Source organism: Uranotaenia lowii, chromosome 1, assembly GCF_029784155.1.
Source record: "Uranotaenia lowii strain MFRU-FL chromosome 1, ASM2978415v1, whole genome shotgun sequence".
Taxonomy (NCBI): Eukaryota; Metazoa; Arthropoda; class Insecta; order Diptera; family Culicidae; genus Uranotaenia; species Uranotaenia lowii.
Genome location: NC_073691.1, coordinates 110,908,071 through 110,980,159, shown reverse-complemented (window position 1 = coordinate 110,980,159; position 72,089 = coordinate 110,908,071). Strand labels below are relative to the sequence as shown.

The 72,089-nt window shown below is 42.4% G+C and overlaps 4 protein-coding genes across 4 annotated transcripts; all 4 read left to right on the top strand.

Annotated features, from left to right (window-relative positions):
• The first annotated feature begins 32,317 nt into the window (after positions 1-32,317).
• Positions 32,318-35,317, top strand: LOC129737805 (uncharacterized). The gene has a single exon (XM_055728968.1). It carries the CDS (start codon positions 32,318-32,320, stop codon positions 35,315-35,317), a length of 3,000 nt encoding a protein of 999 aa, XP_055584943.1.
• A 2,755-nt stretch (positions 35,318-38,072) lies between these two features.
• On the top strand, positions 38,073-42,227 carry LOC129737804 (uncharacterized protein K02A2.6-like). The gene has a single exon (XM_055728967.1). It carries the CDS (start codon positions 38,073-38,075, stop codon positions 42,225-42,227), a length of 4,155 nt encoding a protein of 1,384 aa, XP_055584942.1.
• Positions 42,228-59,946: 17,719 nt separating this feature from the next.
• On the top strand, positions 59,947-60,780 carry LOC129737803 (uncharacterized). The gene has a single exon (XM_055728966.1). It carries the CDS (start codon positions 59,947-59,949, stop codon positions 60,778-60,780), a length of 834 nt encoding a protein of 277 aa, XP_055584941.1.
• A 246-nt stretch (positions 60,781-61,026) lies between these two features.
• On the top strand, positions 61,027-65,346 carry LOC129737802 (uncharacterized). Its single transcript, XM_055728965.1, has one exon. It carries the CDS (start codon positions 61,027-61,029, stop codon positions 65,344-65,346), a length of 4,320 nt encoding a protein of 1,439 aa, XP_055584940.1.
• Positions 65,347-72,089: the final 6,743 nt, after the last annotated feature.

The following is a 72,089-nucleotide window of genomic DNA, read 5'->3' as shown; positions in this document are numbered from 1 at the left end:
TTTTTAACGATCCAAATTTTCATTTTTTCAACAGATTTTCTGAAAATTTGCTCAGGGGGGCGTTGAGATCGAAAATTATTCTTAAGGGGGCGGTGAGTGAAAAAAGTTTGAAAACCACTGGTCTAGACCTACTGGTGAACCATCATAAGGTTGTACCAGGGCGGTCGCCATTTTTAAATCAAAAGGTGCTGTTACTTCAGGCATTGTCGTATTTGTTTTAATGCTTTTTATTCTGAAATTTTCTTTCACGTAGCCTAGTGAATTCCTGGCTTGCTTCAAGTATGTAAAAAAATCTGGGTCTGGAATTTTATCTTGATTTTCTAGGAGAAGTGCATCGATTTCGTCGAACAGTCGAGAAGCATTTGTCAAATGCTTATCTAAAGTAGCCTTTGATATATAGTGATTAATTGATTTTTTAAGATTTTGTTCTATTTTTTGCAATTCTATAACTTTTCCAATAATTAAAGCTTGGACTTTTGACATTAAGAAAAAAAATTTTTTTTTTAAATTCTTATTATAATTTACATAAGAAGCATCTTATGAGCCTCTTTTTAGAGTGTAAAATAGTTTTTCATGAGAGTCTTATGTAATTCTTTTAATCTTCATTCGATGTTTTTATGAAAATAGAGGAAACGGCATTGTGAAGAAATGATGAACACATTTTTTCAGACAACTATTTCATCGTCGTCAGAAGCACTAGCTAATAGTAAAGTTACTTTGATGTCAATGTGATTCTGACATTCTTAGTGGTAAGTTTTCGTTGAAATTCAATTTAAATGAAGGTTGAGAATACTTGCAATCACAATAGATAGATACATTTTATTTAATTTTTTTTTTCAGACCGTCGAGAAGCGCGAAGTCAAAGAGCCGCGGCGATAAAAAATTTTGAAAGATGGCTTATTGTCGCCAAGATGCTGTACCAGACAAATAGACCAAAAATAAAATGATTTGGAAAACAATTTGGAATTATTTTTATTGCATGCGAAATTTTCTTTTCGCATAAGAATATCTTATGAAAAACAACAATCCCTTATTGAAACCGGTGTTCGTCCTTTGAGTTCATTTCCATCATAAGACAGTCTTATAAATTTAATTATTTTTTTCTTATGGCATAATTAATAGGATTTTTCTGAATGAATGTACCTCGCATGACGGTTTGATGGATACCTGGTGAATTATGGCTGCTGCCCGTACCGTTCTGTGTCGGTGCCGTCGTTGTTGTTGTCGCCGCTGCTGTTGCTGGATCTTGTCTCCATTTTTATTCTACTTCAGCTTCATCGTCGTCTTTTTTCTCCTTTCTTGATTCTGTGGCTTTTCCTTGGCCAGCCGCTTGACGCCTTTCGTTGCTTCCTAGGTTTCCTTGGTGGTCTTTTCTTCTCCCGGCGGTAACGGATTCAATTTCACTTTTTTCCGCCTCATTTTGATGGAAATCTTGGCGGGTTTGTAACTTTTATTTTATTTTTTTTTTTAAATAGTCTTACTGTTCGGGACTAAAAGTCGCCTTTTGAGTCTCTTCACTTGAATTTTAAGGATTTTTTTCACTGTTTTAATTGGTCCGGAAATACCAAGACTTAGTTTTTTTTTTCACTATTGACGATTCACTTTGAAAATCGCGAGCCAATAAAATTGGAAACTGCCAAACGAGTTTAGGCTCCGATTGTTAAATTTCGGTTTATCGCCCTTTGCGCGATACGTTCTACATACTGGCGGTGTAGTTTCGCCAGTATTTTTGCACTCGCATAGCTAATTGCAACTGCTGCTAGCAGGCAAATTGCTATGGTTTGGGCGAGGTTCTGCTGGTCGTTTGAACTGTTAACGACCGGCGCGACGATCTCGTCGGCCGAGAACCAACCCATTGTTAATTAGTCACAAGCACTTAATTAGTCACGAGCACTTCTTGAAGACAACTTTTACAACACTTTTCCAGATTGCTTTACTTTGTCACGGTCGCCATGAGGCAATCGGACTTTCGGATCACTGATATCTTACTTGGTTTGAAGTTGGTTTCAGATTGATTTTATTTCTCAAACGTACTTAGGTGGTAACTTAAAGTTAAGCCGAAACGAGTAAAGCGGAATTCAGGAAGACGACGCGCTATCTGATTGGAAAACATGTTTGTAAACATGTGGTAGCAGTTATTTGTTTATGACCGAGTTCTTCTCTGGGTCATGTTTGGTTTTTTACGGAATGGCTTAAAAAGTTCTTCTCTGGGTCATGTTTGGGTTTTACGGAATGGCTTGAAGGAATGCTGGCAATGCATAATTTATTGCTCGGTTCATGAAGGGTAACATTTAAAGTGATTGTTATGTTTATGATTATTGTAAAGGAAAGCAAAAAGGTTTACTTGCTAAGACTGTGAGGTCTTGCAGTTGAATAGGTTTTTACTGCTGCGTGTGGGGTCTTGCAGTTTATGATGATTTTGGAAATTTGAGGATTTAGGGATGTGTGTATAAAGATGATGGTTTGAAATGATAGGATGAATGAAGGAATGGTTTGGAGGATGCCACACACCCACGCTAAGGACAGTTCCCATGGAATTCCGCAGTTCGGCGGAGGTCCCGGCTTTCAAAATTAGAGCTTCAGAGTGAAGATGTTGGCTTATTAATAACATTGACGGAAGAGGCTCCAGATGTGCATGCTGAAAGGACGAAATTCGTTGAAGCCAAGTCGTTCATCGTAAAATTCCTGGCTGGAAACGGTACGGGACAAGGTCACGGCTCGCCAAATGTGGAACGCTCTTGAGGATTCTTTTGCGAGGAAATCGATCAGCGCTCTGAATCTGCTACGGAAGCAACTGAGCAGGATGAAGTTACGAGAAGGAGAATCGATGCGGGCGCATCTGTTGGCCTTTGAAGATTTGTTGCGGCAGTTGAGAACGGCTGGAGCCAGGATTGAAGAAGCGAAGCGGATGTGGTGGTTTTGTTATATCAAACCTTACCAGATTTGTAAGATCCACTGGTTGTTGAGAAATCATTTCACTCGGGAACTATCGGTTAGATGCAAGTCGAGTGAATTGCACACAAGGGAACATCCATAAATGACGTAGCATTTTTGGGGAAGGGGGGGGGGGTATTTTGACTTTGTGTGACGAGAGGGGGGGGTAGGGGTTCAAGTAAAGCTACGTAGCTTTAATTAAATATCGAAAAAAAAAAATCAAAATTGATCAAAATTATGCCTTATTCAATCCAGTCTGAACATGTAGCTTTTGACTCCTACTGCCCGACTGTTTTCAAGCGTATCAAGGAGCGTACATGCAAAAAATGCAATTTATATTTTGCTTCAAATGTTCTCCAAAAGGAGCATAGCAAAATCCACAAGGCCCCAGCCTTGGATAGAAAGATTCGTCCAAAGCGAATTGTAGGCAAAAGAGGACACGAAGTGCTGGTCATCACTCCGGAGGACGATATAGAGTGGGAGGAGGCAACTGACATCGCAGATGCAATTATTCCAGATGGAGGAAAGCTGCCCAACGATTTCATTGGAATCCCGAATAGAGATAGTTTGGACCGACGCAACTTAATGAATACTTTCTAGCTATCCTGTTTTTTGAAAGGTAGCTTGATTTTTTTGACTGATTGATAAGCTTTTTTAAATTTCCATTTATAACTTCTTTCCCTTTTTTTGTTATTTTTTGTATTATTCTTGCAAAATGCTGATAATAAAAGTAAAAATTAAAAACCGATTTTTAAAAATGGGGGAGGGGGGGGGGGTTATTAAAGCTACGTTATTATCTGGTCTTTGTGACGAAATGCTACGAGGGGGGAGGGGGGGTATAAAAACTCACAAAAAAAGCTACGTCATTTATGGATGTACCCCACTATGAATTTGACAATCTACAAACAATAAAACAGCCACGTGTGGAGACTTCATCTGTCAGCTGTCATCTGTCAAACCGACAACTTGCATGAAAGATTGCACGAGATTGGATACAATGGACCTTAAGCCTAGTCCACACTAGGAGACGGTTCGTCTCGAGACGGTCTCAGCGTCTCCCATTTTCTTCGGGAGACACTGAGACCGTCTCAGGTTTCCAACAACAACAACAGACAACAAAGTTCGTCTCATAACAAAAATCGCAGTTCATGTTGCCTAAAATAAACGAGTGAAAATTGTGCCCCGTCCTGGACAATTATTGCCTGTCTGTTATTGCCTCGGGTAGTCCCTAACAGATATCATAGGCATATCTAATAAATTGCGCAATTGTGCGCGAAGAAATAAATTTTATCCACCCACCAGTCCCCCTTAACTAAAGCTCACCTGTGATATCGCCACCTCGGATCACCACTCTTCCTGCGGCGCTGCGAGCCGTTACTCCTATTTCCTTCGGCACTGCGAGCCGGCACGCAAACACTTCTTCCTTCAGCTCGTTCCGCCGAGCAACGATTTTGCAGGTAGTCGCGCAGCCGGGAATATGTTTCCTAGGCACGCGAAATGGGAGCGACACTCCTTCGACTCCTCTCTCAATGACTGCAGCAACACGACAGCAGTGACAGCCAACAATGGCAATTCGGCACTTGTGGCCGGAAACGCAGATAAATCGCGCCGCCGGGAATAATCCTGGGCGCGCGCTTGTTCGGCCAATGTCAGCACGGCTCTTGTGGCCGAGGAAAACACGATCAGTCGCGCCGCCGGGAATGATCCTGGGCACGGGTTGGTTGAGCTCGACTTCTTCGGCTCGTCCCTCAGAAAACTAACAACAATACAATAACGAAATCGCCTACAGCCGCAATTCGGCTCTCGTGGCCGGAAACAGTGATAAACCGCGCCGCCGGGAGTGGTCCTTGGCACGCGTCTGTTCCGCCACCCTTCTTCCGCTCGAAAATGCTCGCACAGCGCTTGAGGCCGAAACTAAATGCACGATACGTCGCGCCGCCGGGATTTCTCCTAGGCGCGCGAAATGCTAGGCTATATTGGCTCTCTGGTAGCCCACACTACAGAGCGGCACTGTCGGCTGGATCCTTAGGGATCTGATAAATAATTCTCTCCCGCCGGACAAAAGACGGAAAATTACCGCACGGCAATCGGAGGCAGGCTGTTTGGCCTTGGTCACAGTCTGGCCCTTGGCCGGCTGCTGGTATCCGGTAAAACGGCCCTAAAAAAACCACACCACATTACTGCCTAACCTCACTTTGAAGTATGTGATACTTACTTCTTTTTTGAAGGCTGTTTCTGGCACGCTCTTTATCGGGGCAGTTCGGCCTGCTCCGGCACCTTTTGTTTTTTCTTTTTCCTGTGAAGGAAATTATTTGTAAACTATCGCTTTTCGCGATTAAATAAAATTAAAGTTAGCATTACCTGATTTGGCTGCTCTTTCACGCACGTCGTTAGCACTTTTTTTTTTATTTTGACAGCTCGACACGAGCTCTTAGCGCCAGGGTGTGTCCATCCACAATCAGTGGTCTGCTTTTGTGTGGGTTTTTGTAACCCAAAATTGAGTGCATCCCAATAAACATTTTGGCTGCTTAAGAACGGCAATACGCTGAACAAAAGCTGAGCTAAAGCGTAATTGCTGCTTCAGCTTAATGGTTGAATAAAGACAAACTATAACCTTGTTTCAGCGTTTTAAGAAGTCTCAGTGCAGCCAACGGGAGGAGTTGAAGAGTTGCTTCCATAACACTTTTTCAGCCTTTGTTCAACCTTTCGCTACCATTGGAATTTGACAGACTGTGAACTGTGGTAAAATTGCCCTGCATGATGGCGGCTTGATTGGAATGAGAGGGGAATTTTTGTTTTCCTTATGCAATGAATTTTTTTTTATGATTTCTCATTTAGCAATTTTGAAATAAAGAGTAAATTTTCTCACAAATTTTACTTTTGGTGTTCAAAACTGAAAAAAAAGATCATTTCTCTCACACTTATTTAAAAAAAAATATCTTCGGTTGAGAGGCATGTTGGTCGCTTAAGATCGACAAATTTCCATAACGCCGCAGACTGCATGATTGGTTCTGCGTACTGCGGCATGCGACCAACAAGCCGGAGGTTTGAAAGTCGGGGCAGTAGAAACGAAAAAAAAACAACACAGAGGGGAAAAAGTGGGTGCCAAATATCGGATAGACACTGGTTTTTTTTTTTTTTTGGTTGATCCGTCAATTGACGTTTGATGACGTTTGCTGAATAACTTCTCCAGATCAAGATGATTAAAGGCTGAAGACACGTGAATTAGTGAATTTTTGAGGCCTTCTTTCAGCCAGATAGCTGATTAAAAATTGAACCACGATATTTTTCCAGCGTTTATTCAGCAAAAAGTGTTTGTTGGGATGTAATACAATCCACTTTTTACATTAAAATTTTGTGAATTTTTATGACAAATTCACAAAATTTTAGGTTGCCGGTAATATCAGGAGAAGTCTTAGTTACTTAACTAATGCACTGTCGACAAATTTTTCTGCTAACTTGCAGCCACGACGAGTGTTCAATTTTCTTTTAATTGCAAGGTGTTTGCAATGAACTTAGGCCTACTTCTTGAATCTCGAACGAAAGTTTCACTGATGTCAATATGATCAATCAGCATTCCAGCTGTGTTCTGGAAGATTTCTTACTGCTTATTATGTTTCTTCTCCTGATTATAGTTTGACTGTGGTGTGGTTCTATGGTTTGATATGGGCTATGGTTTGGTGGTACTTGTTTTATGGCGGTTCTTGATTGTTGGGTTCTTAGGGAGAAGTTTCAATATTTAAAATGATGCACTCTCGATAAATCATTCTGCAATTTTGCAGCTACGATGAGTGTTTTGTTTTGTTGCAAAACTGCATAGCGCTTGCAGCTAAAATAGGGCTAATACTCGAACTAAAGTTTGACTGATTGCTTTAAGTTTCAATCAGCTCTCCAGCTAAGTTCTGGAAGATATGCTTACTGCTAATAGTTACTCCTCCCTATTGAACTGTTGAAGTGAATTTGTGATATGGCATTATGGTTATTGCTTTAGATTTAGAAAGGTGGAACTTGTTGGTGGTGGATTTGTTGGTTCTTTTCTTAGATAATGGCGACTTATACTACAAACGAGGGCTTATTATTAAGGACATTATATGAATGGTTATAGTTTGACTTGGATTTTTTGATTTGTTTGACTTTTCTTTAGCGATATCGTAAGTTGACATCTTGACAGTTGTTTCTTGATATTCAATGCTGCAGGTATGGGTTTTTCTTGACAAATTGAACTTGTTTTTGTCAATTGGTCATGTTCGGTTGCTGGGATTCTATCTTTCACGAATGGCGTGTTTTTGGCTTGAGTGTTGACTTTGGGCATAGTACGTTGACTGGTGTTTTCGTGCATAGCTGTGAAGTGTGCCGATGCTTCGCGTTCAGTGAATTGTGGTTTTTCTTACCGCTGTGCGTATTTTGTGTTTTAGTGTTGCTAAATGTTGTTCGTTGATCTTGTCGTCGTTCATAGCTGTGTTGATTGTAGGTTTGTCATGTTTGGTTTTTTTTTTTTTTTTTTTTTTTTTTTTTTTTTTTTTTTTTTTTTTTTAATATGTCTTTATTAGTCTTTTAATCATTACATTTAAGTTACATTATTAAAGTTAAATTAAAGTGTTCAGATCAATTATGATCAGTTCAACTCTTTGATACAGTTAATTTTAAACATTGTTTATTTGATTTAAATTTGCTTTAGCAATAAATAATTTGATTTATAGGAGAATATCCTGTTGAGCAAAAAAAAAAAATGTATAAACTTAATCCTAAATCCTAAAAACTAACTTAATTGTAAAGAGAACGAATCTCTGCGATGGAAGACTGCATCGATTTGCCTCTGAAGCTGGAGATAATTTTGTTGGCCATCTCTCCGATCGATTCAATGCCCGCAATCCGATGAAGATCTTCGGTGCTGTGCCAAGGTGGAAGCCGCAAAATCATTTTCAGAACCTTGTTCTGAATCCTCTGGATGGCCTTCTTCCTCGTCGCGCAGCAGCTAGACCAAATCGGAACTGCATACATTATCGCTGGTCGAAAGACCTGTTTGTAGATTAACATCTTATTTCGCAGACACAACCTGGATTTCCTGTTGATGAGAGAATAAAGAGATTTAGTGTATTTATTACATTTAGATTGAATATCTTCAATGTGATTTTTAAAAGTAAGATTCCGATCAAGTGTAAGTCCCAAGTACTTCACGTGATCAGACCATTCTAATGAAACCCCATTAAAAGTTATGGAATGATTTTCGTTAGGTTTTAAAAAATTTGCTCTTGGCTTATGGGGAAATAAAATAAGTTGAGTTTTGGAAGCGTTAGGAGAAATTTTCCACATTTTCAAGTAATTCAAAAAGGAATTTAAATTTTGTTGCAATCTACTGCGTACCACCCGTAAATTTCGACCTTTGGCTGAAAGCAAAGTATCATCAGCAAATAATCTTCTACCTTTTCCTTCTGGTACATCAGGAAGATCAGAAGTAAAAATATTATATAAAATTGGCCCAAGTATACTACCCTGAGGGACACCAGCTCTAATGGGTGTCCTTTCAGAGCGTGAATTTTGATAGCTTACTTGTAAGGTTCGGCTAGTCAAATAATTTTGAATAATTTTGGTGAGATATACAGGAAAATCAAATCGAGCTAATTTAGCTACTAAACCTTTGTGCCAAACACTGTCAAAAGCTTTTTCAATATCAAGAAGAGCAACACCAGTTGAATAACCTTCAGATTTGCTAGCGTTAATCATATTAGTTACACTCAAAAGTTGATGTGTAGTAGAATGTCCATGACGAAAACCAAATTGTTCATCAGGGAAAATAGAATTCTGATTAATGTGAATCATCATTCTATTCAAAATAACTCTCTCAAATAGTTTACTTAAAGAAGGAAGCAAACTAATTGGTCGATAACTTGAAGGCTCTGAGGCACTTTTTCCAGGTTTTAAAATTGGAGTTACTTTGGCATTTTTCCATTTATTGGGAAAATAAGCCAAGTGAAAACATTTGTTGAAGATTTTAACTAAAAAATTTAAAGTGCTTTCAGGCAACTTTTTAATAAGAATATAGAAAATCCCATCTTCCCCTGGAGCTTTCATATTTTTAAATTTTTTGAAAATCAATTTAAGTTCATCAATATTTGTCTCAGAAGAACTTTCAAACACATTTTGCTTAGAAAGAATATCATCAAATTCTAGGGAAATTTGAGCATCAATTGGACTAACAACGTTTAAATTAAAATCATGAGCAGACTCAAATTGTTGGGCTAATTTTTGAGCTTTTTCTGAATTAGTTAAAAGAAGTTTATCCCCATCTTTCAAAGTAGGAATTGGCTTCTGGGGCTTTTTAAGAATTTTAGTTAATTTCCAAAATGGCTTTGAGTAGGGTTTTATGTCTTCTACTGCTTTAGCAAAATTTTCATTACGAATGAAATTTAAACGACGTTTGATCTCTTTTTGAAGGTCGCAATAAATAAATTTTAAATAAGGATCCCTAGTACGTTGATATTGGCGTCGACGAATGTTTTTCAGTCGTATCAAAAACTGAAGATCATCATCAATTAAAGGTTGATTAAATTTATGTTTAACTTTAGGTATTGAGGCGGCTTTAGCATTGACTATTGAAGTTGTCAAATTTTCTACAGCCAAATCAATATCTTCTATTGAATTCAGTGGAACGTTTACATCTAAATTACGTTCAATAAAATTCATATATCGCTCCCAGTTAGCCTTTTGAAAGTTAAAAGTTGATTTTAAAGGGTTTTCAATGGGACTTTGGGATAAAGAGAAAGTTACTGGAAGGTGGTCTGAATCGAGGTCCGCATGAGTAACTAATTGACTACAATGCTCGCCTAAATCCGTTAGAACCAAATCAATTGTGGAAGGATTTCTAATTGAAGAAAAACAAGTATGCCCATTAGGATATTCAACAGTATAATAACCTGCAGAGCAATCATTAAACAAAATTTTCCCATTAGAATTTGATGAAATATTATTCCAAGATCGGTGTTTGGCATTAAAGTCACCAATAATAAAAAAAATTAGATTTATTTCTGGTGAGTTTTTGTAAATCTCCCTTCAAAAAATTTTTCTGTTCACCGCTGCATTGGAAAGGCAAATATGCGGCAACAATTATAATTTTCCCCATAGAAGTTTCTAATTCAATTCCAATTGTTTCTAAGACTTTTGTATTGAAAGAAGGAAGAAGTCTAAATTTGAGACGACTATTGATGACAATAGCTACACCCCCACCTTGTCGATCAAGTCGATCATTTCGTAAAATTTTAAAGAAAGCATTGCTTTTCAAGTTATTGTCTGGCTTTAAAAAAGTTTCAGTGATGGCAGCAATATGTATGTTTTGAGTTTTCAAAAATAAAAAGAATTCATCTTGGTTAGCCAGCAAAGATCTAGCGTTCCAATTCATAATATTTAAACATCTATTTGGATCCATGAGGGAATCGCAAAGTCATAATAATTTTGTTAGCATAATTAAAAGAAGTTTGGAAAGCTTCAAACATTGAATTTGCTTTCAACATAAATTGCATCATTTCCATTAAATTTTGATGCAAAAATTTTAATTTTTCCTCGGTTATCTCACCCAAATCAACAAAATTGTTAGGATCAGAAAATGAAGGAGAAGAACAAGTATTTGAATTTCGGGGATTTTCCCAAGCCTTCGCATGAACGTTGAGACTTGGTTTTTTCCCATTTTTATTAGTTAAACCTGAAGAGGGCAACCCATTTTCAACCACCTCTGAGAACGATAAACAACGAGTCTGAGGCGCAGATTCAGCCCAGGTAACATTAAAATCACTTCGGGTATTACCCAGCCGTGATTCCAATGTAGGCCGAGGCTGACTGCGAACAGGCAGGTTGTTTGCCGGTCTGACGTGTGAAGACGAAAAAGAGGAAGGAGGAGAAGAAACTTTTCTGGAATCTTTGGGATTTTTCCTAGAAGCAACAATTTTTGCCCTAACGGGACAGTCTAGAGAATTCGAGGAATGATTACCTGCGCAATTCGCACACTTAAAAAATTCTGTTTTTGGCTTATCACCACCAAAAAGGCATTTAGATTTTTCATGATCGAATGAGCCGCAAAACATGCATCTGGCATTCATTCTACAATTTTTAGTGCCATGACAAAAAGCTTGACAACGACGACATTGCGTAATATTTTGAAGAAAATGGGTAGAAGATTTACGAAAAGGTTCGAATTTGACTCGACAATGAAACATAAGACGAGCCTTTTCAAGAATTTGCAAATTATTAACCTGATCCTTTTTAAAATGGATCAAATAAAGTTCAGGAGCAAAACCAACACTACTGGTATTATTCGTGTTGGCTCTTTTCCTCATTTGAATTACTTGAATTGGAGAAAAACCTAACAAAGAATTTAATTCAGCTGTGATCTCATCCGGTGTCTGATCGCCAGTGAGACCACGAAGTACAACTTTAAATGGACGATCACTTCTAGTGTCGTATGTAAAAAATTGGTGTTTTTTATTATCCAAATAATTTAAAACCTTTTGAAAATCATTAAAAGATTCCGCCAATATACGAGCAGTTCCCCTTCGACCGATCTGAAAAGAAATCTTCACATCCTTGACGGAAGTGACGATTTCTTTTCGAAAGGCATTGAAGTCAGGAATCGTGACCGTTATTGGTGGAATCTTTTCGTTTTTAAGAGTATAAGAAGAAGAAGGTTTCTTAGTACTCTTATCAGAATTAAATATGAATATTTCCTCATCACCGATGTTATGAAGGACATCGAATGAATTGGAAATTTCAACTTTTTTGGGCGATGGACCTGAATTAGGTTCGGCAATCCGTTTTCTCCCGGCCCTTGAGCCGGCCGAAGACTTCCCCATGCTGGAAAGAAAAGAGAAAAATATGAATAAAAGAAAATAAAAATAATTATAGCACTGAAAAGTGCTGATTGAAAAACAGGTAAGGAAAAAATAAATAATGTAAAAATGTTCCTGCAGGTACACAGCAACGATACGATGCTCCGGCGTACGTGTTGACGGCTCAACGGTACAGATGGAAGTGATGTCATGTTTGGTGAATGTGGTGTCCGCTTGGCGTATTTTATTCTGCTTGTTGGTTGACGTTTGTCTTCGGACATAGCTTTTGGATTACCGATGTTTCTCGTTCGGTTGACGGGTTGTTGTTTTTCTTACCGCTGTAGCGAATAGGAATGTAGGAAATAAGAAAACCCGAAGATTGCTCATATCAGTTGTCAGTATTTGGATAGGATGTTTTCACGGACATGTTTATTCGGCGATAAAGAATATTCTAGACTAAATTATAAACCTTCAAGTCAGATAATGCTGAATAAACCGTTTGTTTACTATCCCACGCCGACTGTCCGACGCATGGGAACGAAGAAAAGATAAGGGCGATAAATGTTATGACTATGTTCTCAGATTGTAGGATGCACCAACAAGCGGATGCAAATAAGGCCGATAAACAATTGACGGTCCTGTGCGTGGGATGATCCAAAGAATCGAAGCAAAAGAGAGAGTTACTTTCGGGTAGCCATGTACATATAAATATAAGCATCAGAAAAATAAAGTTTAGTTTTCAGTTGTCACTTGAGTACGCGCGTATTAAATCAAAATATCACATCCCCGTGATGACATGGTGAACTCCAGAGAGGAAGAAAAAAAAATAGTGAAACTGAACTCCGCTTGCACAACAGGTGCAAACTGTAAAAATCCCCAATCCAGTTCAAAGTTTTGCGCTCCCCGCGCCTGGATATGTGAGTGTAATTAAAGGCATTTTGTCTTTGGAGAAAAGTTAAGAAGAGCTAAGTTTAGAAAGTCTGAACAGCTCGAAAGCAAAAAAAGGAGTAAGCCTCCTATAAATTGAAATTGCAACAGCAGTTCAAAGTGAGAGTGATTTGATCGTAATAAAACATAGTGCCAATTGATAAGACTAGTGAATTAACAAGAATTGCATAACCATAAAAATCCCAGTGCAACAGAAGAGAAAAATTCGCTTCCTATCAGAAATCAAATAATCGCTAGAAATTGGAGACTGTGTAACATTTGAGCCACACGTACCCCATCATCGCTCATAGTGCTTTGTGAAAAAAAAAAATCGTGACACAGGATCACAGGGTGCATTTCATCAGCCTCAAGAGCTGATCGCAGTACGAATAATACGCTAGTGAAAAATAAAGCGTATTTCTAAAGGTAACTTTCGTCAATGTGTGTGTTAGTTTGAGGCTAAAAGCCTGCTCTGAGATCTCACACACGGTGCTTAGGCCTCACGGACGACAATCGGCCGGTCCATACTCGGTTGCGGATTGAGAACCCCGGGTTGTGGAACTTATCGGCAAGCGCCCATCTCCACGTGTTATCGTGCTTGTCGGCAGTAAGCAGCAGCAAGGAATCGGGAATCGGCTGGACTTCAGCAGCGCTTGGCAGATCGTCAGCATCCACCACCCTATCAGACCTACCTGTCCACACGGAAATCCCACCTACGCTGGTTGTGGGGTGAGTACAAACCTACCAAAAGGACTTTACCGAACACACCATATTGTAAATCTAAAAATTAAGAAATAGGGAAATTTCTAATTTGTTCTACTTTCGAGAGCGCCCGATACTAAGGAAAATATCTATCCAAGTGTTTGTCGTTGAGTGCAAGTCTTCTTATAAGACCGATTCATTATCGCAGAACTTCCCAATTAATTCTTTTATTCTGTTTTTGGGATTTGGGATTGTGTGTGTTGAAGTCTTGTGTTAAAATCCTAACGCAAACCTAGATAACGATTGTTCGAGCCACTTATTCCTTTCAATATTAAAAAAAATGGATTCATACAAGCTGACAGGTAATTTAAAGGGCAGCTGTCAATTTTGCAACGACGCTGACCAAGAAAACAAAATGAGTTAAATTACCCAGAAAATACTGATAATATTAATTACACTCCCCAACCAACAGATAATAAGATAGTTATTAGTTACAAGGAAATTAATAAAATGATAAAACAGAAAAAAAGAAAGGTCAGCTCCAGGTATGGATGGACTATCATTTTATATGCTCAAACAAATCCAACCCGAACTTTTATCCAAGATTGTTGAATACTTAAACGTAGTTGCGAACAACGGAAATATACCAGAGGAATGGAGAGATATCAAAGTCGTCCCGATACTAAAACCCACAAAAAATCCGAATTCTCCGACATCATATAGACCAATTTCCTTACTAACAGTACTTATAAAATTAATAAATTTCCCTGTAAAAAATATCCTCTGTAAATACTTAGAAAATAACAATCTGATTCCACAGTTCTCTTTTGGATTTAAACGTAAAGTATCAGCCATCAATTGTGTAAATACCCTTATATCATATATACATAAAAGTAAAAGAGAAAACGAAGTAACATTAGTAACCTTTTTAGATCTATCGAAAGCATTCGATAATGTAAATATTCAAAAACTATTAAATATCCTAGACAGAAAGAACATTCCGACGGAAATTATAAATTGGATCTACCATTACCTATCGAAAAGAAAAGCAATATTGAATCTCAACGATGGAAACAATATAGTAAGACAAACAAATAAAGGACTCCCCCAAGGGTGCCCTTTATCCCCCGTTCTATTCAACGTTTACACACAAAGTTTACATGAAATAACTAACAATAGAAAAATACTCATCCAATTTGCCGATGATTTCACGGCAGTAGTTCAAACTAAGTCTATAGACCAAGCTACCCAACTCATGAATGAATTCCTATCGGAGATAACATCCAAAATGACAGAAATAAATATGAAAATCAACCCCGATAAATGTGGAGCAATGGTTTTCACAAATAAGTTACACCCTTAACTTCAGTTATACATAGATCATAAAAAAATAGATGTTAAAACAGTACATAAATTCCTTGGAATACACATAGACCATAGACTAAACTTCAATAAGCATATAGATACAATAGTCACAACCGCAAAGAGAAAACACAACATCCTCAAAATGATCACCAGACGAAAAAACGGAGCCCACCCTAGTACAATGATAAATCTTGCAAAATCTATAATTCAACCACACTTAGATTACGGCCTGACAATTATCTCATCAACATCCAAAACATCCTTCAAAAAACTTGAAACATTACAACATCTATATATACGTACTTCCTTGCGATATTTAAAATCAACACCTAATAACGTTATTCTTACAGAAGCAGGAGAGCTTCCGCTCAAAGAAAGAGCAGCCTATTTAGCACTCAAAGAAGTAGCAAAAACAATCTACAATAACAATAGCCCGATAGTTAAATTCCTGCACGAAGCCATCCACTCAGAAAACATCCATAAACATAGATCTTACTTAGAACAAATGGCAAACATAAACAAGTCCCATCTTAAACAATTATCAAAAAAAATCCCATTACTTAAATCAAATAAAGTCAGTATAAACTCCCACATTTCATCGCTTTCAACAAAACAACTCCCTATATCAGTTCAAAAGCAAATGGTATTAGAACTAATAAAATCTAAATACTCACAAAGCCATATAATCTTCACGGATGGTTCTAAATTACAGGGTAGACCTGGCTATGGATTCTACGACGAACGTGATAAAACATCAGTCAGTGGTAGACTAAAAACACAATTCACAATTATGAACGCCGAACTCGTAGCGATCCTTAAAGCTATCGAATATATTATAGAAAAACAAATTTACAACGCGACAATTTTAACCGATTCAAAAAGTGCAACAGAATTACTCTCACATGACACTTCAGGAGATAATTATCTTATTGCGAAAATACACCAGATCATCGACCAATCAAATATAGGAAGCCTCAATATTCAATGGATCCCAGGACACATTAACTTGATCGGTAATGATAGAGCCGATACGGCGGCAAAGCTAGGAACGACCATGAATAACATCAAAGAATTAGCCCTAACATTAAGCGATTTACTGCTTAATATTAAAAACGAAACATGGTGCATGTGGAACCAGGAATACAAAACCATATCAGTAGATAAAGGTGCTTACCATTTCAAAATAAAATCCAACGCTACTCCGAAACCATGGTTCCATAACATGAACCTTTCAACAGACGATACTATAATATTATCAAGACTGAGAAGCGGTCACATAGCGACGAAAGACAGGCTTAAAAAATGGAAACTAATAACAGACGACAATTGTGACACTTGTAAAATCACTGAAAATATTTCCCACATACTTTACGAATGTATCAAATGGAATAACTACAGAAATAATATCCCCTTCTTGAAAAACAGAACAGAATTAGAACAAATACTTAAAAAAATGACCACGATGAGATTAAGCTTTTGGCTGAATTCATTAAAAAAACTAAAGTAAATGTATAAATGTAAATTTCAAATCGATATCAACAAATACTGTGAATCTATCTCGTGTATACGGTCCCAAGCTATCACTCTGTTAAACGGTTAATTCAAAAATCGCGAAACGTTAATATTCCCTTCCTACAACCACTTAATTCACAACAAAACTTGGCTGTCATGGACCAAAGGTCTGCGCCAAAAGCGAATGAGAGAGAAAAAAAAAAGAAAACAAAATGATCTATTGTGACGAGTGCAAGCATTGGTTCCACCAATCTTGTGCACAAGTCACATTAGTCCCAAGTAGGAAGGTCCCCTGGTTATGTCCAAGATGTTTAGCAATAAAATCTTGGATAGAAAAGTCCCAGGTAGAAAAACCTGCGGGAAAACCGCAATTAGATATAGAAGAAGTTCTTCATCAAATGTTAGATTTCCAAAAAAGGTCATTGGAATATATGACTAATAAATCAACAGCTACTACTAAGGAGGTCCTTGACGAAGTAGTTAAAACTTTTCGAGATTCGTTAAATTTTAAATCAGAGCTCAATCAATCCTCGTCAATGGCTGAAAATAATTTGGGAGGAGACACATCGATGCTCCAAATAAATAAAATGGTTACAAGGAGTTCGCTTATGGAACTACCTGATTTTGATGGGTCTTACAAAATATGGCCAAGATTTAGTAGTATATTTGAAACTACAACCAGGGAGGCGGGATTTAGCGAATTGGAGAATTTGAACCGTCTCCAAAGACACTTAAAAGGTAAAGCCCTAAAAATGGTTGAACCTCTGATGATGGATCATAAAAATGTTCCATTAATAATGAAAACCTTGAAAGAGCAGTTTGGCCATGTTCGATTCATTTATGACGGCTATTTAAAAGATGTGATGGATCTTAAAAATCCCAGGATGGACAACCCTGATTCGATAATCGAATTCATTACATCTATTGAAAATTTAGTGGTCAATATAAAATTAATAAATCAGCCAGGGTATTTAAAAGACCCTAGACTAGTGGAAGATCTTACTCGAAAACTTCCCTTTAACATGCAAAAACAATGGTTGTCATATATTATTGAACAAGAGCAGCAAGCCAACGTTCACGAGCCATTTTATGCTCCCGATTTAGAAGTTTTATCAGAATGGCTCAAAGATCACAAGATATTAGCGACTAGGATGATATCGCAAAAAAACTGCGAACGTTTTGAAACCTCTGCGTCAACGAGAGGTTCCAACAAGAAAGAAAGAATCAATACTCATCAGGGTACAAATAGAAAAATTGCAAGACGACATAAGTGCTTTTCGTGCACAAAAATTGATCATAAAACAACAGATTGTCCTGTGTTCAAAAGGTTAGGGGTAAAAGCAAGAAAAGATATTTTAATCCGAAACAAGGTTTGCTTCGGATGTTGTAATTTCTCCAATCATTTTTGGAACGAATGCAAAGTTAAGAAACAATGTAATGTTGAAAACTGCAACGGGAATCATCATCCAATGTTACACGAAGATAGAAATCTTGCTGTAAAAGCAAATCGGTATGAAATTGGTCGAGAAAAAATTAACAATCATAACAAAATTGATTCTCTTGGTAATATTTATTATCAAATTTTACCGATTACACTATCAAATGGTAATATATCCATTAAAGTATTAGTTTTCCTAGATCTCGGATCATCAACAAGTTTACTATTGGATGATGTAAGAAAAAGTTTTAATATAAATGGTAGGAAGAAACCATTAACATTAACGTGGACAAACGGAGATATCTAAAAAGCTAGTAATAGCCGCAATATCTCTGTGACAGTCGAGGGTTTAAATATGAAGAAATATAAACTACATGGAATTCGAAGCATTGATAAAATGTCACTGCCAGAGCAATCTTTAAATAAAGAAAAATTAATAAAAGAATTTCCTTATTTAAGGGATACCAATTTGGAAGATTATGATGGTCAACCCGTATTATTATTAGGCTTACCGTATGCATATGTGATGCAAAGCTCTGAATCTAGGTCAGGCTCCTTCAATCAGCCGATTGCATATAAAACCAAACTAGGATGGGTTCTGCACGGTGTGAGACAAGGAAAAACTGCTTGCACAAGCTATCGAGTAGCCATGCATAGAGAGATAGAAACGGAAGAAATTCAGATGACCAAATTGATGAACGATTTTGTTTCCGTGGAAAACTTCGGAGTAACAATTCCACAAAAGCCATTAATTTCCAAAGAAATTGAAAGAGCTGAATGTATTATGAGAAAAACATTAGAATATGAAGACGGTCAATATACAATTGGACTTGTTTGGAAAAATGACATAATTGAGTTTTCTAAAAGTTATTCATGTGCCGAGAGAAGATTGAAAGGTCAAGAGCATAAAATGAGAAAAGATCCAGAATTAAGAATCTGGTATAACAACAAAATAAGGGAATATGAAGCTAAAGGATACGTGCGAAAATTATCAAAAGAAGATGCAGAGACTGTATCATCTAAAACATATTATATTCCCCATTTTTCAGTGGTGAATCCAAACAAACTACCTTTAAAACCGAGGTGGGTATTTGATGCGGCTGCAAAATGTATGGGACAGTCACTGAATTCAAATCATTTGTCTGGACCTGATAATAATTCAAATTTACAGGGCATCTTATTGAGATTCAGAGAAAATCAATACGCTATTTCAGGTGATATAAAAGAAATGTTTCACCAAGTAAAGATAAGAAAACAAGATCAAGATGCTCAACGATTCTTATTTAGAGAATCCGAAGAATCAGATATCGATACATATGTCATGCAAGTGATGACCTTCGGGGCAACATGCTCGCCAGCATGTGCTCAATTCGTGAAAAATGAAAATGCTTTGAAATTCAAGGAACATTATCCAGAAGCGGAAGAAGCTATTATCAAAAATCACTATGTAGATGATTGGCTGGATAGTTTTGAATCCTTGGACGAAGCTAAAAACATAGTTAAAAATGTCATAATGTTCATGAAAGAGCTCATTATAACATAAGAAATTTTGTTTCTAATTCTGAGATATTGCTTACTAGTATTCCAGAGGATAGGCGCATGGAATCAAAAGCCATAAAGTTGGGGGATAATGAACAAATGTACGAAAAGGTTTTAGGTGTATATTGGGATACGGAATCTGATACAATTAATTTCAAGATAAAGACTTCAGCAAAAACGGAACCTCTTACAAAGAGAGCTGTATTATCTACAGTAATGAGAGTGTACGACCCAATGGGTCTACTTTCAAATATAACAATTCAAGGAAAAGTTTTCATGCAACAATTATGGAAGCATGGAATTGAATGGGAGGATGTTATTCCCAATAAATTACAGAAGGAGTGGAACGATTGGATAGCCAAGCTCACTGCTATGACACAATTCAATTTCCAAGATGTTATTCCAAGATGGAAAACATAAAACGTAGAGAATTACACATTTTTGTTGATGCTTCTGATAAAGCATACGCTGCAGCTACATATCTGCGTTGTGTAAAAAACCATCCACAGAAACCAAACACAGAAATAGTGGATGTAAATTTAATTGCTGCTAAAGCACGCGTGGCACCTAATAAGTTATTATCAATTCCACGACTAGAGCTTCTTGCAGCAGTACTTGGTGTACGATTAGCTGAAACTATAAAGAAAGAAACAAGAATGAGTTTTGACAATGTCATATTTTGGTCAGATTCAAAAACATACAATCCTGGATACAATCCGATGTAAGGTCATACAATGTCTTCGTAGGCTTGCGAATTAGTGAAATATTAGAAACTACCACAATATCCCAATGGAGATGGGTAAATTCTAAGAACAATCCGGCAGATGAGGCAACAAAATCAGTTGAAAAGGAATCAATTTGGATGAATGGTCCATTATTCCTAACATTGTCAGAAGATAACTGGCCTGCCAAGCCAATAAAACTCGATACTAAAGAAGAAATTAAATCTTTACACGTCATCAAAGAGTGTATTCTTCCTGATTACAGTCACATACAAATAAATTGGAGCTCTGATTGGACTCGTTTAAAAAGAGCCATCGGCTTGATTTTGAAAAAAAATGATTCAAAAACGGAAGGAATCCGTTTTGAAAGAAATTTAACAAAAAATTATATCGATAGAGCAGAAATCGTTTTGTTGAAAAAGGCACAGTGGGATAACTATCCATGTGAGATGAAATCCTTGATTACGAATATTTCAATACCTTATAACAGTTCACTTAAAAGTTTAGTACCTTTCATAGACGAATTTGGGGTGATGAGAGCAAAAGGAAGATTGGAAAACGCTGAAATATTGTCATACAATGCTAAATTTCCAATAATATTGCCAAAAGACCATCATGTTAGTAAACTTATACTAAAATACTATCATGAAAAGTTTTATCACTTAAAACTCGATGCTTCAATTGGAGTTGCAAGACAGAAATATTGGGTGATTGACATGAGAACGGCAATGAAAAAAGTTAAAACCTCATGCCAATTATGTAAAAACAGAGCATCACAACCTCAACCTCCTATCATGGCGGCGCTACCGTCTTATAGAACAATACCCTTCATAAAGCCGTTTACATACACCGGAGTGGATTACTTTGGCCCGATTAACGTTTCAATAGGAAGACGAGTTGAAAAACGGTGGGGGGTGCTCTTTATTTGTCTTGTAACAAGAGCTGTCTATATAGATTTGGCGCGAAATTTGAGTACAGATGCCTTTTTTATCTGTTTAAAAAATATTCAATCTAGAAGAGGTAGGATTTTACAGTTATTCAGTGATAATGGTACTAATTTTATTGGTGCGAATCATGAACTAAAGAGAATAAGGCAGAGGTTAGCAAATGAAGGTATTGAGTGGTTTTTCAACCCGCCCTCTGCTCCACATTTTGGAGGATCGTGGGAACGCATGGTAAAAGAAGTTAAAAGTATTTTATCGTTTGTCCAAGAGACAATGCCAGAAGATGTTCTACGTGGATTTTTGACTGAAATCGAATTTATTATAAATAGTAGACCATTGACCCATATTCCCCTAGAAACCGAAGATGACGAAGTACTTACACCATATCATTTTTTGATAAATTGTGCAGGTGGCATGGAACCAATGCTTAACGATATTTCAAAAGGGGAAGCGCTTCGAGAACAATGGAAACGGTCTGGTATGTTGGCAAACACATATTGGAAGCGTTGGATAAAGGAATATCTACCCGTTCTTATCAAAAGATCTAAATGGGATCAAGAGAAAGCACCGTTGAAGCCTGGAGACATTGCAGTAACACCTGATGAAGAAAATAAAGGTAAATGGCTGAAAGTACTTATAACTGATGTGCGACCAGGTAAAGATGGAGTTGTAAGATCAGCCAGAATCAAAAATGCATCTGGAAAATATTTTGTCAGACCAGCAGTTAAATTAGCTGTTCTCGATATCAAGGATAACACACAAAGTGATGAAATGAAAAATGTTGATGAAGTACAAGGAAATCCAATAAAAATCAAAAAGGGTAGGCAACCGCAAAGTAAGTTGAAACGTATGAGGTCAAATTTTAACTTTCTTACGATAGTACTTACATTCATGTATTTCATAATTCTATCTCTTGGCGAAGGCATTCCTCCAGGAATAATCGCATATGATTGTGCAAACCCCGATGTGAATTTGACAACCTACTCGCTACTTGACGTCGCTTCGTGTATGCCCCCCAGTAGGAATATCACCACATCGGAAGTAAGAATACAAGTTTTGCAGAAAAATCAAAGGGGGACAACTCAAGTTTTCCAATGTAAAGTGATCATTAAGCGGTCAATTAGACACTGTGGGATGCATTCTCACACTTCCGATTACCAGCATGATTATGCATATATCGTTAAAGATTTTAAATCAGACGAATGCAAAATGGCTCATGTTTTTGGAACCATAGATCTAGCACATGATCGAAAAATAACAGAATTAAAGCGAAACTCGACTACGCATGGAAAGGACTTAATCGTAGGAAGATTAATAGGAAGTTCGTGTAGAGGAGGAACCTATACCACCTCATATTACACATGGACAGATGCACTAGTGTATTACGAGTTTGAAATTGGCCTGTATGATTATACAGCTACAATCGACTATGAAAATGACCTCATCAAATTGCGGAACGGTTTGGAATGTCCATTTCTACATGGAAGATATCTGGACTCAGAGGATGGATATCTCACTTGGGATACCAGCCTTAATCACAAATGTGAGGACACTGAATTTGAAGTTATCTACGAAGGACTTGTCAATAAAACCATTGATAACGATGCAAATATAAACGCCGGACAATATGTCGTTTATAGCACTGTGTCAAACACACATTTGTTTTCGATCAGAACAAAAGGAAAGACAAACATCTGTAGTCACGAAGGATACAGCACAGATCATCCGAGAATCCTTATTCTAGAAGAAGTGGGATTCAAATCACCTTTTAATCGGAAAACTTCCGATCAAAATTATGATAAGTTTACATATTTTAATTCCAAAATAACTCTTGTTGAAAGTTACGTTGGGCAAAAATTGAATGAGGTTTATAATGCAATTATGACCGAAATATGCAAAATTGACAAGGAATTGCTAGAAACGAAGTTAACATTGGCAAGAATAAATCCAACAGAATTTGTAACAAGTATAATAAAACGTAATGGATTCACAGCAGTGGTAGCCGGTGAGGTTCTACATATTCTCGAATGTAAACCAATATACGTAACGATAAGGGCATCGGAAAGATGTTTTCAAGAAATTCCCATTCTATTCAATAATAGATCAATGTTCTTGTCACCAGTAACTCGAATTATTCAAACACGTGGCATAGAAATAGACTGTACCCCATTATTACCAGCAAAATTTACTTTCGGAGGGCGTTGGTATACAACGGATGGACGACTCCGTGAAACAACTGCTCCCAACAAATTAAAAACAGACATTATAACAGATTGGACATATACTTCTCTTCCCAATTTAATGGAGAGTGGAGTCTATGATTCTGAAAGTATCGATAAGATGCGAAACATGATTTATGAACAAGGTGATAGAAAAGTGGCATCGTCAATACTTCATAAAATATTATCTGGACAACATCCAAGTTATCAAGGGTTCAACTTTGATGCTTTGATTCCAGAACAAGTTCTTGAAAATGTTTTGCATAAATATTGGAATAAATTTGTGACTTTTAGTAACTGGATAGGAAATCTAACATCAACAAGTATAGGCATTTACTTTATTTTTAGAGGTATAAAGTTTGCTATCGATACTATTGTTCATGCAAAAATTTTGTACGAAATTTATGGATTAGGATGGCAATTATTGGCTTCTATTTGGGATTCTTTAACAAATTTTTTAACACATAAAAGTACCATGCAAAATATAAATCCTATTGAAAGGACAAAGGCTAAAACAAATGATGAAGATAAAGAAAAAGAAGAAATATCTCTCAAAGGTATTGAAATAGATAATCGTGATGAGAAAAGTCCTCAGAATCCTCCTAGAAAACTTTATCCAAATATCGAAGGAAAATAGATCATGGAAAGTTAAACAAATCATGTAAAGAAAATCGTGTTTCCAGAAAATTGTTGATAAATATAGAAAATTGGATATGTTTAAGGCTAATTAAATTAACAGTAGATAAAGACTAGCGCGTAGAGTATTTTCAATTAAATTAATGGGTTAGTAAATCGGCGGAGGTCGAATTACGGGGTCCGGTGTAGCGAATAGGAATGTAGGAAATAAGAAAACCCGAAGATTGCTCATATCAGTTGTCAGTATTTGGATAGGATGTTTTCACGGACATGTTTATTCGGCGATAAAGAATATTCTAGACTAAATTATAAACCTTCAAGTCAGATAATGCTGAATAAACAGTTTATTTACTATCCCACGCCGACTGTCCGACGCATGGGAACGAAGAAAAGATAAGGGCGATAAATGTTATGACTATGTTCTCAGATTGTAGGATGCACCAACAAGCGGATGCAAATAAGGCCGATAAACAATTGACGGTCCTGTGCGTGGGATGATCCAAAGAATCGAAGCAAAAGAGAGAGTTGCTTTCGGGTAGCCATGTACATATAAATATAAGCATCAGAAAAATAAAGTTTAGTTTTCAGTTGTCACTTGAGTACGCGCGTATTAAATCAAAATATCACATCCCCGTGATGACAACCGCTGTGCGTATTTTGGTGTTCTGGTGGTGCTAACGTAGTTCGTTGATCTTGTCGTCGTTCATAGCTGTGTTGATTGTAGGTTTGTCATGATTGGTGAATGTAGTGTCCGCTGGGCGTGTTTTTATTCTGCTTGTTGGTTGACGTTTGTCTTCGGACATAGCCTTTTGTGTTGCCGATGTTTCTCGTTCGGTGGACGGTTGTTGTTTTTCTTACCGCTGTGCGTATTTCATGTTTTTTGTTGGTTGATGGTTATCTTCTTGCATAGCTCTATTTTGATGACTGTTTCTAATTGGCTTTTATATCTTTTGCATGATATATGCCCTGGTGATCACTGGACACGTCTTCTAGCCGGTAGTTGTTGGCGCCTATTCGCTCTCTGACGAAGCAAGGAATGAATTTGGGTCCCAACTTTTTTGTTTCCTGTTTAGAAAGTGATAGTGTGGAGAAGATAATTCCATCTGTCCTTCGACGACAGATGGAATTATCTTCTCCACACTAGTTGGCCTACCTCAAAACTCCTGGTGCGGGCTCGAAGGTCATACCTTGCTCTACTTTTTTCGTGAGTATCTTGTATTCGTTGTCTGACGAAGTCGTGCACCTTCGCTAATGCTTTGATACGATTTTCTTGCTGTTCTTGAGGATTCATGGAAGAGTTAAGACCTTGCAGCTTGTAGTTCTCGATGAAGACGATCATTTCTCGACCATAGTTCGCGAAGTGTGGCGAGATTCCAGATACTTCGTGTTTCGCTGTGTTGATTGCGCAAACAATTTGTTGTAGATGTTCGTCCCACGCTCGATGGTCTTTGTCAATGAGTGCTCGAACACAGGTGATGAGCGTGCGGTTCACCCGCTCGGCGTTATTACACATGTGCGTATAGTAGGCAGTTTTCATGTGTTCTATCTTGTACCTACGAAGTAATAAGAGGAATGCTATTGCTTTAATTGATCATTTCCTGGGTTTCAGCGGATCTGAACGGTTGAGCAAGTACATACTTGGTAAACCAATCGACTATTACGAGGATAACCGTGTTTCCCTTCTTCGATCTCACCAGTGGACCAACCCAATCTATTGATATCAACTCCCATGGTTGCGAAGCAGGTTTTAGACCTCCCATAGTTGGAGTTAAACATTCGTTCGGAGCTTTAACCGCCTTGCAAACAGAACAGTTGCGAACATACTTTTTTACATCTATCACCATGCGCGGCCAGTAGAACGTTTTCTGGATCTTGCTGCAGTTGGAATGTCGTGATATTTCCGTAGAATTTCCAATCTGGCTTCTTGAGGGATGACTTGCTTCTAGATGAAGGTTTTAGTGCCTACTTCGTCCGTAGTAGAACAATGTTTGAATAGCTCATTTTGAATTATACGAAAGTTTGGGAATTTATCAGGATCTTCAGTAATATTTCTAACTAAGTTCGAATACCATGAATCATTTGTAACTTCTATGGAATTTATTTCGATTCTGCTTAAGCAGTCCGGCACTTTGTTTAAAGCTCCTTTTCGATATTGCGTAAAGCTTAGTTCTTTTAGAAATGGGACACTTTCATTTGCTAATAGCTCGTTAACTAGTTATTGGATTTTAAAAATTTTAACAACATTTTGTTGCCTGTAAAAAGTACTATTTGACCAATTTTTTCCAAAATTTAAAATTTATGCGTTTTTGAGATATGTACGATGCAAGAGAAAAAGAAAAAAATAATTTTGCACAGTTTCCTTTAAAATTCGTCATTATCAAATTGATAGCTGACAAAACCGTTGATTATTCAAAGAATTACTGAGTTTTTGTGGTGGATAAGTATGCAAACACTGTCAATAATGTCCACAAAGTTCAAATCAAGCAATGGAGTGAAGCAGATGATCGGCAACAACGGTTAAGGATCATCAAGGAATGCAAGTCTCATACCAGCATTTTTAATTTTCAATAAACGAAAAACCAAGGGTAGATCGCTGATATGTCCAAAACAATTTTCTCCGATAAGCTGAAAGTGTTGCCTAGTGATGACTCATTAAAATCCAACCTCAAACAACCATTTTTTGATAGTTCCAAAGCTCTTAAGCTGTAAAACCGGTACCGAAAAAAAAACGTTCAAAAATGTGGTCAAAAATAATCAAATTTGTTCATTTCGAAACAACTGTATCCACTAAAATGCTTCCAGTTTCCAGTTTCCAGAGAAGTATTGGACCAAAAAGTATCAGAAATTGAAGAAGGAAGGTGAAGCCACCTAAAATATAGATTTTACGAAGTGTAAGTTGGAGAAACTGATCAATACCATGACTAAACAAAGTGTGCGCCGGCCAATGAGAGATACCAAGAATAAAGTAGAAATTTCTTTAACAAAAAACGGTAAATATTTTTTTTCAAATTTTTTCATGAAAGATCATAACATTGCCTTCTTTTTCTTCATAGAAAGTATTTCGTTCAAACGAATGGTTTTTGAGATACAGGCATTCGTAACTGTCCCATTTCTAAAAGAACTAAGCTTTATTCAGAGAAAAATTGGATTCACGCAACGGTAGTTAGACCCGAAATTTGACAACCGTAATTTGACAGCTCGATTGATGGGCTGCATTTTTGTCAGTGTAACCGAGTAACACTGAAGAAAATAATCATCTTAAATCTGAGGCTACTTTTCTGCTGGTGTTTTTGTTGTCCTTTGATAAAAAGTAGCATATGCGAATAAAAAGGTAGGTAGAAGTAAAATATGATTTTGCAAATTCAAAATCGCTTTCAGGTATGGCGCTTTTGAGAGCAGAAATGGAGAAGCATGCCTCTCCTAATACAATTGCCCATTGTTTGTTTGCGTACTATTTTTTGGGACTGGAAAAAGTAGAGCTAATGCCAAAATTTAAAACAACAACAACAACAATCGGAAATTGGGTTAGCAAGTTTGAACTCAACGGAACGGTTAACAGATGCAATAGGGAAAAAATCTTTTTTAAATTTTCCGAAACAGAGCGGAAGTGGATCGTTCAACAATTACAACAACAATAACGATTGCTCCATCGGAAAATTCATTTTCCTTAGCAGTAGTCAATGAAATTCCCGAATGCACAGATGTCGATCACATTTGATTAAATTTTATTATTTTTATATTTTTTACTTCCGTTGTATGTTGTTCGGTAGAAATTAAGTAGCCAAATGTTTTGGGTTGGTTTAGGCATCCATTTTTTTTAAATCAGTGGTTGTTTTAGTTTTTTTTATCACGAAAATAGGTAATTAAAAAATATTTCATGTTGATTGTTAAAGAGTAGTTTTTGAAATATATTTTGTTCTACCTCTATAAGAGTTAATATTTTTATAACTCAATTTGTTACGGAATGGTAAATATGTAAGGCTGAAGTCAACTTTTCTACTGCAAATTAATGGAATTAGATTTTTTCTTGAGACGTCGAAAACAATCCCTTCACTATATTTTTTTGTAATTATGACATGGACTATAAATGATTCTGAACAAAGTGATGCTTGTTCCGTCGCGTTACTTGACGTGTCACTCTTATTATACCATCCGCTTTAAAGTTAGAAAAGGAATCCCTTAATACTATAAATTTTTATAAATAAAGAAATAGATTGGTTCCCGTTTTGTTTTTCAAATCAATGATTCGATACATTTCTTTTCTAAATAAATGTGATAAATCATTTAAGGCCGATGACATAGTGAATACGATGCGATGCGATGCGGTGAATGCGATTCAATGCGGTGAACCACATTTGATGAAAATGTATGTGAATCGCTTAAACCTGACATACTCAACGCGGCGAAGGAGATGTCAATTTGTTCCGCCGCTCGAGTTCGCATAGGCTGCGTCCGTAAATTTTCCGCCAATTCGCATCGCATCGCACTCACTATGTCATCGGCCTAAGAATTGGTAAAATGCATTGAAAACGGATTTAAATATCACTGCATCATTCATAATTGAATTTTAAACAATGGTTTTTTCGCCGCAAAAACTTATAAATATAATCTGAATCGTTTGTTTCAGTGCAACAGCTTTGACGTCTTACGGTAGTTTTTCTTCTTCTTTTGGAAGAGTTGCAAAAATCCAACTTTTCTCTGTAGGAGCAATATTTTATGTCGAATTGAAATGCGTTGAGCCGCTGAATCCACCGAGACATCAGTGAAGATGGATTTTTCATATTTCTAAGGTATTCGAGACTAGCATGGTCACAAAAAACAGTGCCCCTGAATTTCTCAATACATCGTATTACTGCCAGACATTCACGCTCAGTTGGTGAATATTTTCGTTCGGATGACGATAGTTTTTCAGAGTGATAGCATATTGGTTTTTCCGCTGCCTCTTCTCCTTGAGTCAGTACGCCTCCAATGACTGTTTCGCTTGCGTCACATGCTATCTGGAATGGCTTTGCGTAGTCTGGTGTGGTGAGAACTGGTGCAGTTGTGAGACACTGTTTCAAACGTTGAAATGCTAGTTCAGCAGCTTCACCCCATCGAAATTTTGTCTTCGCTTTTGTCAGTTCTGTCAGCGGTACGGCAATCTTGGCAAAGTTGTTGATGAAGCGCCTTTACCAGCCCGCCATTGCTAGAAAACGTTGAACATCTTTTCGGTTTTTTGGTTGTGGGAAGTTTGTGATTGCGGAAGTTTTGTCAGGGTCCACATTCCAACCGTTCTCGTCTAGGATGTATCCTAAATATTTCAATTTGGGCAAACAGAAGCTTGATTTCTTCTACTACTTTCTTCTAGCTACTTCTCTTAGCAGGTGTGTGAATCTTTCGAAAGAATTAGCTGCGATGATAATATCATCTAGATAAGCGAAAACCTCGGGTTCCAGATCAATGAACAGGCTCGTCATGACCCTAGCAAGTGCTTGACTTGCAGTGCAGAGGCCGAATGGAATTACGCAATTACGCTGTGGAATTGTGAATGCGGTTTTTGGTTTCGAGCTGTCTTCTAACGGTATCTGCCAAAAAGCTGCTTCTAGGTCGATTGACGCCAACCATTTACATCCACTGAGATTCTGCATTATGGCTGCTATTTGCGGAATGGGAAAAGTTTCAGGAACTACAATTTTGTTCAATCCTCTCGCGTCCAAACATAAGCGTATGGAGTTATCTTTCTTGCGAACTGCTACTACTGGCGAGTTCCACGGACAGCAGAAGGCTTCTATCACGCCCATTTTTAACATCCTGTCAACTTCTTTGTTTACATCTTGTAGGATAAAACGAGACATTGTGTAAAACCGTTGCTTCACTGGCTTTGCTCCATTGGTGTCAATTGCGTGAGTGTACAGATGCGTTCTTCCTAGCTTGCCTGTTGATTCAGATGAAGGGAATTCTTCGACTGCTTCTTTCAACTGCTGTTTTTGTTGCTCAGATAGACTGTTTAAGCGAGCATTGTTTTCTTCAGAGATGCTGTTCACTAGTAATTTCATTTGAAATTTGTTAAAGAAATCCATTCCCAGAATAAAACTATCAGGCAAATTTTCTAAACATATTACTGGCATTACGTGCCGCTTACCCTTGAGTTCTATCGGTAACATGACGTGTGATATTTTGTGTTTTGTGTTGTCGGCCGTAAATATTGATCATCGACCTGGAATTTTTTGAAGTTTGAGGGTTTCTGCTATTTCAGTTTTACTACCTCCTAGGAGTGAGCACATTGCTCCTGTGTCTAGCATTCCTTTCATTGGGATTCCTCTGCATGTCACATCAAGATACGGTCTATTGTCAAATGTGGAGATGTTGTGTACAGCTATGTTTGAATGTCCAAAGTTTTTTACTATAGATTCTGTGGGGTCGGTTTTTGTCTTGGGCAGCAAATTTGGACCCTCTAACAGTTGCCGCCTCTGGCGTTTCCCGGATGGTTGTGCATGAGATCTCTGGCCATTTGAATACAGTCGGTACAATTCCTCACAGTGTATCCTTGTTTTCCGCATCGATAACAAAACAGGTGTGTTTTGGGATATGGGCACGTTAGGAAGAAATGATTGTCTCTGCCACATTGCCAGCATCTCAACGTCGATGTCGTGTTCGCTGTTGTTTGGTGATTCGGCATTCTTTGGTTTCGCCCTTGATTATCCACATGAACTGCGTTGAAACTTGCTCCAATGAATTCGTTCCCGTATCTGGGTTCGGCAGTCTGCCCTTCCGTTGAAAGATCATAGTTCTGCATCGCTGGATTTAAACCTGCATTTGTGTTGCTATACTGCTGTGACATATCCGGCACGTTCTGCTGAACTAATGGCGAATTCCATTGTGGTGTGTTTTCGGTTTCGATTGCGTTAATCCCTTGCTGTGTTGTTGGCCTGTTGTCCCTTTGTAGCTGTGGTCTTAACTGCCTGTAAACATTTGCACGTCCAAGCTCTTGTGGGCGATGTGAATTGCCTGCGAAGCTACTGCCATTAATGTTTGCTTCATCCACCTCTTCGCAAACTTTAATTAAGCTGGCTAGCGATGATACTTGCGCGGCAATCGATACTAATCGGAAGTGTTGATTTAAATTTGTTCTCATGATGTGGAATTGGTCCATCTCCGAAAATGGAGGATCAGCTGCGCCGAACATTAACGTCAACTCCCAATTAAAAGTCTCAAAAGATTCATTCGGTTTTTGTACTCTGCAGTAGACTTGTTTTCTTATCCACTGTGCAAAGTCTCTAGGAATAAATTGTTGTTTTATTCTTGTTTTAAATTCATCCCAAGAAATGTACGCATTGCATGCCAAACAGAACCAGTCTAAGGCTTTTCCAACCAGAAGAAATTTTATTCGTTACATCAATTCGTCACCATTCATGTCGTCGGTCATTGCGAATTTTTCTACCTTCTTGATGAACACGATCAGATCAAGCGGACTTCCTTTTCCGTCGTATTTGAAAGGCCATGCGTGAATTGGTTTTCCTCTTGGTCCTCTCTGGTGCCTGTTCTGCTCTCTCAGAATCGACAGCAGTACTTCGTCGCGAAGCTCCTGAGACATTCGTTGTTCTGGTTGTCTCGATGCACTCCTCGATCGCGCTGTGAATTTCCACGTTCAGGAAGATGATGCACTTGTTGCATTCACGATTGCTGAAGAGCTGCATTAATGTTTTTGTTTGAAAAGGTAGGAAAACATATCGACATTCAAAATGCTTGAACACCCCCAGCAATAAAAAAACATCGCACGGCTTGACAGTCATGCCGTCGCGTATGTGTGGTAGTGTGTGACTACCGAAACAGCTGACTGGAAAAGCAGCAGCACAGTTGAACATAAACCGCCGTCGACTACAAATCGCCCCGAAAATAAATTGTCGCGAATCCGTTCAAACCGAAGTGCAAAGTGTTTAATTTGCAATCCGCGAATTCCGAACAAGTGTCCGAACCGGTAGTGCAACTGGGTAAGCGCTTTGCCCCAACATTTTGGTCCTTCGAAGCCAGATTCAGGACATTTGTGGAAGCCCCGTGGACCGCGGAATAGTGAAGCTGTTCGAGCTATTGTTCCTGCCTGCTAGCTGAACCATTTTGGACGCAGGATTCGCCATCGCTATTGCTGAGACGACGCCGCGACGCCATCGCAGATTTCGGTGCAATTGAAAATTGCAATCAATCAGCTGGGAGCAGTTTTTTTGGAAGCAGATCCAGGAGGAACTGAAAGTTTTTTTGGTTTATTACGAGAACGGTAAAGTGTACGATTGGTGGCTTGATGCATGTGGCCTACCTGAGAGAAATAATAAAGATTTTGCATGTGAGTAAGTCTTGGTTTGTTGCATGTGGTGTGAGCCTTGTACGCTGTAATTTGGTCTCGGATTCTGCCGGTACATTTTCACTTTGCTGTTTTTTATTGGTTGCCTCCCCTTCGCTGCTGTCAATAGGGTTGCCAGTTGTCGGTTTCGTCGCGGTACTGTGGAACGTCGAGTTTATTTATCGGTCAGTGAATTAATATTGAAGTGAAACATATTTGGTGCAGTGTCAGATATTTAAAAGTGTAGCAATGTCTAAAAGTACGCTGAAGGCTTTGCTAAAACGTGAACGGCAGTTATATGTTATTTTTGATGGTACGGATAGATTCATCCAAACCTATCAGATTGATAGTGATCGGTGTCAATTAAGTTCGAGATTACATGTGATTGATACTGTGTACAGTGAGTGTTTTGAAATACGGAGCAAAATTGAACTTTTGCTGGATGAAGAAGAGCAGAAAGATGCTGACAGTGAAGTCAAAGGAGAAATTGCCAAGCAACGTGAAGAGGAAAACGAAAAGGTTCTACAACAATTCGATGACCGATACTTCGCCATCCGAGGTGACATCCTTAGACTCCAAGGTGATAAGGATGCCTTAGGTGTGAACACAACCAGCAACAGTCAGAGTCAGTCTGCGTCAGGAAATACTTCGAGAGTAAAGCTACCAGAGATACGTTTGCCGTCCTTCAGTGGAAAAATAAGAGAGTGGATTACATTCCGGGATTCCTTCCGAAGCCTTATCCATGACAACGAGCATCTGACGGCTATGGATAAGTTTATATACCTACGTTCCTCTCTACAGGGTGATGCACTGAAAGAAATCAACAACATTGAGCTTTCAGAGGCAAACTACGATGTCGCCTGGAAAACTTTACAAGTTCGCTATGAAAATAAGAAGCTGATTGTGAAGGCTCATCTCGACGCTCTTTTCGCCCTCGAACCGCTGGAAAAGGAGAATTACGACGGTCTGAACTTCCTCATCAGCGAGTTTGAGAAAAACTTGATGATGTTGCAGAAAATCGGAGAGCCAACGGAGTCTTGGAGCACAATATTAGTCTACATGTTGTGTTCTAGGCTAGATTCTGCAACATTGCGCCAATGGGAGACGCATTACGGGTCTAAGGAGGTCCCAACGTACGAAGAGCTGCTTCTGTTCTTGCAAGGTCACTGCTCTGTTCTCCAATCAATCACCTCTGCAAGAAATCCACCATCCGAAGCCCGTCAGACGAGATCAACAGTTTGTAATACAACCATCAGATCAGTTTCACGTTGTCCGTTCTGTGCAGATCCATGGCACTCACCGTTCCAGTGTGGCAAATTTCAACGGATGAAGGTTCCCGAGCGAATGGATGCTGCCATTCGAAACAAGTTGTGTCGGAATTGTTTGATGCCAGGCCACTTCTACCGAAATTGTGAACGAGGTTCTTGCCATCATTGTCAGCAGAAGCACCACAGTATGTTACATTCTAGATCCTCCGTTCCACAGCCGCAGTTTTCGGCACAATACCGACAGCAGAGTCAAACGCGTTCGGCGCAACAAATACTGTTTCAACCGCAACCGCAGCCAATGAATCAACAGCAACAACACAACTCAAGACCAGTACAGCATGCGCACACCACTACACAGCATGCACAAACCCACTCACACAACACAAACACAAATCCAGACAACGCACAAGCCACCACAAGTCAGAATTACGTAGCACTTCCGTTTACACCGTCTCGTAATATTTTACTGTCCACGGCGATGATCCGAGTCAAGGTTCGTTTTGGAAATACACTTCTGGCACGTGCGCTGCTAGATTCGTGTTCTCAGCATTGTTTAATGACACGTGAATTCTCTCGACGGCTGAAGTTCCATGAAACCCCTACGTTTTTGTCGGTGCAAGGCATTGGCTCCTCTCAAATGGTTTCAACGAAGTTAGTTTCCGCAGAAGTTGGTTCTAGATCCCCCAGAATTTCTCAGTTTAAAGAATGGATGCAATTTTTTGTACTGCCAAGGTTAACAGTTGATCTGCCTACTGCTGCTTTTGATCCTTCGATCCTTACGCTGCCGAGTTCGGCCTGTTTAGCAGATCCTGGGTTTTATGAGTCTGGTCCAATTGATGTTATTATTGGAGCCGAATTTTATATGGATTTATTGTTGGATGGAAGAATGAAGCCGTTAGAGAACGGCCCCACATTACAGAATACAGTTTTTGGTTGGATTGTGTCTGGTAGATTGCCCAATAATCAAAATTCAGTTTCTCAGTCAGAAGTTTATGTCTGTTCAGTCGGTGATATTCAAGATCAGCTCACACGTTTTTGGGAGCTCGAAACATGTCATGTTCGCAGCGTTCAGTCGATTGAAGAGTCAGCTTGTGAAGAGATTTTTAAGAATACTACTGTCAGAGATGAGTCAGGAAGGTTCGTTGTAACTTTGCCTAAAAAAGAAGGTTTTTTGAATCGGATTGGAGATTCCAGAGTTATCGCCACGAAACGGTTTTTGAGTTTGGAGAAACGATTATCAATGGATTCTGAATTGAAAAGGTCGTATTCTGAATTTATTCATGAGTATCAGAGTCTTGGTCATATGTCAGAAGTTATCGACAGCTCAAGTCAGTTGAATGAAGTTTGCTACTATTTGCCGCATCACGCAGTGCTTAAGCCCGAAAGTACCACGACAAAGTTACGGGTGGTTTTCAACGCTTCCTGTAAGTCGTCGACAGGAGTCTCGTTGAATGATGCGCTTATGGTTGGCCCGGTTGTACAAGATGAGCTGATCGATATTGTTTTGCGATTCAGATTGTGTCAGTTTGCGATTGTGGCAGATATTGCCAAAATGTACCGTATGATCCAAGTTCAGAAATCAGACCAAAAATTGCAGAAAGTTCTTTGGCGAGACTCCACCGATCAACCCCTTCGCACTTACGAGTTGTTAACAGTAACTTACGGAACAGCGTCTGCGCCTTACTTGGCAACAAAGTGTTTGCAAGTCCTAGCCGATCAGGGTTCTAAACCTCATCCCTTAGCGTCGAAGATTTTGGGTCGTTGTTTCTACGTCGATGATATGCTTGCTGGAGTTGACAGTATCGAAGAAGGTGTACAGTTAGTCAAAGAAATGTCAGAATTAATGGACTCAGCAGGTATGTCTTTGCGAAAATACGTTTCGAACAGTTCAGAAATACTCTTAGAAATCCCTGAAAATCTTCGAGATGAACGTTCGGTTTTGGAGCTTGATTCATCAAGCTCGATGGTGAAAACTTTTTGATTGTTATGGGAACCTGAGTCAGATGTTTTTCGGTTTAGTACTCCAAGTTGGAAGAGTTCAGCACCCATTACGAAAAGGTCAATTTTGTCAGATGTTTTCAAGTTATTTGATCCATTGGGATTAGTCGGTCCTGTGATTATTCAGGCAAAAATTTTCGTTCAAGAACTTTGGAAACTTCAATGCGGATGGGATGATGAGCTTACCGAAGATTTAAAGAGCGCTTGGGATGAATACAGAAGAAATTTGATTGGGTTAGATAATGTGTCAGTACCACGATGGGTGGGTGTCAGTAAAAATGTCAGTTCATTACAAATACATGGATTTTGTGATGCGTCAGAGAAGGCCTATGGGGCCTGTATTTATGTCAGAACTGTGTCAGAATCGGGTGAAACTGTTGTTCAATTGATGACCTCAAAATCACGAGTCGCTCCTTTAGAGAATCTCCAGAAAAAGAAGAAACGTCAGTCAATTCCAAGGTTAGAGTTGTCGTCTGCATTACTGCTTGCTCACCTGTTTGAGAAGCTCGTGAAAGGCACGGAGCTGTCTTCTTTCAAATCGTTTTTCTGGACAGACTCGATGATAGTCAAATGTTGGCTTGCATCTTCACCGTCAAGATGGACTAATTTTGTGGCAAATCGGGTGTCCGAAATCCAGCATATTACACGGTCGGGCGTGTGGAGTCATGTCGCAGGCACAGAAAACCCAGCAGATATCATATCGCGAGGAATGACCCCCGCTCAGTTACAGTATCAATCTCTTTGGTTTCATGGTCCCAGTTGGTTACGATTGGAGGAATCGCATTGGCCTCAACCTCAACAAATTTGCCCAGAAATACTCAGTTCCATGCTCGAAGAGAGAGGAGCTGTCACTGCCGTCGCTGATTCTTTGACAACCAATGAGATATTCGAATTGAGAGCCTCACTTGTAGATTCAATTCGATTGACCGCGTACTTTTTGCGATTTCGTTTCAATGCGCAAAAGTGTAACAACAGTAACAGAAAAGTCGGATATTTGTCAGCTACAGAGTTAGAAGAAGCCCTTCAGTGCTTAGTCAGATTGTCCCAAAAAGAAAGTTTTCCGAAAGAATATGCAGATTTGTCGAATAACCGTCAGATTTCAGTCAGTTCAAAGTTGCTGTCTCTCAATCCACGCATGATAAATGGAATAATTTGTGTCGGTGGTCGATTAGAGAATGCAGCAATCTCTGAAACGAGAAAACATCCGTTTATATTGGACTATAAACATCCGCTTACCAGATCAGTCATGTCGTATTACCATCAGAAGTTGTTTCACGCTGGACAGCAGCTATTGATCGCAACAGTTCGTCAGAAGTTTTGGCCAATTCATGCAGGCAGTTTGGCTCGGTCAGTAATCCATAATTGCGTACGTTGTTTTCGTGCTAGACCCGAAATTCAAGAACAGCTTATGGCTGATTTACCCCCGGAAAGAGTGACACAAAACCCAGTATTTCAACGTGTGGGAGTAGATTATTGCGGCCCATTCCTTGTCACTTACCCCCTACGTCGATGTCGCCCGGTGAAGGTATTTGTAGCCATTTATGTGTGTCTGGTTACGAAAGCTGTGCATCTTGAAGTCGCGTCAGATTTGTCTACAGATGGGTTTCTTGCCACTTTCAAACGGTTTTGTGGCCGAAGAAGCACGCCAAGTTTGATTATGTGCGATAACGGCAGAAATTTTGTCGGAGCCAAACGGAAACTCGACGAACTTTCCAAGTTATTCAGCGAGAATAGTTTCCAAGAAGCGGTCATAAAACACTCAGCAAACCAAGCAGTTGAATTTAAGTTTATCCCAGCTCGATCACCCAATTTTGGCGGACTTTGGGAGTCTGCAGTGAAGTCGTTTAAATCACTCTTAAAACGCACTATTGGTACACGCTCGTTGGGCTTAGAAGAACTGCAGACTGTCGTTGTACAAATTGAGGCAGTTCTAAATTCACGTCCGCTCACTCCATGTAGTAACGATCCAAACGATTTCGAAGTGCTTACTCCTGGTCATTTCTTGGTTCAAAAATCGCTCACTGCTCCCCCAGAACAGAACTGGGAAGATGTACCAGACAATCGTTTAAATGTATTGCACAGAATGGAAAAGACAGCCCAACAAATTTGGAAAAGATGGTCAACTCAATACTTGTCTGATCTGCATAACAGAACGAAATGGTCCAAGCAGCGAGATAACATTAAAGTCGGAACGATGGTAGTTCTCAAAGAGGATAATTTACCGCCATTACAGTGGGCAATAGAAAGAGTGTCAGAAATTCACCCTGGGTCAGATGGTAATGTCAGAGTTGTAACTGTTCGAACGCAATCTGGAAGTTTAAGAAGAAAAAGTGGTTGGCTTAAAGGAAAGAAGAAGAGAGATGTTTCTTCCTCTTTGCCAGGCTCCGGCTAGCTCATTAAATTTAGCCAAAAGGGGAACTTGTGGTGATTTCCGAATGATATCACGAAAATATAAGTGTTATAAATTTAGATTGCTTCACCTTAAATTACATTCCTTGATTTGCCGCACCTTGCATTATATACATCTTGCTATCAGCTGTCAAACTTCCCCACGCTTTTTGTACTTCCGTTAGTCAGAGAAAACCGAGCAAAGAATATACACGCGTTTAGCCTCTGAAAAGTTCTCGTGTTTTCATTGCTGCCTTCCAGACGTTCCCTAGTGACCCACATTGCGGCCAACCTACGGCCACTTCCACAACAGTTAATTTGGCGACGAGTGGTTTTGGACGCTGGAAAGGATGTTTCGGGACGATCCGCCTGCTAATCGTGCTGTTGCTGCTGCCCCAGCTGCTGCTGCTGTTCCAGTTGCCGTGCCGCCATCTTTCACAATTGAACCATTCGACCGAAATCGAATGAAGTGGTCAAGATGGGTGGACCGACTAGAATTTTCGTTCACCTTGTTCGGCATTCGGGAGGATTTCCGATTGTTTATGTTGCTGCACTATATGGGGGGAGAAAATTACGATATCGTTTGTGACAAATTATCACCCCGAAGACCGCAAGAGCAGACGTATGCTCAAATTGTGGCCCTGCTGGAGGCGCATTTTAATCCTGTGCCGTTGGAGATTTTGGAAAATTTCCGCTTCAAGTGCCGCAAACAAGGAGATGAACGACCGGAAGAGACAATCGACGAGTACTTGGTAGCACTTCGAAAGCTTGCTATCACATGCAATTTCGGCGACTATCTCAACACTGCTTTGCGGAACCAGTTCGTCTTTGGTTTGAAGGATCGTGCCATTCAAGCGCGGCTGCTTGAAGTGCGGGATCTCACTCTGGATCGTGCCCGGGATACTGCGGTTTCAATGGAGCTCTCCAACAAAGGCGGAAGAGAGATCCAATTGAAACAAGGAAGAAGTGAAATGAATTTCGTGGACCATTCTCGCTCTGCGAAAGCCACCCGGTCGAATACAATCAAGAAGAAGAAAAGTGAAAATATGGATGCCGGGAAGAAGAAAGGTGAATGTTTTCGTTGCGGAAGTCCAGATCATTTCGCAAACAAGTGTCCGTACCAGAATGCGGTGTGCAGGCATTGCAAAGTATCCGGACATCTACAAAAAGTGTGCCTAAAGATGAAGAAGAACGCGAAAAGTGACGCCAAGAGCGTAAAATCGGATGCAAATTTGCTCGAAGAATCACAAGAAAGTGCAAGTGAGGTTATATCCTTGGATGAAGTGTGCAAGTTAGACGGTGTCACCGTGTCACCATCCCCAAAGTATTGGTTGGATGTGAACGTAAATAGTGCTACGATACGGTTTGAAGTGGACACTGGTGCTCCAGTAACAATAATAAGTGTGAAAGACAAAGAAATGTACTTTCCTGAGAATGCGATGCTACCGTCTAACTTGGAGTTAGTGAGTTTTTGTGATACGAAAATTAAAATCCGAGGAATGCTGAAAGTGAGTGTAAATTACAAAGAAAAATCGATGCTGTTGCCGTTGTACGTTTCGAACGTGAAGAAACATCCGCTGCTGGGACGTCAGTGGTTGTCGGTGATGCGAGTTGATTTGAACAAGATCGCCTACCACGATGTCCATACGATTGCTGCTGCTGCTGTGCCGCTGAAAACAACGCCTGCTGCTGTGAAATCGCTTGTTGAGAGGTATGCTGTTCTCTACGACGAGTCGATTGGAAAGATAAAAGGGTTGTCCGTCAAGCTATGCCTGAAGCCAAATACGAATCCGGTCTACATCAAAGCCAGAACAGTGCCTTTCTCCTTACGTGGTGCTGTTGAGAAGGAGCTCGACAAGTTGGTGAGTGATGGAGTGCTCGAAAAAGTGAACCACAGTACATGGGCGACTCCCGTGGTTCCAGTCCCAAAGGCCAATAATAAAGTGCGACTCTGCGGTGACTACAAGATTACTGTCAATCCAAATCTGGTAGTTGACGATCATCCGCTGCCGACAATTGAGGAGCTTTTCGCCAATGTTGCTGGAGGCGAGAAGTTCACGAAGATCGACTTGACGCAAGCGTACCTGCAACTGGAAGTTGATCCGGATGATCGAGAAGTGCTGACTCTTAATACACACAAGGGTCTATACCGGCCGACGCGCCTGATGTACGGCATTGCGTCTGCACCTGCGATTTGGCAAAGATTGATCGAGCAAATACTGAATGGAATACCTGGTGTTACCGTGTTCCTGGACGATATTCGGGTTACTGGTCCGAATGATCATGTACATTTGCAACGGCTTGAAGAAGTTCTGAAGCGCCTCAGTTCGTACAACATGCGCATCAACCTGGAGAAGTGCCATTTCTTCGCGAACGAGATTGAATACTGTGGATACAGAATCGACAAAGACGGTATCCACAAGGTTGACAAGAAGATCGCTGCCATTCAGAACATGCCCAGACCGGAGAATAAGGAACAGATTCGCTCGTTCGTTGGACTTGTGAATTATTATGGAAGGTTCTTCCCAAACCTTAGTACGACTCTTTACCCGCTGAATAACCTGTTGAAGAATGACGTCCGTTTCGAGTGGTCGAAGCAATGCGAAGAAGCATTCAGCAAAGTCAAGCAAGAAATGCAGTCCGACAAGTTCCTTGTTCACTACGACCCAACCCTGCCGCTAGTTCTCGCTACTGATGCCTCACCCTATGGTGTCGGTGCGGTACTGAGCCACGTCTATTCCGATGGTTCGGAAAGACCAATCCAATACGCGTCTCAAACGCTCAATGCTACGCAACAGGCCTACAAGCAAGTTGACCGAGAGGCATACGGAATCATTTTTGGAGTTCGCAAGTTTTACCAGTACCTGTACGGGAGGAGATTTACTCTGCTAACAGATAACCAGCCATTGAAGCAGATCTTCTCCGACGCGAAAGGTCTCCCGAAAATGTCTGCCCTGAGAATGCAGCATTATGCTACATTTCTTCAGTCATTCAACTACGAAATCAAGTTCAGGCCTACCGGACAACACTACAATGCCGATGCTTTCTCACGTCTACCGCTGAAGGAGAAAACTCCGGAGAATGTCATCGAAGAGACGGACTACCTGGAAATCAACATGATCGAAACATTACCACTGACCGTAGAGGAGCTCGCTAAAGCTACTGCTACGGACCAGTCTGTGAAAGTACTGCTGGAAGGTTTGCGGAATGGGAAGACCGTCGAACCTAGAGACCGTTTCGACGTAGATCAACAGGAGTTCACGGTGCAGAAAGGCTGCGTCATGCGAAGGATTCGAGTTTACATTCCTCCGTGCTTGCGAGTGAAAGTGCTTGCCGAACTACACTCTACACACTTCGGCACAAATCGATTGAAGGCTCTCGCTCGAGGATACGTGTGGTGGGAAAAGATCGACCAAGACATCGAGGAGATCGTGCGCAACTGCAACTACTGTCAGTCCACCAGGGCTGAACCCACCAAAGCGCCGACGCACTGCTGGGAAACACCGACTGCACCATTCGAACGAGTTCACGTCGATTTTGCTGGTCCGTTCATGAACACATACTTTATTGTGCTTGTGGACGCCTACACGAAATGGCCTGAGGTGCGTATACTGAATAACATTACTACTGCTACTACCATCCAAATCTGTCGTGAATACTTCGCAACGTACGGAATTCCATCCGTCCTGGTGAGCGACCGTGGAGTTCAATTCACGTCCGAGGAGTTTCAAAGGTTTTTGAAAATGAATGGAGTCTATCACAAGATGGGTGCACCGTATCATCCTGCGACGAACGGTCAAGTCGAAAGATTCGTTCAGACATTCAAAGCGAAGTTGAAGAGTTTGCAGTGTGACAGATCATCGATACATGCTGAGTTGTGCAAGATTTTGCTGGCCTACCGGAAGACGATACACCCAGCAACTGGTAAATCGCCTTCGATGATGCTGTTCAACCGACAGATACGATCTCGTTTGGATTTGCTGATTCCAAATTCAACAACCGAAGCCAAGAAGATCGATGGTAAGGTGCGCGACATCGCTGAGGGGGCGAGAGTTGCGGCCAGAGATTACCTCAACAAGGAGAAATGGAAATACGGTGTGGTTTCTGAAAAACTTGGAAAACTGCACTATCATATTCGACTCGATGATGGGAGAACCTGGAAACGCCACATAGACCAAATCCGAGAAGTAGGACAACATCTGCCGAACAAAAACGATCAACCTACACCTGTGTTGATTGAGAACGATCCTGTTACCGAGACAACAGTACCTGTGGCCATCGAGCGAACTACCATGAACACACCTGTGACTCCAAGAGTACTGCCGTCGGGTCCGAAGTCTCCTACCAAGCCACCATCCATGCCAGCTAGGTCTACAGAGGATCAAGTCACCGAAGTCGCCTTGGGTCCAAGAGAAGCTGCTGCCAACACTGGTCGTAGCCACGATCACCAATCACCAAGACGTTCGGGACGGGTCATCCGACCACCGAAGAAGCTGGATTTGTGAAAGAGATATTTGTACCCTAGCTTACTTATTACTTTGAAATGTATTTGAATTCCATTTGTTAGGAGGGAAGAGCTGTTATAAATTTAGATTGCTTCACCTTAAATTACATTCCTTGATTTGCCACACCTTGCATTATATACATCTTGCTATCAGCTGTCAAACTTCCCCACGCTTTTTGTACTTCCGTTAGTCAGAGAAAACCGAGCAAAGAATATACACGCGTTTAGCCTCTGAAAAGTTCTCGTGTTTTCATTGCTGCCTTCCAGACGTTCCCTAGTGACCCACATTGCGGCCAACCTACGGCCACTTCCACAACAATAAGATTTTAATGTTCATTTTATAACATTGCCTTTAGCAAATCATTTTATTTTTGGCTCCAATGGCCCATGGTCGAAATAGTTGTGGGTGGGTAAACAAATAACATCAAGTTATGATTTTCGACTTACGTGCAAAAACTGCATTTTGTCGCACTCGGTGGATTGCTCGCTGACCCGAAGTTTTTCTGTGCGTCGATCTCCTGCTGCCCTGCTGTCATCCTCGGACCAAACATCACGCTCGCCACCAGGCAATGCGCCTCCGGGGACCGGCTAACACACCCCGGTGGCTCACGGAGCAAGCGAACGTCTCTCGCTGTTGCTGCTTGAAAAGCGGCGAGCTTCCGAAACCCGCCACCAGGTGTCGCGATTGCCTCACCCGATTAACGTTGTGGATTCTGGCCACCAGATGTCGTGACGATCAGCACTGGCCTCTCCCACACGATGTCGATTCTTCCGGAACGGAACTGCTCCCGCTGCCTGCCTGAGGTCGATTCAGCACTCCACCCGGCGGGTGCCAAGCGCTCTGTCGACGGATCTCCTCGATGCACACGAACTTTCGGCCAGAGAAACGAAATTTCTGGAACCACGTGGAAGCCGGTTGACCTTGACTCCCCTCGTTCTTTCCGACGACTCCTGTGTGTTCCAAGGTTAGAGTTGTCGTCTGCATTACTGCTTGCTCACCTGTTTGAGAAGCTCGTGAAAGGCACGGAGCTGTCTTCTTTCAAATCGTTTTTCTGGACAGACTCGATGATAGTCAAATGTTGGCTTGCATCTTCACCGTCAAGATGGACTAATTTTGTGGCAAATCGGGTGTCCGAAATCCAGCATATTACACGGTCGGGCGTGTGGAGTCATGTCGCAGGCACAGAAAACCCAGCAGATATCATATCGCGAGGAATGACCCCCGCTCAGTTACAGTATCAATCTCTTTGGTTTCATGGTCCCAGTTGGTTACGATTGGAGGAATCGCATTGGCCTCAACCTCAACAAATTTGCCCAGAAATACTCAGTTCCATGCTCGAAGAGAGAGGAGCTGTCACTGCCGTCGCTGATTCTTTGACAACCAATGAGATATTCGAATTGAGAGCCTCACTTGTAGATTCAATTCGATTGACCGCGTACTTTTTGCGATTTCGTTTCAATGCGCAAAAGTGTAACAACAGTAACAGAAAAGTCGGATATTTGTCAGCTACAGAGTTAGAAGAAGCCCTTCAGTGCTTAGTCAGATTGTCCCAAAAAGAAAGTTTTCCGAAAGAATATGCAGATTTGTCGAATAACCGTCAGATTTCAGTCAGTTCAAAGTTGCTGTCTCTCAATCCACGCATGATAAATGGAATAATTTGTGTCGGTGGTCGATTAGAGAATGCAGCAATCTCTGAAACGAGAAAACATCCGTTTATATTGGACTATAAACATCCGCTTACCAGATCAGTCATGTCGTATTACCATCAGAAGTTGTTTCACGCTGGACAGCAGCTATTGATCGCAACAGTTCGTCAGAAGTTTTGGCCAATTCATGCAGGCAGTTTGGCTCGGTCAGTAATCCATAATTGCGTACGTTGTTTTCGTGCTAGACCCGAAATTCAAGAACAGCTTATGGCTGATTTACCCCCGGAAAGAGTGACACAAAACCCAGTATTTCAACGTGTGGGAGTAGATTATTGCGGCCCATTCCTTGTCACTTACCCCCTACGTCGATGTCGCCCGGTGAAGGTATTTGTAGCCATTTATGTGTGTCTGGTTACGAAAGCTGTGCATCTTGAAGTCGCGTCAGATTTGTCTACAGATGGGTTTCTTGCCACTTTCAAACGGTTTTGTGGCCGAAGAAGCACGCCAAGTTTGATTATGTGCGATAACGGCAGAAATTTTGTCGGAGCCAAACGGAAACTCGACGAACTTTCCAAGTTATTCAGCGAGAATAGTTTCCAAGAAGCGGTCATAAAACACTCAGCAAACCAAGCAGTTGAATTTAAGTTTATCCCAGCTCGATCACCCAATTTTGGCGGACTTTGGGAGTCTGCAGTGAAGTCGTTTAAATCACTCTTAAAACGCACTATTGGTACACGCTCGTTGGGCCTAGAAGAACTGCAGACTGTCGTTGTACAAATTGAGGCAGTTCTAAATTCACGTCCGCTCACTCCATGTAGTAACGATCCAAACGATTTCGAAGTGCTTACTCCTGGTCATTTCTTGGTTCAAAAATCGCTCACTGCTCCCCCAGAACAGAACTGGGAAGATGTACCAGACAATCGTTTAAATGTATTGCACAGAATGGAAAAGACAGCCCAACAAATTTGGAAAAGATGGTCAACTCAATACTTGTCTGATCTGCATAACAGAACGAAATGGTCCAAGCAGCGAGATAACATTAAAGTCGGAACGATGGTAGTTCTCAAAGAGGATAATTTACCGCCATTACAGTGGGCAATAGAAAGAGTGTCAGAAATTCACCCTGGGTCAGATGGTAATGTCAGAGTTGTAACTGTTCGAACGCAATCTGGAAGTTTAAGAAGAAAAGTGGTTGGCTTAAAGGAAAGAAGAAGAGAGATGTTTCTTCCTCTTTGCCAAGCTCCGGCTAGCTCATTAAATTTAGCCAAAAGGGGAACTTGTGGTGATTTCCGAATGATATCACGAAAATATAAGATTTTAATGTTCATTTTATAACATTGCCTTTAGCAAATCATTTTATTTTTGGCTCCAATGGCCCATGGTCGAAATAGTTGTGGGTGGGTAAACAAATAACATCAAGTTATGATTTTCGACTTACGTGCAAAAACTGCATTTTGTCGCACTCGGTGGATGGCTCGCTGACCCGAAGTTTTTCTGTGCGTCGATCTCCTGCTGCCCTGCTGTCATCCTCGGACCAAACATCACGCTCGCCACCAGGCAATGCGCCTCCGGGGACCGGCTAACACACCCCGGTGGCTCACGGAGCAAGCGAACGTCTCTCGCTGTTGCTGCTTGAAAAGCGGCGAGCTTCCGAAACCCGCCACCAGGTGTCGCGATTGCCTCACCCGATTAACGTTGTGGATTCTGGCCACCAGATGTCGTGACGATCAGCACTGGCCTCTCCCACACGATGTCGATTCTTCCGGAACGGAACTGCTCCCGCTGCCTGCCTGAGGTCGATTCAGCACTCCACCCGGCGGGTGCCAAGCGCTCTGTCGACGGATCTCCTCGATGCACACGAACTTTCGGCCAGAGAAACGAAATTTCTGGAACCACGTGGAAGCCGGTTGACCTTGACTCCCCTCGTTCTTTCCGACGACTCCTGTGTGACCGGACCTCCGGTTCCAGCCGCTTCCGGAGAGATTTCTCCCGGATGTGGAAGATTCTTCTGTCTGGATCCAGGTTTCGTCCGTTCACCGTGCCCTTTGCCAGAACGCTAATCGAGAAGGAAAAAGAAAAAGAGAACAAGGAAAAAGAAAAAGCCCCTTTTTTGGGGCTCTTTTCGTGTTTTCTTGTTTCCGACCTCTTTCCTCTTGTTTCCGTACTGGCTCGTAGCCACAATTGCATCAAAGCAGATTCGATGTCGTCCTTTAATTTGCCTTCTTCCACTTGCTTGCCGTTTTCCCGGATTCCAGGCTGGCTTCGTATGCCACGATCTCGCAGATTTTGTCGACAAAGGAGTCGGCCTTCTTCCGATGTGTTTGCCGTTTTCCGGTTTCCGGACTGGCAATCTCGTGACTTAGCAGAACTGCTGCCGTTCGAGGCTTCGCCTTACACAATATCTTTGCCGTTTTTCCCAACAGCAAGGCAAAATGCTTCGCGGCGTCACTTCTGCTTCTCACACGATTAAAAGGCACACTCCCGGAAACTGGCGGTTTTTTCGATCGCTAGCGTCTGGCTTTATTTTTTGTTTTTTCGATGTTGGCAATATGGGTACACGGTGCTTCGAAATTTGTTTACCCCACTGTATTTGGGTTCTCGTTTACCCAATTTACTGCACTGAGAGTAATTTGCGTCGATTATAATTTGCAATGTTTTGAACATTTATTCCGAATTGGTTTAAGCACAGAATAAACCAAGTATAATATTTAATTGTTACACAGCATTGCCACAACAGAAAATTACAAAATTATCCGAAAGTTGGTCGGAGATAATATTGATCAGAAGGATTGAGCTAAACTCAAAATGCTTATTAACTAGCTTGGTTACGTGGCCCTAAAGGCACACCAGAAGTAGTGCACATAGTACAAAACGAAGATACTTATTCTAACCAAAAGTAAGACCAGCGAATTCTGGCAAATGGTGATCAAGATTGCGTCACCAAAGTGTGACAAAGTCACCGACCAATATCTTAAACTTGCTTCTCTCAAAGAATTTCTGCTGCAGCAAACACGCAGAAGCGATCAAAAATCTTTAGTAAGCAAAAGGGTTTAGATCGAACGATGATAACGAAACTAAACGATACTATGTACAAGTATTTACAGAGAAACATAATGGTTTTATTTACAGGTTCGTGATGATTCGCAGAGTTCCAGGTAAAGGAGGATTTAGTCTCCTAAATCAGAAAGAGCCCAGAGTAGAGGTTTTACCGCGCGTTCGCGTTCCTTTTGAATTTTCTTACTGACCCCCGAAAATTTCTACGAATGTTTGTATTTGGCTTTTTTTTTTTGATTATAAGAGTTATTGATAGAGAAAGTAGCTTCAAATCCTCTACGTAGTACAAATACAAAGAGATTGTGATGGTTATCGCTTTCGGTATGCACGGTTTGTCTCGTCCGGCGAATGGTTTCTTCTTTTTCAGTACTTCTTTCTATTCGTCATCGGTTTGTAGTCTTCATGGCTGTGTGTCAGTTTGTCACGATCTGAGAACGGCTAAGTGTTGTTGCTCTTGATTTCTTGTTCTGTCAAGCTTGGTTCTTTCCTGTATCGATGATGGTTGTGGTACTTGTTAACATTTTCTGGTGGAGAGGTAGTTGCAGAGAATTTTTGTGTTGCTCATCACACCATTTATGTTGTTTTTGGAGATTTCTCTTCGTTGACCGGCATGGCCGTGTTCACATAGCTTGATTTCTTAGTGCATGGTGCTTTCGGCAGTTTGCGAGAGTCGATATGGAAGTAGCGACCGTCATAATGTCTACCCCTCACAACTTCTGCGCAAGACTCCGTAGGTGCTTAACTCTTTCGCCCGTTTTGAAGTCCTGATTATCGTTTCGACAGCAGCGACTTGGTGTTTGGAGCTACTGTACTTTGATTTCCCGTATTCCAATATCCCGAGCCTGAAGGGGCTGGTTTTACCTTCGATGTTTCCTTCGGTTCGTATAGGTTGATGGTTGGGTGTTGGTTAAGTTGTCAGTTTGTCACGGTCTGAGAAAGGATGAGCATTCTTGATTTTTGTGCTTCGTTCTATCAAGCTTGCTTCGTCGTGATTGCTGCGTTAGCATGCTTGTGGTATTCTTGAACATTTTTAGGTGGAGAGTTGGTTGAGAGATTGTTGTTGCTCGTCACACCTTGGATGTTGTGTTTGGAGCTGTGCTCGTTGTTGACAGGCTTTGCCGTGTGTACATAGCTTGATTATATGGGCGTGTGGCTTACGACAGTTAGCGAGAGAGAGTCGATATGGTAGTAGCGGCCGTCATGATGTCTACTCTTCACAACTTCTTCGCATAACTGTATTCCGTAGTACTGGGTCCTTTTTCTGATGTCCTGACAATCCTTTCAATTGCAGCGACGTGGTATTTGGAGCTGCTGTACTTGGCTTTCCGAACATTCCAATATCCCGAACCTGGATGGGTTCCCTATGATGGTGTGTAGCGCCTTGCTAAGGTGGCTCGCCAGTGCTACTATCCCCAGCGCTGCTACGCTGCTTCACGATGACAGGATTGCCTTCTGGACAATAAGTGGCGACAATCCGCAAGGTTGCCAGCCCTCTCCAAATTCTGACGAACTTCCTGGCAGAGTTCTTAGAGTCCATCCAGCCGACGCTGGTCCTACGCAAGGCCGTTGTCTCCTTCATAAACGCCTACTTCGTCGTGTTCGTCGGTGTTCTAGCGACGAATTAGCATCAGCTGTGCTCCGTTGAGTTGTTTAAATTGAAGAATTCTGCAAATTTGCTCCGAGTTGTTGGGGGCGAGGTTTCAAAGATGATGTTGGTCCTTCAGCCTTCTCCATTTCGTGTTTTGTGCTCTAAGTGAGCTTGTGGTCAGCGTTGTTGCTTACATAGCTTGAAACTTAATCTGCTTTGATGTCTTTCGCGTGATAGCGTCCGCGTTTCCCGCTCGAGACATCTTCTAACTCATACAGATTCGCACCTAGCACATTTCGAATAACTGCTGGCACGAACTTCGGATTCAGCTTTTTGTTGACATGATCTGCTTTCGATGACAGGTTGAACTTCCTTCTCCAGACTACATCGCCAATCTTGAAATCTACCGTCCGCTTCCTTAAGTTGTATCGCTGCTTGGAGTCTTCGTGACCTTTCTTGATCCTCTTCGTGATGAACTCTTGGATTCGCTTGATTCCTGATAGTCGTAGATCCTGTGTGATCTTTGGATCATCCGCGGCGTTCAAGTGTTGTTGTACGTAGAGATCAGTGTGTAGAATCAAATCACGGCCGAAATTCGCGAAGTGCGGGCAGACTCCAGTGACTTCGTGCTTCGCGCTGTTGATTGCTGCGGTGATCGCCGGTAGATTCTCATCCCAGCAGCGATGATCTTCATCTATTAGCGAGCGGATGCCTGTGATCAATACGCGGTTGGTGCGTTCGGCGTTGTTCACTTGAGGACAGTAGAAGGCAGTTCGCATATTGATGATCTTGTGGCGCGCCAGTAACGATTTGAATGCGGCTGATTCGAACTGCTTGCCATTGTCGGAAAATATGATCCTGGGTCGTGAAAACTTTAGAAACACCTGTTCTTCCAAGAAACGTACCATACGGACTGAATCTGCTGCTCTCATCGGTTGCACTATAACGTACTTCGTTATCCAATCTACTACGACAAACATAACGGTGTTTCCCTGCTTTGAGCGCGTTAGAGGGCCCACGAAGTCCACCGAGATCAGCTCCCATGGAACTTTTGCTGGTTTGGCGTTGCCCATCTGTGGCATCATCTTTGTGTTCGGCGCTTTGCTAGCTTTGCAGGTGCCACAGCTTCGAACAAAGCGGCTAACATCGTCTTGCATCTTAGGCCAATAGAAGTGGGTTTGGATCTTCTTCAGCGTCTTGTAGAATCCTAGGTGAGCTCCTGTTGTAGAATCGTGAAACCTTTTAATTACCTCCTGCCGACTTTCAAGTGGAATCACCTTCTTCCATGTGTGCGTAGTGACTCCGGTTTCGTCACGACATCGACAGTTCTTGTACAGCTCTCCGTTGATCGTTCGGAAGTCTGGATACTTGTCCTGTTCTTTTGTGACCCGCAAAACAAGTTCTTTGTACCAGGTGTCCTTCGTTTCGTCCTTGGTGAGCGTAATTGTGGCGACTGCTCTCGACAAGGCGTCCGGAACCACGTTGATTGTACCCTTTCGGTAGCGAATCTCGAAATCGAAGGCATTCAATCTGAGTATCCAGCGACTGAGGAGTGCCGTCGGATTCTTCATCGACTTTAAATAACTCAATGCAGCGTGATCGCAATGCACGATGAACCTAACTCCTTCCACGTAACCGCGAAACTTTTCTATGGACCTTATCACCGCCAAACATTCCCTTTTTGTGGTCGAATACTTCCTCTCCGATGCTGACAACTTTTGGGAGAAGTAGCATATTGGATGTTCTCCGTCTTCCATCTCTTGGGTAAGTACAGCTCCGATGGCAACGTCACTTGCATCGCACGCAATTGAAAAGGGTTTAGAATAATCCGGCATGGCGAGAACTGGAGCGGATACTAACATTGACTTCAGCTTCAAGAAAACTTCGTCAGCTCCTTTCGTCCAACGAAATTTGACCTTGATCCTTGTCAGCTCTGTTAATGGCGTTGCAATCCTAGCGAAGTCGCAGATAAAGCGTCTGTACCAGTTACAGAGGCCTAGAAATCGTTGTAATTCCTTGCGCTGCTTCGGTACCGGGAATTTGGCAATGCTGTCGATCTTCTCATTGTCCGTTCTCCACCCTTGCTCATTGAGCACGTAGCCTAGATATTTGATTTCTTTTCTGCAGAGCATGGATTTGTCTGGTGATATTGTTAAGTTCGCGATTCTCAACCTTCGAGCGACTTCTTCCAGTGTCATCAGATGTTCCTCAAAGTCTTTTGAGCACACCACGATATCGTCGAGGTAATGGAATACGTGTGGCTCCATGTCGGCGAAGATGTGTGTCATAACTCTTGCCAGCGCTTGACTAGCCGTACATAAACCGAAGGGAACAACACGAAACTGATAGTGGCCGCGAGAGGGTACTGTGAATGCTGTTAGTGGCCGAGAATCTGGATGCAGTGGAAGCTGCCAAAATGCGTCTTTTAAATCGATGGTCGAGATGTATGTGCAACCGCTTAAGTTGTTGATGATCGACGAAATTTGTGGAATCGGGTAACCTTCGTTGACCATCACGCTATTCAGGTGCCGGGCGTCTAGGCAGACACGACATTTTCCGTTTTTCTTCTTTACAGCAACGAGTGGGTTGTTCCAAGGGGAGAACATGGCCTCTTCGATGACGTCCATGGCCAACATCCTATCGATCTCTTTGTTCACCTCCTCCAACACGTATTTTGACATCGGGTAGTGCCTTTGTTTCTTCGGTGGTGCGTCTCCAACGTCGATGCGATGCTCATATAACTGTGTTCTGCCTAGTTCGCCATCTTCTGCTTTGGGGAATTGCTGTATGACCAAATCTAATCGTTTCTGCTCTTCATCCGATAGTGTCTTCGTAACCTGTTCTTCTGGAGGATCTTCTACATCTGCTTCTGTTGTCCTGGCTTCTAATGTACAACACACGGCTTTGACACCAAAGGTGTTCCAGAAGTCCATACCCAAAATTACACAGTCCGGAATTGACGGGACTAACATCACTGGTAGTGTTTCATTTCGGTTGTTGTAGGCTATAGGAAGACGAACGAAGTTTGATATCATGTGGCTCGTACCATCCGCTGTCTTTATTTCACCTTGCACCGTTCCTTTCCGTAATCCTAGATCGTCAACTATTCGTGTATGCTTGCCGCCTAGTAATGAGCAATTGGCTCCGCTGTCTAATAGTGCTTTCATCCTTCTACCTAATACTCCGATGATTGCGTGCGGTCTGTTGTCATGTCCGGGATTTATGATAATAGAATTTAAGTGTGTCAAAATCAGGTTTTCTTTGAGAGTGTCACTTGGGTTAGTTGAATCATCCCTCTCTACTGACGATTCCCCGCTTCGTAGTTTCCCACGCTAGAACGACATGATGTGCAGTTGCGCAGAGTGAATCCCTTTTTGCCGCAGCCATGACAGAAATAGAATGTTTGCTCCTTCTCACAATCGACGAATCGATGTCCTGCTTCTTCACAATTCCAACAAGTTGTCAGAGTTCTCCGCTGGTCCTGTAAGTGATGTTTTGGAGGCTGTGCTTTTTGTGTTTGCCAGGGTTGTCTGTGCTGCTGAAATTGATGTTGAGTTGTCAGGTACTGTTGATTCGGTTGGATGGGCTGATACTGTTGATTGTAATTCGAAGATCGTTGCTGCTGACTTTGCCACGGTTGCTGCGAATGTTGGAACTGATGATTTTGATTCCCTGAATACTGCTGCGAACCTTCAAACTGTTGCTGTTCTACCGGATACCGAGACCTCTGCCACTGATGTTGTGTAGCCTGCAGCTGTTGCTGTTGCGTGTACTGCGAATACGGTGGCTGCTGTTGTTGGTTGGGTATCGACGGTTGATTCTGCCTGTTCATGCTTCTGGGATGTCTACGATCCACGAAAGTCTTGATGGCGTTGATCTGCTCCGTCAGCTCTTCCATTTTCAGGTGCCAATACTCATCGTCGTCTGCATCTGCCGCTTCTTTTTGTAGTCGAGTTGTTGCTGCAGATTCTCCCGCGTTGTTCTTCTCCACCAGGTTCACCTTCGAAAAACGCTGGTTGTACGACGGTTTTTGTTGGTTCTTCGGAGTGGCCAACCTCGGTGCAAATAATGATTCGCGCGGAATAGACATGCGCTGTTGTCTGTCCAGTAAAAGCTTCATGTTGTCTTGAGTCTTGCACGTTCGAACTAGCTGCTCGAGCGTTGTAGGATTTGCTGCTGTGACTGCTGATAAGTAATCCATGCGCATATTCTTTTTTACCAGGAACAGCTTTTCTGCGTTGGACATCGGTGGATCGGCAAACCGGAACAACGTAGAAATGTCCTTGTAGTATTGATCGAACGATTCTGCTTCACCTTGGTAACGGAAAAACGCCTCAGCCCTCAGCAACTGACCATGCTCTTCACCTAGATAGTCACGTCGAATAATACGCTTGAACGCGTCCCACGACACCAGTTTTTTTTTTTTTTTTTTTTTTTTTTTTTTTACAAGATGGAAATTTGACTTCAAACCATAACAGCCGGGTGTTTGCTGCCGTGTGTGGGTTCGTCCCACTAAAACCACCTTGGGCTTCGTGTGCCAGATGTGCCCCTTGGTTTCACCCTATGATACTACATCAAGGGGTAGGCTGTGCTCATGCACTTATACATCTCACCCTTTTCCTCTTTCTCAATTTTTCCTCAATGATCATCGTTCTGCTTTATCCTTTTTCTCCTTTTTTTCTCCTTCTCCTCCTTCTCTATCGCCAACTTCAGACTGGTACGGAAGACCCCGAAACGTGTGCCGGTTAGGTAACGCTTTCATAATCACTCACGCCCGTCACAGCATCCACTATCCCGGGGACCTCGAAACGTGTGCCGGTTAGGTAACGCTTTCAAAGTAACTCGCGCCCGTCACAGCAACCACTTCCGCAGGATTTCTAACCACCAAGGCATGGCCGATTGAGAAACTACCAAGCTAGAATCCCGACACGACCACCCCCAATGGTATCTCCGCTTCCTTTTGCTGCAGGAAAGATCGTAGCTGAGTACGTGAGACCTTTTAAGTCCCACCACACGTATGAGTCCAGATTAGGGTTATACCGCGCCCTAAGATCGCGTTGCTTTTGAATTGAAGTGTCATACGAGGCCCAAGACCTTTCATTAGCTTGTCAAATTTGGTTGACTATCTCGCTCTCTCCGTTCATCATCTTTCCTGATCCTTATCAGATCGCGCATGATTTGCGAGATTTCGTCGACTATAGCACGCCATGACTGTTCGTCGCGACACATTTCACTCACTATGTTTTCAGCGTTCAAATTTTGAAGTTGTTGACGCCTTGAATTGAACCTGGGGCAGACAAAGATAGCATGTTCTGCCGATTCCTCCATCTCTACGCATTCCGGGCAATAAGGCGAGCTGATAAGCTTAAACCGATGAAGGTATTGCTTAAAGCACCCATGACCCGAAAGGAACTGCGTCAAATAGAAGTTGACCTCTCCATACTTCCGATTTACCCAGTCTGAAAGTCTCGGGATTAGCCTATGCGTCCATCTTGCGTTGTTCGATGCGTCCCATTGCTCCTGCCACTTGAGCATTGACGCTGCTCGTTGAATATTACGCACTCCTCTAACAGCTCTTGCTTTGTAACATTCCATATCCTCCGCCAGAGTTATGTCGATGGGAATCATGCCCGCGATGACAAAAGCTGCATCTGCTGATATGGTCCTGTACGCACAGGAAACTCGCATGGCTATCAACCGATGTGTGCTCCGTAATTTGGATCTGTTGCGCTCTACCTCTATCGCGGAGCTCCAGGCCGCTCCTCCGTATCGTAGTTTCGACAGTGCTACGCTCGCAAGGAGACGTCTCTTGCTACTCTTTGGACCATGGCAGTTCGGCATAATCCAGGCCAATGAATCTATGACTTTCGATGCACTTTCGCAACAGTATTTGACATGCGCACCAAAACTTAAGCGATGGTCGACCATTACTCCAAGGTATTTCAGCTGCTGTTTCGAAGATGTCGTGTGCCCTCCAACAGTAATCTCCATGTGCGGCACAACTCTTTTATTGGTCACGAGCAGAACTTCAGTTTTATGGTGAGCTATCTGAAGCTTAACTCCCTCCATCCAGATGCCAACCCTTTCTACGGACACCGTTGCAAGGTCTTCTACCTCCTCGATTGTTTCGCCGGTAATCATGAGCACTATATCGTCAGCAAATCCGACTATCTGCACGCCTGCTGGTAGTTTCAGCGTTAACACCTCATTATACATGGCATTCCAAAGCACAGGTCCGAGTATGGAACCCTGTGGAACACCCGCTGTTAGGGCAGTAGATCGTATCCCAGTTTCGGTTTCGTACGTCAGGATTCGATTTTCGAAGAAGCTTCCTATTATCCTGCAGAGAGTATTGGGAACAAGCATCCTGTGAAGCGCTTTGGCGATCGCTTCCCAGCTGGCATTGTTGAAGGCATTCTTAACGTCGATCGTCACAATGGCGCAGTGACGAACACCTGTCCGCTTCTTTTTATATGCGCGCTTCGCGTACTCTGTCACCATACGGATGGCGTCCACCGTAGATCTCCCTTTCCGAAAACCGAACTGTCTGTCCGACAGTCCACTTCCGCCTTCTGTGTAGATAATAAGTCTTTTTAATATTATCCTCTCCAGTAGCTTACCAAGGGTGTCCAGCAGACAAATGGGTCTATATGATGATGGATGCCCAGGGGGTTTCCCAGGTTTCGGTAGTAGCACCAACTTCGCCGTTTTCCATGAATTGGGAAAAGATCCCTCGTCGAGACACTTTTGTAGCACCACTCTGAAGGTATCCGGAATGGTCTGTACCGCCACTTTCAGCACTGCATTTGGGATTCCGTCCGGACCAGGGGCCTTGTTCACCGCAAGTTTCTTAGCGATAGCCACGAGTTCTTCGTTCGTTACTGGCTCAATGTCGTGGGCACCCGCGTCGTACGGAGTAAGTGGCCACTGCGTCGGGCCATGCTGCGGGAAAAGATGTGCAACGATCTCTCTCAGTTTTTCCGGACACTTTTCGGTCGGCGACCTTGGGCCACCGAATCTCGCCAGTGCAACTCTATAGGCTTGGCCCCATGGGTTATCATCTACGCTCTGGCATAACGCTCTGTAGCAGTTTTCTTTGCTTGTTTTAATAGCTCGCTTAAGTGCCACCCTGGCTGCTCGGTAAACGGCACCTCTCGTTTCTCTGTCGGCTTCATTTCTCGCCCGTTGAGCTCGTCGTCTCGCTTTTAGACAGCTAGTACGAAGCTCAGCTATTTCTGAAGTCCACCAGTAAGCCGGTCGTCGCCACCACTTCGGTGTATTTCTTCTGGGCATGGTCATGTCGCACACCGCTACCATCATTTTCGTCAGCTGCTCAGCATTATGGACCTGGGATGAGTCCTGCATGTATACAGCTTCGGTGCACACTTCTTTGTCGAAAACTTTAGTCTTCCATCTCCGCTCGTGCACTGGCAGCTGCCTTACTGCCACCGGATTTGGGTTTCCTACGCTATAGCGTATCGCCTGGTGATCGCTGTGTGTATAATCGTCACACACTCTCCAATTCATATCGTTTTTTAATGATGGACTCGCAAAGGTGATATCGATCACTGACGTTCTGTCTGGTATTCCATGCTTGCGATAGGTGCTGATGGATCCAGTGTTGCACAACTCAACTTCCAGTCTAGCGAAGGACTCTAATAGGCTGTGGCCCCTAGGGTTGTTGCACCTACTACCCCAGTTTACCGCCCAGGCGTTGAAGTCTCCTCCTATTACAACAGGGACCTTTCCTGTCAGTTCGTGAGTGAGTTCATCTAACATTGTGTTGAATTCCACGATCGTCCATCTTGGTGGAGCGTAGCAGCTACAGAAAAAGATGCCGTTAATTTTGGCAATCACGAATCCGTCCCGAGAATCTACCACTATCTCCTGGATAGGAAAACGTCCCGTGGCGTAGACAGCAGCTGAGCCAGACCTGTCCGCTGCCCAATTACCGTTTCCAGACGGGATTCTGTATGGTTCTGATAAAAGAGCCACGTCGCACTTTCTTTCGCCTACCGTTTGCTCCAACAGAAGCTGTGCGACCTCGCTATGGTTGAGGTTTAGCTGGATTACATCCAATTTTACTGGCTTGCCTTTGCCTTTTTGTATGCCTGGCAGTCTAAGCCACCAGTTTCGTGAGCATTGTCATCCGCCTGCTTGCACAGCATGCATTTCGGTTGATTTTTGCAAACTCTAGCGAAGTGTCCTTCTTCACCACATCTTCGGCAACATCGTGACCGGTCGGGTCCGTTGCAGTTTCGGGATTGATGACCGAAGTCCCAGCAATTAAAGCAGCGTTGCATTTGTTTTGGTATCCTGGGTGCTGTTCTAAAGTGCCCCACTGACCATCCAACTCTTACACTCCCTGCAGTCAGTAGAATGTTGGCCGCTGTTGGCGAGAGACGAATCGTCGCAATCTGCATTCCACCATACGCCTTTCTCAGTTTTGTAGCTACTGATTCGTTGCTCATACCAGGTATGCTGGAGAGTGCTTTCTCGAGCTCCTCTGCAGTGGTAAACTCATCCAAGTCCTTGCATTCAATAGATGCGACCTGCGATAGCGCGCGAACAGTCGCTTCTTCGCCCAGGGTGCTTTCGACAAGCTCCTTGAAGTCGGCGCTCTTTACCGTCGGGTCTTTTTTTAGCTCGAAGAGCAGTTCACCTTTTTGGGTGCGTCTTGTTTTGGTGACGCTCTCGCCAAGAGCAGATAATTTTGGCTCTGCGCGTAGCTTCCGGAACAAGTCCGCATACGTTGTGCCTTCTTTCGCTTCCACGATAAGGGCATCACCCCTGGACAACACCCGTTGAGGTTTTGGTTTTGGGGGTGGTTCTGGCTTCATGACGACCTTTCTTTTCGTGTTCTCCTTCCTATTACGAACCATTCGCCAGCCTCCTGCACTACTTTCTCCGTCTGCATCCTCGTAGTCCGTACCCCTCCTTTTTTTGGAGGAATCGTTTACGACGGGGGAGTCGCGATCTCTTTTCGCGGTTCTTCTCGGCTTGGACTCCTTCGAAGGTCCTTGAGAAGCAGCTAATTTTACTTCCTCCAATCCCTTCTCCGCAGCCTCGGCTTTCCGCACCAGCTCTGTTCGTTCCTTGACGGCACTCTGCAGAAGCACCATCAATTTCGGCACCCAGGTCTTGATGTGCGTATGCACGTTGTTGGTACTTCGCACAAACTCCTGCATCTTGTCGACCATGTCGGCTGCCTCCAAAAGGCCACATTTTTTTATGCCCCTTGGTGCACCGACACCAGTTGACGTTGGTTATCTGCATACCACTCTAGCGCATCGTTCATAAGTAAATGCTTGACGCCTGACAGCAACACCTCATCGGAAATATCGTCCGAAACCGCAAAGCTTTCAACTCGATCCAGGAACGTGTTGAGATTCTCGACGTCTTCGCGACCCTTGAAGAAGAAACGCCAGTGGTGTATCGCCTTCTGCATCTTGCTATTCTCGTCATTTCTGCGTGGCTGAAGTTGTAGCTGCAACAGGTTGTTCAAGAGCTCGTTCCTAAGATCGTCGAAACGCTCTCTTTCCGTGCTGCTGTTTCCTGCCTGTGTTGATCTGAAGCCACGTCGGTTGCCTTCGTTGTTGTCTTCAGTTGATTGTAGTAGCTGTTGATCACGGTTGGTTGCAGATGCATTGTTGTTCAAACCCCGTTGTGGTTGCGCATGAGAATTGGGGAGAAGGTGTTGAGGGTTGATGGTTTCGAAGTCGTTGTTCAACACTCGTTGCTTTGGAACGGCTCCTGTCTGTTGATGTGGCGAAACTCCTCGCCCTCGTCCTCGGCCTGTGTTGATTGGTGAACCTGCCTGAATCGTGGTGTTTTGAATACTTGCTGAAGCGTTGAAGATCTCAGCAAGACTGCTTTCTCCTCCGACTCCTTCCTCTTCCACTGCCACTAAACTAGAGTTTGCACTAGCACCGTTTTCAATATGCGCACGCACTTTTTTAAGCAACTCGCTTACGATTGACTGAAGGGAAGTGAGGACATCAATAAGATAGTTTGGTGGATCTATAATTTTCAATCTTTGGTCATAATGAAGCATCTTTAAGATCCTGATTGTTGTTTGTTTTGCAGGCTAAATCGGCAAAAGTTTGCAAATCCTTAATGCCAACTGTGCAATTCTCAATATTGATTGTAGGACTCATGACATGAATCGAACTATTGTGAAAAAGGTCTGTTGATGCCCAAATCTAAGTACCACCCTGATGGTTATTGCAACCCATAATATCTCCTATTCAATTAGTAGTTTCAGTACATCTCTTATCAGAGAGTACCTAGAGAGTGAAAAAAAGGCCTTTCCGAACACTACCTCTACTCAAGCTAGGTTCTATTACTAGAAGCAGCAGAATAAAAGATAGTGTCCAATAAACCGTAGTCGAGTGTAGTACTCTTTAAAATAAACCGCGTTGTGATTCCGACAAATAAAGTTGTTCTTATTGCTAGTGAACAAAGCGTTTCTTAGGTCGTTGACCTTTTAATAGTGACGATATCACGCGCGAGTTGTGAAGTGTTAGCTCGGCTGGACCACGGCACCCCGGACGTTCACAGGTGCGTGAACATTTTTGGTCCTTGGAAGCCGGATTTGTGTCGGGTCGCGGTATTAAAACGTGGACATTGTGAGGCTTTTTTGGCCTATTGTGCCGAAAACAAAGACCGTTGTACGCGGGTCAACTTGGCGTCTAGTGATCGCCATTTTCTACGCTGGAGTCATCACAATCTTCATCAAGTTGCTGAACATTGAAACGTGTTCCATCTCCGGGGAATATCCAGCTAATATTTCTAGCCTGGATTACATACGGTGACGATACGGACACGACGGAACGAGAATAGCGGAAAAAAGGCCTGGAAAAATTAATCGAGCTTGGGATCGAAAATTATTGGATCGAGATTGTAATGTGTTTGCGACAAAGGGCAAAAAAGTGTTTTTTGCATGGTAAGGGATCTGTGGCTGCTTCATTGCATGCGGAGAGCCACCAGATTTGCGTGGGTGAAAATTGGTAAGAATTTTCAAATAAATGAAAACTGCATGCGAAGCTCATTCATTGATTTATCGACAACTTTTTTGCTAAGTCCCTCTGGTATCAATGGTCAAACATATTTTCGGTCTTAGAATTCGCTGGATCTCTCTACCATCAGTTGTTTGTTCGCTTGTTGTTATCCCCTCGCTGCTGTCAATCTGGGTGGTTAGTCAACGGTCGTGTCACGTCGCGGAATCGTTGAGATGAAACGGTAAAAGTGATAAAAATAAAAAGTGAATTTGATCAAAAAAGTGCATCATAATTGAAAATAACTGAAAGTGATTAAAAGTGAACAGTGCAAACGAACTTGTGTTTTGTAATTTCCCTGAATATAGATCGAACTTCTGAATTAAGTGATTACATTATGATTAGCTTTGGACATAGATCAGTGATAATTAACTATGTCGCTTCGTGAACTATCAGCCAAAGAGCGAAGGGCTCTAAAAACGATTAATTCAGTGCTGTGCTTTGTGGACCAACATTCAGACATCGATCATCAACAAGTTGAAGTTCGTTTGCAGCTGTTAGAAAGTGCATACAGTGAGTTTGTGCAAATGCGATTGCAGATAGAACTGCTGCTCGAGGATGAGGACGTGAAGGAAGTGGTCGACGAAGATGCATCGGACACTGAACGTCTCGTCAGTTTGGGCGCAGCAGCACAAAGAAGAGAGGAAGAAAGTGATGCAATTTTTTCTAAAGCCGAACTGAAGTACTGCCAGGCCAAATCAGCATTATTGAAATTTTTGCATGCAGACATCCAGCATTCCAACACACAACCATCTCACCCAACTGCACCCGCTGTGGAATCGAGGGTGAAACTTCCCGAAATACGGTTGCCAACTTTTTCTGGACGATTAGAGGAGTGGATCCCATTCAGAGATGCTTTCAAAAGTCTTATTCATCAAAGTGATAAGCTCTCTGAAATGGATAAATTCACGTATTTAAGGGCCTCGCTTTCAGGAGAAGCTCTTCAAGAAATTGGATCGATTGCCTTATCTGGAAGTAATTATGACGTCGCTTGGAATGTTCTCGAGGATCGCTACCAAAATCACAAGCTCATAGTCAAGGCACACCTGGACTCGTTATTTGCGATAGAGCGAATGAAAAGGGAAAATTTCGAATGCTTGAACCTATTGATATCTGAGTTTGAGAAACACCTCCAAATGCTAGCTAAAATTGGAGAGGACATCGGTGGTTGGAGCACCATTCTGGTGCATATGGTTTGTTCCAGATAAGATCCAATAACGTTGAAGCTTTGGGAAACCAATCATAACTCCAAAGAAGTCCCCTGTTATGAAAATTTGATTATGTTTCTCAAAAATCACTGTTCCGTCCTACAATCCCTTTCATCATCGTCATCTTCTGCACAGCCAGAGAACAGGAAGCCACGATTCGGGGTGAATCACGCCGCAACTTCAGGTCGATGTAGTTTTTGCGCCGAATCTTTCCACTCGGCCTTTGTCTGCCGGAAGTTTCAGAAGATGACGGTTGCCCAAAGATATGAAGCGGTAAAAAAGATTGGTTTGTGCATGAATTGCTTAGCAGCTAGTCATCTAGCACGAAATTGTACCCGAGGATTCTGCCGCCAATGTGGGAGGAGACATCACACGCTGCTGCATTCATCGAAGGAAACAAACAGTGTAAAACCGAAACCCTCCGATGCGTCGGTGACAGCGATCAACCGTAACCACCCCGATAATCGATCAACACCTCAACAACAACAACCTTTACCCAGGCAACAACAACAACAGACCCAAATAGTTATAGACCCAAGACCTCCTACCACATCAACTGCATTACCAATTGTCAATGAAACTTCGCACAGTACTCACCCACTGCATGCCACAGATCCTAACCCACAACCACTTACCATTGCACTTCCCTTACACTCCACACACCAAATTCTTCTATCAACTGCCCTGGTGAAAGTTTCCGATTCGACAGGCCGAAGCGTTCTAGCTAGAGCCCTGTTGGATTCCTGCTCCCAAAATTGCTTTGTCACGTCCAAACTTTGTCGTCAACTCCACTTGAAAGAGTTCCCCGAAATTTTGAATCTGCATGGAATTGGAGGCACCTCAGGCTGTTCCAGAAAGGCTGTCCGTGCAAAGGTTGCACCTCGTATCGATCGGATTTCTAGCTTTTTGGAAGAGATCCACTTCAACGTTTTACCAAGTTTGACGGTGCAGTTGCCGTCTCAAAGTTTCTCCATTGGTGATTGGACTATTCCAAGGCACATGACCCTAGCAGATCCTGAATTCCATGAAAGAGGAGAAATTGATATGCTGATTGGTGCGGAATATTATCTCGACTTATTACGAACTGGTCAACATAAAGTCAGCGAAGAGGGGCCTACTATGCAGGAGACTGTATTCGGATGGATTTTGGCTGGACGCATTCCGGAATCAAAAGGTTCATCAATTGATTCAGGCGTTCAGCTATGTACGATGTCGGAACTTCATGAACAGGTCACCAAGTTCTGGGAATTAGAGACATGTCATATGAAGAGCACCAACTCCGTGGAAGAATCCTTGTGCGTGGAGCTTTTTCAGCGAGAAACTACTCGAGATGAAACTGGCAGATTTGTAGTATCGTTGCCCAAGAAGGATTTTGTCCTCAGTAAGCTCGGTGACTCCAGAGCCAATGCCGAAAAACGCTTTTACGGATTGGAGAAGCGTTTCGTGAACAATCCATCAATCAAGGAGATGTACCTCAAGTTCATCCAAGAATACCAGCATATGGGTCATATGAAGCTGGTTCCAGATTCTGAAGAAGTGCTACGTTACTACTTACCCCATCATCACGTCTTGAAGCCAGAAAGTACGACAACGAAATTAAGGGTCGTCTTTGACGCGTCCTGTCCGTCAACGTCAGGAGTTTCCCTCAACGATGGCCTCATGGTTGGGCCAATAGTTCAGGACGATTTGGTCACAATTGTTACTCGATTTCGCCTACACAAATTTGCAATTGTGGCAGACATTGCAAAAATGTACCGCATGATCAATCTTGCGGAATCCGATCAACGATACCAGTGTATTTTGTGGCGAAATGATCCGTCAGAACCGCTCAAGACCTACAAACTTTCAACCGTTACTTACGGTACAGCGAGCGCACCGTTTCTGGCTACTAGGTGCTTACAGAAGCTAGCAGAAGATGGAGGGCAGAGTCATCCTTTGGCCGCAAAAATTCTCAAGAAGGATTTTTACATGGACGACGCATTGATCGGTATTGATACCCCCGAAGAAGGAAAACAGGCAGTGAAGGAGCTTAATGACCTCTTATGTTCCGTTGGATTTGTCCTACGCAAATACAATTCGAATTGCGAGGAAATTTTAGCAGATATTCCAGCAGATCTTCTTAGCGATAGAACTGCGTTGGAGTTGGATTCTTTCTCTACCGTAACTACCCTTGGTCTTATTTGGGAACCCAGCACCGATTTGTTTAATTTCCGTATACCAACCTGGAGCTCTTCATCCCCTATTACAAAACGCATCGTGCTGTCTGACGCCTCGAAGTTGTTCGATCCTCTCGGCCTTGTCGGACCTGTGATAGTACAGGCCAAAATGTTTATCCAAAGTTTGTGGCAACTGAAATGTGGCTGGGACGATCCTCTGACAGACGAAATGCAGCTGTTTTGGACGGAATTCCGCAGAAACCTTACTTCTCTCGACACCCTGTTGATCCCTAGATGGGTGGGATTTTCTCCAAGTAGCGACGTTGAACTGCATGGTTTTTGCGATGCTTCCGAGAAGGCGTATGGCGCATGCATTTATCTGCGATGCACTCACGAAGATGGATCAGTTTCTGTTAAGCTGTTGGTTTCGAAGTCACGCGTAGCTCCTCTCGAAGATTTGAAGAGAAAGAAACGGAAACAATCAATCCCTAGGCAAGAACTTTCGTCAGCACTCCTCCTAAGCCATCTCTACGAAAAATTCTGCAAAAGTACGGCCATGGACGTTAGAAGCTATTTCTGGACTGATTCTACAATCGTCAAATGTTGGCTAGCATCAGTTCCGTCGCGATGGCAAGCATTCGTGGCGAATAGAGTCTCCGAGATCCAACATCTGACCAAGAAAGGAGTATGGAATCACATTCCGGGTACGGAAAATCCTGCTGATATAATATCCCGAGGAATGACACCTGTCCAACTGCAATACCAAATGTTGTGGTTTGAAGGCCCCATTTGGTTGAAGCAAAATCGAAGCACCTGGCCAGTTGAGACAGAGTTTTCGCCCGATCAATTCGACAAAGATACGTTGGAGGAAAAATCGTCTGTGGTGTTGCCCATTGAAGTTACTGCTCCGAACGAAATATTTTCTCGACTTTCCACCTTTACGCAAACGGTCCGCTTGGTGGCATGGATGCAACGATATTGTCACAACGCTAAAAAGCAGAATACGAGAAAAATCGGTAACATTTCCTTTGAAGAATTCCTGGAGGCTACAAAAGTTTTGGTCAAACTGTCTCAAGCTGAAAGTTTTGGCCAAGAACTCAAGGATCTGTCTCATTCCCAAGAGGTGAGAAGCAGTGCCAGTTTGAATCCTCATTTAGTCGATGGAATAATACGTGTCGGCGGCCGGTTAGCTAACGCACCAGTTTCTGAAAATCGCAAGCATCCCATCATCCTCGATCACCATCATCCCCTTTCGATCATGATCGTCCAGCACTACCACGAGTTCCTGTATCACGCTGGGCAACAACTCCTGATTGCCAGTGTCCGCGGGAAGTATTGGGTTACAAGTCTTCGTGGGTTAGCCCGAAAAACCATCCATAGTTGCGTTCAGTGCTTCCGAGTCAAGCCTAAGGTGATGGAACAACTGATGGCAGATTTGCCACCCGATCGAGTGAACCCTGCACCTCCGTTTCAGAAAGTGGGCGTAGACTATTGTGGCCCTTTCTTGATCACCTATCCTCATCGTCGAAGTTCCCCCATGAAATGCTTTGTGTCGGTTTTTGTGTGCCTCGTTTGCAAAGCTGTCCATCTGGAGCTGGTCGCGGATCTTACCACTGGAGCGTTTCTTGGAGCCTTGAAAAGGTTCATTGGTCGAAGTGGTAAACCAATCCTGATTATGAGCGACAACGGAAGGAATTTTGTCGGGGCCAGACGTGAAATAGCAGAACTTCAACGACTACTCCGAAGCCAACAATTTCAAACCGGAGTGATATTCGAAACCTGCAAGGAAGGGATCAATTTCAAATTCATTCCCGCTCGATCTCCCAACTTTGGTGGGCTCTGGGAGGCCGCGGTGAAATCTTTCAAGACTGCTTTTAAACGAACTGTTGCCTTGAAAGTGCTCCAGTACGACGAAATGACCACTACGCTAGCCCAAATAGAAGCGGTGTTAAACTCACGTCCCCTAACCCCGTTGAGCGATGACCCAGATGATTTTGAAGCTCTCACCCCTGGCCACTTCTTAATTCAACGTACATTAACTGCCCTCGATGAACCTGATCTAACTGATACGCCAGAAAACCATCTCACCATGTGGCAAAGGGCCACAAAATATGCTCAGGTTATATGGAAGAAGTGGTCGAAATTGTACCTGTCCGACCTCCACAACAGAACGAGATGGACTCGAAAGCGAAACAACATTTCGGTGGGCAGCATGGTGCTGCTGATGGACGAGAGGTTACCGTCTTTGAAGTGGCCCCTAGCGCGTGTCACTGAGGTTTTCCATGGGTCCGATGGCAACATTCGAGTGGTCAACGTACGGACGCAGGAAGGGACCTACGGAAGGTCAATATCAAAGATCTGCGTTTTACCGATTCTGGACAACTTCCAGAAAGCCGATGGGGAGAACTAAACTCCCCCAACGAAGGTGCAACCGCACCTGCGGGAGTCTCTGGGCTCCCGCGTTCCAGTTAAGTATTTTTTTTATAATGAACTTCCAAAAAGTAAGAAGAATGTTTATCCTCCAGCATTGATCGTCGTCGAGGCCCGGCGTGGCCGGGTCAGCGTCCCAGAAGGTCCCCCGTCTGCTCGATATATCCTCTACAAGGCTTTCCCTCCGGTGAAAGAATACGCATGAAGATGTCTTGGAATGTGCATGTCGTCTAGTCGTGTCTGTCAAAATTATCAACAACCAGCAACGTATTTTCCATTAGCCCTTTGCGCAATTTAATAAATTTATTTTCGAGGAGTGAGCAGCTTGATATAAACCAAATGATGCCCAGCAAGGAGGACTGATCTACCTCCATGCGCGACTGAAGCAGTTTCTTAGCATGGCCAGCTTGAGAACCACTTCATCCAACTACAAGGCAGATAGTTCACGGTCGAGCAAGCCGTGTCATCGCCGTAGAGGCGGTCGCGGAGGCCATGGGCCCATGGCCTCCGCTCCAGGCAAGTTGTTGTAACGTTCACCATTTCAATGTAAAAAAGCACCCTCTCATTTTAAGCGGCGAATGATGGTTCCTGCCGGACTCCGGCAATGCGAGACGAGACGAGACGAGGTACCTGAAGCATCGAATTGGTCCCCAGAACGAGCGATTCCCACCACTACAGCATCCACATCGAAGCCAGCAGCCAGCAGCCAGCTATACAGTCCACGAATCCCAGGTCTCGGTGGGTAGGCGTAGTCCGGACCAATGAATCCCGAAGCGATCGACGAATTTGGCACGGTACTCCTACACAAGCAGCATCCAAAAATCCAGTGTACGGATAGCAGTTCCCCGGTGGTTAGGCGTAACCCGGACAAACTACAGCAGAAGCAGATCGAATATTTTGCCACAATATCCAACTTCACGGCAGAAACTCCATCGAAAACAAACGGCAAAAATCCCGAATGTATATTCATATCGAGTGTTGTGAACAAGGTACAGAAGTAGAATAAGTAGAGGTTCATAATAGCTAGAATAGAGTTAAGAATGTTAGAGAGAATAGGGTCTTCTTGTTGAAATCTGATAAATTTCAAGGCGGCCGGCGCATGTTGATGCCCAAATCTAAGTACCAGCCTGATGGTTATTGCAACCCATAATATCTCCTATTCAATTAGTAGTTTCAGTACATCTCTTATCAGAGAGTACCTAGAGAGTGAAAAAAAGGCCTTTCCGAACACTACCTCTACTCAAGCTAGGTTCTATTACTAGAAGCAGCAGAATAAAAGATAGTGTCCAATAAACCGTAGTCGAGTGTAGTACTCTTTAAAATAAACCGCGTTGTGATTCCGACAAATAAAGTTGTTCTTATTGCTAGTGAACAAAGCGTTTCTTAGGTCGTTGACCTTTTAATAGTGACGATATCACGCGCGAGTTGTGAAGTGTTAGCTCGGCTGGACCACGGCACCCCGGACGTTCACAGGTGCGTGAACAAGGTCCTTAATTTGTTCTTCTTGAAGAAGTGCTTTTAAACGCAACACTTTGCTGCGATGTGTAAGTGAATTCACATTCAAAATGTGTCGCAACGCTAATTCGTAAGCGATCTCCTCTTCTGATAGCAACGAAAAATCCATCTTAATATAATTTACTTACTTTGTATTGTACTTTATTATGATGATAGCTCTAAATGCTACTTACTTTAAAGCAGCAAAATCGAAATATGAATCCAAAGACGAACCAAACAATGAAATCTTAACAAGATTTCGAAAATTAACGATAAGGAGGAAAAACCATCAAAAAACCAAAATTTTCTGTTGTGCTGTGTGGGTTTTTAACGTTGGGTGCCAATGTAAGAAGAAAAGGGGTTGGCTAAGGAAAAGAAGAAGAAGAGTTGTGTTTCTTCCTCTTTGTCAGGCTCCGGCTAGCTCATTAAATTTAGCCAAAAGAGGAACTTGTGGTGATTTCCGAATGATATCACGAAAATATAAGATTTTAATGTTCATTTTATAACATTGCCTTTAGCAAATCATTTTATTTTTGGCTCCAACGGCCCATGGTCGAAATAGTTGTGGGTGGGTAAACAAATAACATCAAGTTATGATTTTCGACTTACGTGCAAAAACTGCATTTTGTCGCACTCGGTGGATGGCTCGCTGATCCGAAGTTTTTCTGTGCGTCGATCTCCTGCTGCCCTGCTGTCATCCTCGGACCAAACATCACGCTCGCCACCAGGCAATGCGCCTCCGGGGACCGGCTAACACACCCCGGTGGCTCACGGAGCAAGCGAACGTCTCTCGCTGTTGCTGCTTGAAAAGCGGCGAGCTTCCGAAACCCGCCACCAGGTGTCGCGATTGCCTCACCCGATGAACGTTGTGGATTCTGGCCACCAGATGTCGTGACGATCAGCACTGGCCTCTCCCACACGATGTCGATTCTTCCGGAACGGAACTGCTCCCGCTGCCTGCCTGAGGTCGATTCAGCACTCCACCCGGCGGGTGCCAAGCGCTCTGTCGACGGATCTCCTCGATGCACACGAACTTTCGGCCAGAGAAACGAAATTTCTGGAACCACGTGGAAGCCGGTTGACCTTGACTCCCCTCGTTCTTTCCGACGACTCCTGTGTGACCGGACCTCCGGTTCCAGCCGCTTCCGGAGAGATTTCTCCCGGATGTGGAAAATTCTTCTGTCTGGATCCAGGTTTCGTCCGTTCACCGTGCCTTTTGCCAGAACGCTAATCGAGAAGGAAAAAGAAAAAGAGAACAAGGAAAAAGAAAAAGCCCCTTTTTTGGGGCTCTTTTCGTGTTTTCTTGTTTCCGACCTCTTTCCTCTTGTTTCCGTACTGGCTCGTAGCCACAATTGCATCAAAGCAGATTCGATGTCGTCCTTTAATTTGCCTTCTTCCACTTGCTTGCCGTTTTCCCGGATTCCAGGCTGGCTTCGTATGCCACGATCTCGCAGATTTTGTCGACAAAGGAGTCGGCCTTCTTCCGATGTGTTTGCCGTTTTCCGGTTTCCGGACTGGCAATCTCGCGACTTAGCAGAACTGCTGCCGTTCGAGGCTTCGCCTTACACAATATCTTTGCCGTTTTTCCCAACAGCAAGGCAAAATGCTTCGCGGCGTCACTTCTGCTTCTCACACGATTAAAAGGCACACTCCCGGAAACTGGCGGTTTTTTCGATCGCTAGCGTCTGGCTTTATTTTTTGTTTTTTCGATGTTGGCAATATGGGTACACGGTGCTTCGAAATTTGTTTACCCCACTGTATTTGGGTTCTCGTTTACCCAATTTACTGCACTGAGAGTAATTTGCGTTGATTATAATTTGCAATGTTTTGAACATTTATTCCGAATTGGTTTAAGCACAGAATAAACCAAGTATAATATTTAATTGTTACAAGTTACCAAAGAGGCATTTCGAAGATATGCATCTTACCAATTCGTGACAATAATATCACATCGGAGAAAGAACAAAAGAGTTAGATTTTGTCAGTTTTGAGTTTGTATTTGAAGTCTTGAAAGTATACAGTTTGCCAATAAAAGGTCAATTAAGTTCTAATTGAATGCACAATAATTATGCCCGATTTAAAAGCATGATGCATGTGATTTGTCAGAAATATGTCATTAGAATACTGGGTCAGAAAATTTGCGTCAGAATGAAACATAAGGTTTCACTAACAGAGGCGTTAAGCGCCAGCACAAGAAGGTGCACGTTTCACATGAAAGCTGTATCAGCGTGAAACATAAAGTTTCACCAACAGAGGCGTTAAGCGCCAGCACAACATTGTGCACTTTCCGCATAAGGGTTGTCCTCCGACAGATGCAGTGCGCCTATCACAAAATAAGGTTGACAGGTACCAATCAACCTTCTGGTCCCAGCAGAGCAGCGTCCGACAGGCCTGGCCAGCATTGTCCCGCGCAGCTCAGGCTAAAAACCCCGCACATGAACTACAAACCGTAGATTACACCAGCGAAGCGAGAACCGAGACGTCTGGGGAGTCCGCGGAGGCCTTGGGGCCTCCGCACCAGGCAAGTTCCCTTCAAAATTTTCAATTTACGGTTTAAAAAGCGTATTGTATCTTACCAGGTCACCCCTTCTACTGGTCATCGAATCTCATCACACGTCGGTGGCATCGCAGCACTTCAACGAGGTTTCGCAATCAGCAGACAAATTCGATCGACAAATTCCCAAGTCATCCACCACAGACCAACATCAGTCAACGAGAATTCAGTGCAACCTAAAACAGCGAGACAAGAAATTAGTTCATCAATCACCGAAGCAGTTGAAAATCAGCAGACTGGTAACCGTATTCGAACTGCAGGTGCAGTATACAACAGCTGATTCCGACCCAGCAGCTAACGGGATCCTTCCGATGCAAATTGGCAGCTCTATGCATTGAACCCAACATTCTTCAACACCAGATTCAAACACCACATATGAACAGCAACACATATTCACGCACTAGTTAGATTTTTAAGAATATTTAAAGCAAATTTGCTTTCGCAGCTCGTAAAATTGTTAGTTTAACTAGTTTCACCGGCACAGAAGAGAAGAAATATGAAATCAAAACAAAACTGAATTATTTTTATATACCGTTAGAGTAAGCAAGATAGATTGAAATGATATTTCAAGGCGGGCGGCATATGTTAGAAAAGGTAGGAAAACATATCGACATTCAAAATGCTTGAACACCCCCAGCAATAAAAAAACATCGCACGGCTTGACAGTCAGGCTGATGTCATGGTGAATCAACTAGCAACGCGACCTACAACGCAACGTTCACACGACTAACCAGCTCTCATTTGATCTCCATGGAAATCGCGCAGACCTGTCATACTGGTCGCTTTGTGTAGCGCGACCAATCTGATGCCAATGTGTTTAGTAGCGCGACTAGTAGGAAATCCAATAGGAACATTGTTTTTTCTCGATTTGAAGCAGTGATTCCGGGTTTTAAGCACAATAGTACGAAGATCTGTCCGAACTTGTGATAATAAACTAAAAACTATCTTAATCGGCGAGAAAATTTTCATGAATTCTTAGTTCCGGCAAAAAAACAAGGAATTTTGTCGGTTCAAATTTCGGCATTCTTGCAATCCGGGTCGTGATTTGATGAGTTTTTGATGGCTCCGGAAAGAAAGGAGACGATTCAAAGCATTATCAGATGTAGAGAAGTGATGATTTGTAGGGAATTTCAAAGTGACAGGTCGCGCCAGCATGACATACCAATGCAATGCAACGCAATCTTTTTGGAACGTTGCGTTGCGTTGCGTTGCGTTGCGTTGCGTTGCTAGTTGTTTCAGCATGACATCAGCCTCATGCCGTCGCGTATGTGTGGTAGTGTGTGACTACCGAAACAGCTGACTGGAAAAGCAGCAGCACAGTTGAACATAAACCGCCGTCGACTACAAATCGCCCCGAAAATAAATTGTCGCGAATCCGTTCAAACCGAAGTGCAACGTGTTTAATTTGCAATCCGCGAATTCCGAACAAGTGTCCGAACCGGTAGTGCAACTGGGTAAGCGCTTTGCCCCAACAGTTTTGTTGAGGTGCTTGATGAATTTGAGTTGCCTGTTGTGGTGGCGAGATAGGTAACTGCCTAAGCCTCTCCAAAATCTCTTCCAACAGTTCAAGTTGATTCCTTTTATTAGATTCGACGTCGTTCCTTGTTCCGGTGTTGTTCTGCCCCTGGTTGCCTTCCCTCCAGTTCGTTGCATGGTTTCTGATTGACGGCTTAAATTGACCGGATTTGTCGATGATACAGATGCACCCCTAGTTCGTCGATCGTTCAACCTCAGTTCCTCTTCGTCGAATCCTCTAAATGGGCTGGAGGTTCTCGGCATCCTGTCCAAAACCGTTAGATTTGCTGCTGCCTCTAGCTGAATGTTGTCTACTCTACCTGCATCCTCATTCGATGTCAACGCTGCATTTAACTGTTTCACTTCACTCAACTGACAATTCACTTCGCGGTTGATCTTTCGGTATAAGATCTAATCTGTTACGGTAATGCTCAAGACGCGAGAATAGTTGCCGTTTAGCATTCGTATCATTTTCATTGACAGCTTTACGCACGTTTGTTTTTATCGCTTCTAAGTTAGTCAAACATAAATTGAGATTATCTTCAATGTTCATCACGTGTGTTGAGGGTCTAGCATAAGAATTTGCTTTTTTCTCCTCCGTGATCAAATTTCGCATCGCGCTAAGTTTCGTTCTGCGATTACTGAAACCAAGATCAAACTTATTTCTGAGTCGAAGCTCGTAATCAATTTCCTCATCATTCAAGTCAATAATGTCCATTTTTTAATATTTGTAGTATCTAAAAAGGTTCTATTTAATTCGGGCGCCAATATTGCCCGTCTGTTATTGCCTCGGGTAGTCCCTAACAGATATCATAGGCATATCTAATAAATTGCGCAGCTCACCTGTGATATCGCCACCTCGGATCACCACTCTTCCTGCGGCGCTGCGAGCCGTTACTCCTATTTCCTTCGGCACTGCGAGCCGGCACGCAAACACTTCTTCCTTCAGCTCGTTCCGCCGAGCAACGATTTTGCAGGTAGTCGCGCAGCCGGGAATATGTTTCCTAGGCACGCGAAATGGGAGCGACACTCCTTCGACTCCTCTCTCAATGACTGCAGCAACACGACAGCAGTGACAGCCAACAATGGCAATGCGGCACTTGTGGCCGGAAACGCAGATAAATCGCGCCGCCGGGAATAATCCTGGGCGCGCGCTTGTT

Coding starts and splice junctions, on each gene's coding strand:
- LOC129737805 (XM_055728968.1), top strand. CDS start 32,318: ATGTCTAAAAGTACGCTGAAGGCTTTGCTAAAACGTGAACGGCAGTTA.
- LOC129737804 (XM_055728967.1), top strand. CDS start 38,073: ATGTTTCGGGACGATCCGCCTGCTAATCGTGCTGTTGCTGCTGCCCCA.
- LOC129737803 (XM_055728966.1), top strand. CDS start 59,947: ATGTCGCTTCGTGAACTATCAGCCAAAGAGCGAAGGGCTCTAAAAACG.
- LOC129737802 (XM_055728965.1), top strand. CDS start 61,027: ATGACGGTTGCCCAAAGATATGAAGCGGTAAAAAAGATTGGTTTGTGC.